The sequence below is a fragment of the Nycticebus coucang genome, chromosome 11 (genome assembly GCF_027406575.1).
Source record: "Nycticebus coucang isolate mNycCou1 chromosome 11, mNycCou1.pri, whole genome shotgun sequence".
Lineage (NCBI taxonomy): Eukaryota > Metazoa > Chordata > Mammalia > Primates > Lorisidae > Nycticebus > Nycticebus coucang.
Window position 1 is genome coordinate 82,226,254 of NC_069790.1, and position 72,089 is coordinate 82,298,342.

The following is a 72,089-nucleotide window of genomic DNA, read 5'->3' on the forward strand; positions in this document are numbered from 1 at the left end:
AGTCACTTATTCAAGAACCTGTTTTGTAAATGTTTTCTATGTTTCAGACATTGTACTAGGTGCTAACAGTACAGTATAAGAGATAAAATGATTCACAAATCCACATACACCCACAATCCCTGTCTTGAGTTTGTTCTCAGTATAATGGGAGGAACAGAAAATAAGTAGGCAGATAGGAGATCAAGGAAGATTACTGTGAAAGAAGTGCAAGATGGAAAAACGTCCAACCTGTGCAGGGTTCCCGCAAAGCGTCCTGGAGGTAGTTATGCATGAGCTGAGTCTTAAAAGAGAGCTGAAGTCAGCTAGGCAAAGAAGGTGGAGAATAGCATCTCAGAGAGTACAGCATTTGTACAAAGATGTGGGAGGTTCAATTCCCAGCACATGGGAGTACCCAATAACATGATTAAGCAAAGAAAGGGAAGAAGAAGGAAAGGAGGGAGATAGAGAGAACGGCCTTTGTAAGCCATATGGAGGAGTTGTATTTTATCTTTAAGGAGCATATGGATTCATTAGAGGTGAGGGAGGTGGACTTGATTATAAATGTGTTTTAGAAAGGTCACCTTTGATGTAAGATTAAAAAGAAATTGAAGAGAGACAAGGGGAAAGCAAGAAAACTAGGAATCTTGCAGTCAACAGGAGAGAAATGAGAGACTAGCAGTGAGGAAGGAGGAAGAAGGCGATGAATAGATATCAAAGGAATTAACATCATTTGACCAGAGATTGAATGGACATGGGAAAAATAAGAAAAAGGTCGAGCTTGGTGCTGAGGCTCCTGACTCAGGTATTCAGTAGGATAGGAAGCAAAGGGACAGAAACAAATCTTATACCACAAGGTCAGTTTAGGGTATTTTATGTTCTGGGTGTCTCTGGGGCATCCAAGGGGAGATGACCAGAAGTAGGAACTTGAATAGAGAGGTCTGGATCACAGGCATGAATTTGGTCTTGAGAATAATAATAACTATGAATAGGTAATATTTTCATATAATACTGTGAAATTTTATATTTCTTTAAATTTTGACCACAATTGTATCGTTTTTCCATCTAATAGATTACAACACATCTAGTAGATAATAGTGATCTAATATATTTACATTGGAGCCTCAAGTAAATGAAGTTTCCAAAGTTATACAGACATTCACTAGCACAAGGGTGGTCAACCAAGATTTTACTGAAGTCTTTAGTGAACAGTAAAAATAGAGTGAGAGGCAAAGAACTAGAAGTGATGAGCACAGATTACTATTTTCTAATGCAAATAGCAGCACCTCACTAACCACTAAAGATGAAATGAGGTGACATTAACCTTTTTGTTTCATTTTCTGATTTTTTTAAGATTGATTTTCTTTTGAAACAATCTTAATTTTACAGAAAAGTTTCACGGTAGTACAGAGAATTTTTCCCTTCTTGAATCATTTGAGAAGCTGCCATTCTAGCTCCCTTGTCTCACCCTAAAAAATAAGGTAATTTTCCTACATAACCATAAAACAACCATTAAGATCAGGAAACTAGCATTGATACGGTATGCCCATCTGATGCTTGAACCCCACTCAAGTTTTAACAAGTGCCAGTAATATCATTTAAAGCAAAGAACACCCAGTCCAGGACTGCTTCTTTGTGGAGGAGTCATTTCTCTTTAGTCTCTTTTAATCTGAAGCAATTTTTCTTTCCTTGTCTTCCAAGGACTTGACACTTTTGAAGATTACAGGCTGCTTATTTTGTAAAATGTTCCTCAGTTTGAGTTTATCTGCTGTTTCTTAGTGATTCGATTCATGCTATAAGTCTTGGGCAAGGATATCACAGAAGTGATGAGGCGTTCTCATCATTGCATCTACCAGGTGGTATGTGATTTCAATTTTTCCCCTCACTGATAATGTTAACTTTAATTTATTGATTAAGGTAGTGTCTGCCTGGTTCAGCCACTATGGAGCTGCTCTTTTTCTTTTCTTAATCAGTGTCTTATGGAGACGTATTGTGGAGCCATGTGAACGTCCAAGTCATGAGCAGATGTTTAATTTATTCACTTATTTATATCAGTATAAACTCATGCATTCCTATTCTATTTATCTGGTTGTGATCTATATTAGCATCATTTATTTCAATGCCAAAATTCTGTAATTTGGTGACAGGGAGTCCTGGAAGCTGGATTTTCTGCCTTTTGTCAAGCCTCCATCATTCTTCGAGCAATTTATTTTTTAACCAAACAAGATCCCCAGACTCATCTTGTAACTTCCTTTATCCCAGTCCTGGAAGCAGACTTTTTTTCAAGAAGCCCTGGTTCCTTTTGGTGTATGGTATGTGGAAACCAGATCAACGCTCTCTTTCCATTTTGGAGTTGCTGCTCTGGTCCTTAAATCCTTATTTTCTGTGCCTAGTTATATCTCTTTCTCAGATAACTGATGGAGGAAGATTTACCAGCTTCAGAGAAAATACCCTTCCCATTCACAGGAGCATTGCCTTTCTTTATGGACGATTTGTCTAACATCAGTACTTTCTGCATCAATCAAACTTCTACAATGCTGAGTATCGGACATTACTCACCCAATCTGTCTCCTTCTCGCAACTGCTCCTCATGTCAGGTGAACCTGATAATCATTCCTTAACCCTTCTACTTTAACACATCTGACTACCTTAATTACTTATCTATTGCCTTCACCTCTTGAATAAGAATGCCCATAACTCCCACAAGAACAAACAACATTTTACTGGGCTGTTCTAAATGTATTCAAGGCCAAAAACATAGCTCTCATCTCTTCTCACCACATAAACAACACAAAGACCATCTCAGAGATGTTAATCTGCTCCTGCAATAAAGGACGACTTTTATTATCATCAGAATGTTTCACTTCTCAGTCTGAAAAAAGAAAAAAATCAGATTTGGGTTAATAGTGTTGTGTTCTCTGAGAGAACAATAGGCAAATGCTTGATTTATATTTAATAAAAAGGTTCCATGAAACATTTTTTTCCAGAACAAAGGAACATTTTATTCTGCACTTGGAGAAAGAAAACTGCTTGCAGTTTTGAAATAATAGTGTTTCTAATCTATATTTGTTTTTAGGTTTTGAAAACTCTCAGGGTCAAATATCTCAGGATACCCCACAGCAATTTTGTGGATTTTAAACATGAAAGAAAAGCACAATGTTGGCCAATAGTTAGTATGGGTCAGAACCGGTTGACTCTTTTTAATGTCTGGGAAAATTAAGCATATTTATAGATTAGGAGGAAGAGTCCCCAATGTGAGAGTGGCTGGTGACACAGAGAAAGAGGACACAGTTGGAAAAGCAGATTCCTGCAGAGACAGGTTATACCCAGAGAGTAGGTGGGTCCTGAAAGCAGACGGAGAATGGTGAGCAGGATGAGGGCAGATGTTGCAAAGCCTGTAGAGATAGCAAAAAGTAAGAAGGTAAAATGTTTCTGCCTGTTGGCCCCACCTTCCCAGAAAGTTGGAGGCAGGGTTGAAGTATTAAAGAAGAATAGTGCAGGTTCTACATTGTTGTGTGAAATAAAGAGAGGTAACTTACCTAGGCCATATACATGAAATGAAACTAAGGCCCAAACAAGTTTAGAGAGTGCACATGCACTTGGTTTATAATTTTCTTGGGCTGCAGCTCAGGTGTCAAAAATACCAAAGTTCAATAGCTTTATTCCAGAGCCCAGGGAATGTAAGGTAGGAGCAGTCTTGGATGAGGGTACCCCCAAAATTGGATGTGGGTAATTGAGAAAGCAAACCAACTTCTGAACAAGGAATAGATTGGATGAAAATATCATGAGTTATGCATATCTAAACATTCCAGTATCTAGAAATACCAAAGAAAGGAGGTAGATATCATGAGAATAATGGAGAGGGCGGGAAGGAGTAGGACATTAGCACCTAAAGTTTAAGGGAGAGATTCTGTGTGATAACAAGGGAGGACCACAGTGGAAATGGCAAAAATGGATTGGTGATGAAAGTTACTAGTGTTGAGGAGATCAAGAAAATATGAAGCAAAGAGATTAAATGGGTCGTTCACCTGGCCCCAGAGAGATGCTGAGACTTGGGATAAGTGAACGCCTGTGAGTCAGGTGTAAAATTGTTTATATATTAGAGGTGACCAACAGGCCAACATACAGGAGTAAATATATAGGAGGGGTAAAATATGCTCTAGCTAGTGTCATGGACTTCAATGAAGGACTGTTTTTTTAGAAGAGTATTAAAGAAAAATGACTCACAAACAGCATTTTGGAGTTAGAACAATGAAAAGGATGTGGCCCCAGGAAAATGAGCAGTAGAGATATCCAGGAGAAGCTGGTCCCAGGTTCCAGGGTTCCAGGTAAGGCAAGAAGTCAACTGAAGTCAATGAAGCTACTGAAGAGGTTATGGGTATGAGGACTATCTATCTCCCTGACTGAATTGTCCAAAAGGGAGTGAGAGGAAAGCTTGTGAGGGAAGAAACCATCAAAATGTTAGTTCCAGAGAAAACAAAGAATGGAATTCTCAAAAGAGGATAAATGAGCAAAGGGAGGAGCTACATTTTGGATAATGGTCAGTGATGACAATAATGGCTTTTTTATGGGAAAAAAAAAAAAAGCACGATTTCCTGGCTTCAAGATTTTAAATGTAATTTGGGTACACCATTTTTCCAGTGGTGATATGAGCTGAGTCGCCAGGCAATAATCTGAGGCTTCATCAAGTGGGTGCACATGAGTCTCTGCTCAGACAATCCGAGTGATCCTAGAGGACTTTGAAATGGAAAAAGCTCCGGAGCCCCTGAACCAGACAGCACATGAGGATTTGGGGCAGTACATAACTTGCCAGTCACTGGTGAGTTAGAATTATACAGTTCCTCCCACTCCTACCCCCAGGCCACCATAAATCTTCCGGAGACGTATGTACTGGTGAAAGGAGCTTGGCAGTCTGTACTCTCATGATTGGATGATTAAAAATGATGCCTCTGACAGTAGCAGCTCTGGCTTCAGCAGTAAGGTACTTGATCAGGTAGTCCTTCCCCTGGTGAAGGCTTTTTTTCTTTATTTTCAAATTATCTTTCTCTCCTTACATAAAAACTTTCTCAGAAATGGAGTCATTATTTCATTTTTAAGCCTCAGTGCTTGGCCTGCTACAAGACAATTTAGCCAATAAATAAGGTAGCGAACATTTCACCTCAACTTTGTTATATGTTGGATTTGATTTATCACAGGATTTCAACTGATTTGCAGAATCACTGAGATGGTTGAAAAAAAAATAGACTTTAGTTTGAGCTTCTGTGAAATAACTCCCAAACAACATCACAGAATAGGGGTACTTTGGGAAATTTTGTCCTCGCTACACTTAGAAACTGCCGGTGGAATTAGGGTGTTACCACGACAGCCACTAGATCCAGAACCACACTGTCTTTGCCAGGTTTATCCCAGGTTCTTGACAGTTTCCAATTCAAGTCTCATGAAAGTATGTCTGATTGGGAGACTGCACATCACATCCTGAGTCGTTGCATGGAGAAAATTCTTACTTCCCAGTACCCTATTGGCCACAATGTTCTACCCAGGTTCTGGTATAACATTGGTGATCTCTTCATCAAGGCTATTGTTTTCCTGACCAATGGCTGCCAGATATGACTTACCACTCCTCATTCTTAATGAGTTATTTTCTGAGTTCTAACAGGCCTTCCAAATTGGAATGGGAAAGGAGGAACTTGAAGTTGAAATTTCTCTCTCTAACTCTATCGTTTTTTTTTTTTTTGTAGAGACAGAGTCTCACTTTATGGCCCTCAGTAGGCATCACACAGCTCACAGCAACCTCCAACTCCTGGGCCCAAGCGATTCTCCTGCCTCAGCCTCCCGAGCAGCTGGGACTACAGGCGCCCGCCACAACGCCCGGCCATTTTTTGGTTGCAGTTCGGCCGGGGCCGGGCTTGAACCCGCCACCCTCGGTATATGGGGCCGGCGCCCCACCCACTGAGCCATAGGCGCCGCCAACTCTATCGTTTTTTGGTAAGCAAATAAGAGACAAGAGAATGAAATTTATTTACCCATGACATCAGTCCCTTGGTAACAGTGAGTTCTGAGAGTTGATTTTTGAATATAGAGGACTAACTACAGCAACATTCCTTGTATCTGACAACTGTCATGAGTCTAAATTCAAAGAGACAATGAAGCTACTTTTGCCTCAAACAGGTAAGAAATAGAAATTAGGCCACAGGCCTGGAAGGGTTAGGGCATTCCAGAATCATTTTGTTTTCATAAAACTCTGGTTTGAGGTTCCATGTGCTTAATTTCAGGGAGAAAGTCAAAATAGTGCAAATAATTGAAATTAAAGCTTGAAGTATTGAGAGATATAAGAGAATCAATTTCAACATGTGTATGTGGAAAGGCTATAAAATTGTAATGTTTCTGCATCTTAAAGCGGAACTTTGTAAGAATTGTTATGTAGATTTTGTTGAGCATGTTATGTTATTTTAGACTGTTATCCTGGGGAGGTCAGAGGGTAAGACCTTGAGTATGAGTAGCAGCTGGAGCCTAGTAGAAACATTTCCAATATCAATCCCTCAGGAAACAGAGGAAAGATATGGAATGTCAGACAGGGATACGAAACTCAGAGAACATATTGAGAAGTAGAGGTCGTGTGATGCTGGTCCTTAGGCCAATATGGTCAATACACATGGTGGTTCTATTCAGCCATCACCATGTAGGGGCTCATATGCTATTTTTTTATTGTTGACTTTTATTTTTTGTTTTTACTTTGTAATTTTTTTCACTGAAGTGTTAATCTAGAAATAAACATTTCTAGATTATGATATTTCAAATAAAAACCCAGTTCTCCCTCTTTCTTAGAAGTTCTTGCAACCTTGGCCCCGCATTCCATAATAATAACTAAGAGATGTGAGATGTCACAGTCCACAGTTTGCTTTCTGTATGGCCCATTTCAGTTACTTAGATTTTCTGTCAGGTTCCCATATGCATCTGAGCTGGTGATTTCTGTCTGAAAGAGTCAAGAAAAAGAGATCTCATGTTTTGGGGGACTCACTCTCTAGGGCATGTCCTCAAAGGACTCCAAGTGGGACACACACCTGTCGGAAGAGGCTGACTGAGACTGCCACAGCAAAACTGCCTGCACACAAGATGCTCAATAGATGTTTGTGGAAGGAATTAATACATGAAACAAATAAAAAATAAAAATTAGAAAAAATAGACATTGAGTCTGGTTATCAACTTCACTCATTTAAAAGGTGATTATTTCTCCTTTCAGAATCTGGATTCTGGACTTGGTGCCAGTAGCTCAGCGGCTAGAGCACCAGCCACTTACACTGGAGCTGGTGGGTTTGAATCCACCCCAGGCCTGCTAAACAACAATGACAACCACAGTCAAAAAATAGCCGGGTGTTGTGGTGGGAGCCTGTAGTCCCAGCTACTTAGGAGTCTGAGGCAAGAGAATCATTTAAGCATAAGAGTTTGAGGTTGCTGTGAGCTATGATGCCATAGCATACTACTGAGGGCGATATAGTGGGACTCTTTCTCAAAAAAAAAAAAAAAAATCTGGATTCTGTTCTTTTTTGTAGCAAGCTTCATATGCTAGTTCACCAAACGTTTATTACCTATAATAACTAAAGCATGTGATAAGTGTTAGGAGAATAGACATTTAGGTTAGACATCACTTCTCCAAGAAGCTCAATCAAGGGCAGTGCCTGTGGCCGGTAAGGCGCGGGCCCCATATACCGAGGGTGGCGGATTCAAACCTGGCCCCCACCAAACTGCAACCAAAAAATAGCCGGGCATTGTGGCGGGAGCCTGTAGTCCCAGCTACTCGGGAGGCTGAGGCAAGAGAATCGCTTAAGCCCAGGAGTTGGAGGTTGCTGTGAGCTGTGTGAGGCCACGGCACTCTACCAAGGGCCATAAAGTGAGACTCTGTCTCTACAAAACAAACAAACAAAAAAAAAAAAATTAAAAAAAAAAAAAAGAAGCTTAATCAAAACATTTCTACAAAATGGCCCAAATTATCCCCTTGACCTTTGTAGTAAATACTAATTAAAAAATAATGTAACAAATTTCTGTTTATACTGATTTATGAAGACTAATCATTTGTTAGTTTTAAATATTTCCTTTTATTAAAATAAGTAACATGCTGAAAATTAAACATTGCAACTATGTTTAAATTTCACACTTCTTTGTTTTATGTAGAAGAATTCGCTGAATCAACTTTTACTAGCACTGTTGTATAAAATTCAGATGGTTTTTCTTAATGGAAAAGGTAATAAAAATGAAGCATACATTTTCTAAGTATTAATTCCTAGTAGGATGGTAATTCATCCTTTAGATTAATATCAATTTAATGGCAAGTAGCACAGTTGTGGTTAAGAACACAGATTACGGAGTCAAGCTGCCTACCTTGGGTGTCCCAAACTAATCACGAGCAGGTCATTTAATGTCTCAAAGTCTTAGTATCCCTCTGTAAAAACCCGATCATAGTACCTGTGTGTGTTATCATGAAAGTTAAATAAAATTACAAGTACAAGAAGTGTGACATAAAGTTACAAAATACTAATGAAGGTATTAAATCAGGGGAAGGGGACCTGTCACCTTATGGCCACATGTGCCTTCTTGGTCCTTAAGTATGGGCTTTGGCTGAATCCAAATTTTATAGAACAAATTCTTTCATTTTTATTAATACATTTTTTCATCATTTATATTTTATTTTAAAATGAATGTATTTAAAATACCAAAGAATAAAATAACTAAATAATCCTCCCAGATGAACAGCATAATTAAAATCTTAGTAAGTCATAAGGACTAAATTGATGGATACTATGATTTGGTTCTAACTTGCCCCACCTGATTGGCACCACTACCACAGGAGGCTGGTGGGTGAGAATGAACATTTCCCCCCATTAGCAAAGATCACTGATGAGCAGTATGATATGTGCGAATCATTGAAAGAATACACATTGTTAGAGACCTATTAATGGAGAATATGTAGTACAGTAAAAGGTTCACGAACTTCAGGAATCATGACATCACACTCAAATTAATATTTCAGCCCACTTAGTTGACATCAACAAGGCACCTAAAGAGCAGTAGATGACATTTTAAAAGTCATTGTTTGATGCCATTGAAATATGAAAAAAAGCAGTAGAATCCCCATGCCTAAAGCAATATGCCCCCCAAAATGTTTTCTTATTTTTATTTATTTGTTTTTTATTAAATCATAACTGTGTACATTGATATGATCATGGGGCATCATACACTCGCTTCATAGACCATTTGACACATTTTCATCACAATGGTTAACATAGCCTTCCTGGCATTATCTCAGTTACTGTGCCAAAACATTTACATTCTACATTTACAAAGTTTCGCAAATACCCCTGTAACATGCACCACAGGTTTGATCCCACCGATCCCCCTCCCTCTACCCACTACCCCCCCCCTCCCCTCCCTTTCCCACTTCCCCCTATTGTTAGGTTGTAACTGGGTTATACCTTTCATGTGAGAGCCCCAAATTAGTTTCATAGTAGGGCTGAGTACATTGGGTACTTTTTCTTCCATTCTTGAGATACTTTACTAAGAAGAATATGTTCCAGCTCCATCCATGTAAACATGAAAGAGGTAAAGTCTCCATCTTTCTTTAAGGCTGCATAATATTCCATGGTGTACATATACCACAGTTTATTAATTCATTCGTGGATGGATGGGCACTTGGGCTTTTTCCATGACTTAGCAATTATGAATTGGGCTGCAATAAACATTCTGGTACAAATATCTTTGTTATGGCGTGATTTTTGGTCTTCTGGGTATATGCCCAGCAGAGGAATTACAGGATTGAATGGCGATCTATTTTTAGATCTCTGAGTGTTCTCCATATATCTTTCCAAAAGGAATGTATTAATTTGCATTCCCACCAGCAGTGCAGAAGTGTTCCCTTTTTTCCACATCCACGCCAACATCTCTGGTCTTGAGATTTTGTGATATAGGCTAGTCTCACTGGAGTTAGATGATATCTCAAAGTAGTTTTGATTTGCATTTCTCTGATGATGAAAGATGATGAGCATTTTTTCATATGTCTGAAGGTCGTGCGCCTATCTTCTTCAGAGAAGTTTCTCTTCAAATCCCTTGCCCAGCCTGCGATGGGATCCCTTGTTTTTTTCTTGCTGATGCATTTAAGTTCTCTGTGGATTCTGGTTATTAAACCTTTGTCAGAGATATACCCTGCAAATATCTTCTCCCATTCTGAGGGCTGTTTGCTTGCTTTACTTACTGTGTTCTTGGCTGTGCAGAAGCTTTTTAGTTTGATCAAGTCCCAGTAGTGTATTTTTGAAGCTGCTTCTATTGCCCGGGGGGTTCTCCTCAAAAAATACTCGCCCAGACCAATTTCTTCAAGGGTTTTCCCTGCACTCTTCTCTAGTATTTTTATAGTTTCATGTCTTAAGTTTAAATCTTTACTCCAATGAGAGTCTATCTTAGTTAATGGTGAAAGGTGTGGGTCCAATTTCAGTCTTCTGCAGGTTGCCAGCCAGTTCACACCCAGCGCCATTTGTTAAATAGGGAATCTTTTCCCCACTAAATGTTTTTAATTGGCTTGTCAAAGATCAAATAGAAATAAGTAGCTGGATTCATCTTCTGGTTCTCTATTCTGTTCCAGATATCTACTTCTCTGTTTTTGTGCCAATACCATGCTGTTTTGATCACTATCGATTTGTAGTAAAGTCTGAGGTCTGGTAGTGTGATTCCTCCTGTTTTGTTTTTATTTCTGAGTAATGTCTTGGCTATTCGAGGTTTTTTCTGATTCCATATAAAATGAAGTATTATTTTTTCAAGATCTTTAAAATATGACAGTGGAGCTTTAATAGGGAATGCATTGAAATTATATATTGCTTTGGGTAGTATGGACATTTTAATAATGTTGATTCTTCCCAGCCATGAGCATGGTATGTTTTTCCATTCATTAACATTTTCAGCTATTTCTTTTCTTAGAGTTTCATAGTTCTCTTTATAGAGATGTTTCACGTCTTTTCTTAGGTAAATTCCCAAATATTTCATCTTCTTTGGCACTACTGTGAATGGGATAGAGTCCTTAACTGCTTTTTCAACTTGACTGTTGTTGGTGTATATAAAGGCTACTGATTTATGGATGTTGATTTTGTAACCTGAGACGCTGCTGTATTCCTTGATCACTTCTAGGAGTTTTATAGTAGAGTCCCTAGTGTTTTCCAGATACACAATCACATCATCTGCGAAAAGTGAAAGTTTGATCTCTTCTGACCCTATATGGATACCCTTGATTGCCTTTTCTTCCCTAATTGTGGTGGCTAAAACTTCCATTACAATGTTGAAAAGCAATGGAGACAATGGGAAGCCTTGTCTGGTTCCTGATCTGAGAGGAAATGATTCCAATTTAACTCCATTCAATATGACATTGGCTTTGGGTTTGATGTAGATGGCCTCTATCAGTTTAAGAAAAGTCCCTTCTAGACCAATTTTCTTGAGTGTTCTGATCATGAAGGGATGCTGGATATTATCAAAAGTTTTTTCTGCATCGATTTAGAGAATCATATGGTCTTTGTTTTTTAATTTGTTAATGTGCTGAATTACATTTATGGATTTACGTATATTGAACCAGCCTTGAGACCCTGGGATAAAACCAACTTGGTCATGATGTATAATTTGTTTGATATGTTGCTGGATTCTGTTTGTTAGGATCTTGTTGAATATTTTTGCATCTATATTCATTAGTGATATTGGTCTATAATTTTCTTTTCTTGTTGGGTCTTTTCCTGGTTTGGGGATCAGGGTGATGTTTGCTTCATAGAACATGTTGGGTAGTCTTCCTTCTTTTTCTACATTTTGGAACAGGTTGAGTAATATAGGTACAAATTCCTCTTTAAAGGTTTGGTAGAATTCTAACGTGAAACCATCTGGTCCCGGGCTTTTCTTTTTAGGGAGGTTTTGTATAGTTGATGCTGTTTTTGAAATTGATATGGGTCTGTTCAACATTTCCACTTGATTCTGGCTAAGTCTTGGAAGGTGACGTGCTTCCAAGTATCGGTCAATATCCTTCAGATTTTCACATTTCTGAGAATAAAGTTTCTTGTAATATTCATTAAGGATTTTTTGGATTTCTGAGGAGTCTGTTGTTATTTTGTTTGCTGTTCCTGATTGATGATATTAGAGATTTTACTCTTTTTTTTCTGATTAGGTTGGCCAGAGGGTTATCTATTTTATTGACCTTTTCAAAAAACCAGCTTTTTGATTTATCGATCTGTTGTATTATTCTTTTGTTTTCAATTTCATTTAATTCTGCTCTAATTTTGGTTATTTCTTTTCTTCTACTGGGTTTGAGGTTGGAATGTTCTTCCTTTTCCAGTTGCTTGAGATGTCCCATTAAGTTGTTAACTTCCTCTCTTTCCGTTCTCTTGAGGAAGGCTTGCAGTGCTATAAATTTCTCTCTTAGAACTGCCTTTGCCGTGTCCCAGAGGTTCTGATAGTTTGTGTCTTCATTGTCGTTTTGTTCCAAAAAATTGGCGATTTCTTTGTTAATCTCATCTCTGACCCAGCTATCATTCAGCATAAGGTTACTTAACTTCCATGTTTTTGTATGGTTATGCAGATTCCTGTTGTTACTCAATTCAAGTTTTATTCCATGATGGTCTGAGAAGATGCAAGGAATAATTTCTATTCCTTTAAATTTACTGAGGTTAGACTTGTGACCTAAAATGTGGTCAATTTTGGAGTATGTTCCGTGGGCTGATGAGAAGTATGTGTATTCAGTTTTGTTGGGATGAAATGTTCTGTAGATGTCTGCTAAATCTAAATATTGGATGGTTAGGTTTAAATCTAAGATTTCTTTGCTCAGCTTCTTGCTGGAGGATCGATCCATCACGGCCAAAGGAGTGTTGAAATCTCCGACGATTATGGAGCTGGAGGAAATCAAGTTACTCATGTCTGTTAGAGTTTCTCTTATAAATTGAGGTGCATTCTGGTTGGGTGCATAGATATTAATAATTGAGATCTCATCATATTGAGTATTACCCTTAACAAATATGAAGTGACCATTCTTGTCCTTCCTTACTTTTGATGGTTTAAAGCCTACTGCATCTGCAAATAAAATTGCAACACCTGCTTTTTTCTGATTACCATTTGCCTGAAATATGGATGACCATCCTTGCACCCTGAGTCTGTATTTGTCTTTTAAGTTAAGATGTGACTCTTGTATGCAACAAATATCTGGCTTGAGTTTTTGTATCCAGTCAGCTAACCTATGCCTCTTTAGAGGACAGTTTAAGCCATTCACATTAATGGAGAGTATTGATAAATCTGGTGGAATTTTGGGTATCGAGTTTTTCAAAGGTCCAAGTGACCTATCTAGCAGGAGGAGATGGGGCCTGACATCTTTGAGTGCTTGATGCAGGTGGTGGGAGGGAGGTGTTCACTCAGGCTTAGCCCCGTCCCTGATTGATGTTGCTAACAGAACAGAACAGAACAGACAACTTTGCGGGGTTCTGTCTCTGTTTCTGCTAAAATCGCCTACAGAAGACGGACTGTTCTGAGTTCAAACGTCTTTGCTGCTGGAGGTTTGTGTCCGATTACCTCTCTGAGTCAGCCCTGCCCTGGAAGCTTCCCAGGTTTGTGAGCAGTGTCAGGCAAATCCTTTGCTCACTGGTGGCCTCCTCTGGTTGCCCAGGGAGACAGGGGGTGTGGCTTCAGAATATCCAGAAGTGAGCTGTTTTGCTGTTGAAGAAAAAACGGCTGTTGATTTGCCTCCAGGAACTGCCGCTCTGGTGTGGGCACCCAGCTGACCCTTTTCTCCTCTGTCTCGCGCCCCAGAGTCAGCACTGAGTGGCCACAGTTTATGCTCTGTCCACACCCCTCCAGAGATCTCCCAAGAATACTCCTGGGGGGCAGGCCCCCAGACCCCCGAGTGAGAGTGGGGGGGAAGCTAGAGTTTTGTTCAGTTTTATGCCTGGCCGTATTGTTGCCCGGAGAGGGCTGCTGCACTGCACTGCAGGGAAGTGCCGCCAAGGCATGACTCTCCCTCTGCCGAGTGCCCTCTCCTCACTCGTGTGTCTCAGAGTCAGCGCTGACCAGTCGTGGCTCGGGAACTGTGCACTCCCCTCGAGAAATCACCCAAGGATCCGAACTCCTGAGGGACAGGCCTCCAGACCTCAGTGAGTGGGAGTGGAGTGTTGGGGATTCAGGGTTGCCGGCAAATGATTTTTAAAGTTTTATACAGTTTTATGCCTGGCAGGAGAACACCATGGCACCCTAGTAGGGGAGGTAGGTCCAGTTTTTAGAAGGTCTCTCCCATGGAGTGTAGTGGGAGGGCCTTTAATTTCTGCCCGTTTGTTTAATTGTGGGGCTCTTGAGCCGGTCTCATGGGGGAGGGGGACTCCCGTCTGCTTGGTGGTGGATTTTGTACCTTTTGTTTGCATCCTTGTGATCACAGCTTGCCTCAGCAGTGTTGATGTGCGTTCTTCAACCTTCTTTCTTGGTGCAGCTCAAATCCACCAGGATACTTACTAAATTCCTGTCCTTTAACTCTCTTTCTGGACGGGAGCCTCTGTTGAAAGCTGGCTTCAGTCTGCCATCTTGTCTCTCCAGCAGGATAGTTTTCCTACCTTGAAATATCATTTCTGTTTCCAGGAAGTCCCTCCGACTTCCCTACAGATCTCCCAGGACCTGCAGGTCCCAAGGTGAGTAAAGCTGCAGCAGAGATATACCTGGGTCCTCCTGGAGATGCCACAGTGAAGAGGAGACCACAGCTTGGTGCACCACTTTCTTACTTTTTAATCACTCATTGCTGAAAATGTACATTCTCCTACCTAACCCCAGTCAACATGACATTCAGGTCACAGATGACTGACACTCATCTCGAGGATCAACTGAAACTGTGGACCTCCATGCTTCAACTAAATATCCAAATGCTTTCCAACAAAAAGCAAACACAGCGAAGTCATTAAAAGGCTAGTAAACTTTAAAATTAACAAATGTTTTCATTTTGTAAAAATATTAAGTACATAATAGTTGTATTTTTACAAAATAATATGCATTTTGAGTATGTCTAATTGAAGTTTCTTTAATGTGGGTTTATTTGATTGTAGCTAATTTAATGTGATATTCCAACATGAAAAGTTTCCCCACCCCTGTATTAAATATTTCTAGGTCGCTGAACAAACCACCAAAAGTCAGACAAGAAATGCCAAAAACTGTCTAACTAGAAGCCTCTGAATTAAGTGGAGTAAGTGGCTTTGGTTTTTCCCTCAATTTAGAAAACATAAATATTTTAAAATAATTAAACAGTTTGTGCATTTATTTTACTTTCTCTAAGATTGTTATCTAAATTTGTTTCAGAATTATGGAAATATTGAGATAATGAAAAAGTCAAGTCTATGAAAGAAGATATATTCAAAGAAGTCAAACTGCTATCTTTGGTTCCCAAACATATAGCTGCCCCTTCTTTGCTAAATAAACGAGAACACACTGTACACACTATTTTCCACTGAGTATTTTGCCTTGGGGATGTCTCTGCAGCAGTACATGGAGATATTTTTATTCTATTGTACAGCTGGTTAATGCTCCATTGTGTCTGTGTACCAGAGTTTATCTAGTCAGTCTCCCATTGATGAATTTTGGGGGGTTATTTCTGCTCTGGTAGATAGTGCAGCAATGAATAGCCTTGTGTATACAGTAAGAGGATCTTAGATTAGATGTCTAAGATGATTTCTAACTTAGCTGAAACTTGAAGAAATCCAGTAAGTTTAAGAACGAAAATGCATGAAATACTGGGTTAACACCTAGATAATAGGCCTACTCTTGGCCCTGCAGGTTACTGTGACACCACAGGAAACAGTCTTTGCCTCTGAAGAAAATAATACCTTGCCAGAGATTTTTTTCTCTTTCCCCCCATTTATTATTGAAAATAACTTGCATCTCATTTCCTCAGTGAGATAATGGGAAATTGCTTAGCAGAAAGCTGACAACCATGAGCTTATTAAAAGATGTTTATAGGGCCTCTTATTCTCCAATTTAAAGATTTCTTTTTCTACTTCACCCATTTTTCTTAAAATTTTTAACTGTGTTGTTAAAAGATTCTTTTTTTTTTAACAGCTTTATAAGATATAATTCATATACCATAAAATTCATAATTTAAAATCTACTGTTCACTGAATTTTACCACATGCTCAGAGCTGTGCAATAGTTAACTACAGTCTAATTTTGTAACATTTTTGCAATCTCCAAAAAAAAAAAAAACCCTTCTAGCATTAATATCTTCCCATCCCTGCCAGCCCTAGATAGTCATTAACCTATTTTCTATCTCTACAGATTTACTAGTAGAATCAAACACTACCTGGCCATTTGTGACTAGCTCATTTCACTTAACATAATGCTTTCCAGGTCCATCAATATTTTAATATGAATCCACTTAATTTATTTTTATTGCCAGAAAAAAATATTCCATTGCATGGATGTAGCATATATCCTCCTATTCCTAGCCCCTGGCAACCAACATTCTACTCTTGGTTTCTATGATTTTGACTGCTCTAAGTACCTCATATAAGTAAAATGAGTAGAATGATACTATGTTTATCTTTCTGTGACTGGCTTTTTTCACTTAACATGATGTCCTCGAGGTTCATCCATGTTGCAGCATGTGTCAGAATAGTCCATTTGTGTGAGTGTGTGTGTGTATGTTAGTTTTTTTTCCATGTCTTAACTCTTGTAAATAATCCTACTATAAAAATGGGTGTAGAAACATCTCTTTGCAAACCCTTCTTTTAATTCCTTTGTGTATATATACCCAGAAGTGGAATCACTGGATCATATAATAATTCTATTTTTTATTTTGTGAGGAGACACTGTTTTTCACAGTGGCTGTACCATCTTACATGCCCACCAGTGATATTCAAGGGTTTCTATTTCTTCACATTCTCAACAACACTTCTTGCTGTTTTCTGTTATGTTGATAGTAGTCATCTTAATGGGCTTGAGGACATAGTTCATTGTAGCTTTGAGTTACGTTTCCCTACTGATTAGTGATGTTGAGAATCTTTTCATGTGCTTTTTGGCTGTATGTGTGTGTGTGTGTGTGTGTGTATATATATATGTATATAAATATCTTCTTAGGAAAAATGTCTATTTAAGTCTTTTGCCTATTGTTGAAACAGATTGTTTCTTTTTCTGTTATTAAGTTTTAGGAGTTTTTTATACCTTCTGGATATTAATCCATTATCAGACTTGTGATTTGCAATATCTTTCATTCTCTGAGTTGCCATTTTACTCTGCTAATAGTTTTTTAATATACTTTTTAAAAATTTTCATGAACTCCAATGTGTTTATTCTTTTGTTGTTGTTGTTTCCTGTGTCTTTGATGTTAGAACCAAGAAATAATTTCCAAACCAATGTGAAGATTTTACTCTGTTTTCTTCTTTGAGTTTTATCACTTTAGGTCTTACATTTAGGTCTGATTCATTTCAAATTAATTTTTGTATGTAGTATTACATAAAGATCCAACTTCAGTTTTTTGAATGTGTATAGCCTGTTTTCTCAGCACCATTGGTTCAAAAGACTATCCTTTCCCCAGTGAGTAATCTTGGCACCCTCATCCAAAATCATTTATTACAAATGTGAGGGTTTATTTCTGAGATTTCTACTCTATTCCATTAGTCTCTATCTCTACCTTTATGCCAGTACCACACTGTTTTTATTACTGTAGCTTTGTAGTAAGTTTTAAAATTGGGTAATGTGAACTCTCTACCTGTAAAATTATTTTTCTAGATTGTTTTATCTACACAGTTCCCTTGAGATTCCTTGTGAATTTTAGGAGTTTTTTTATCTCTGCATAAAATATCATGACATTTTGATAGAGATTGTGTTGCACCTAAAGATCACTTTGGGTAGTTTTTACATTTTAATAGCATTAAGCATAAAGAAAATATAAATAGGGTGGTGCCTGTGGCTCAAAGGAGTAGGGCGCCGGCCCCATATACCGGAGGTGGTGGGTTTAAACCTGGCCCCTGCCAAAAACTGCAAAAGAAAGAAAGAAAGAAAGAAAGAAAGAAAGAAAGAAAGAAAGAAAGAAAGAAAGAAAGAAAGAAAGAAAGAAAGAAAGAAAGAAAGAAAGAAAGAAAGAAAGAAAAGAAAAAGAAAATATAAACAGTTAAGGTGATGGATGTTCCAATTACCGTGATTTGATTTTTAAACAACATATGAATTTATCAAATTATTAATTATACCCTCAAAGGATGTACATGTATTATGTATCGAAACAATAATAAAACTTAAGAATTATCAAGTTTTCCAATCTATGAACGTGGGGTGTATTTCTATTTATCTGTGTCTTCTTTAATTTCTCACAGCAGTATTTTATAGTTTTCAATGTCCAAGTTTTTTATCTCTTTGGCTAAGTTAATTCCTAAGTATTTTCCTCTTTTCGATGCTAGTAAAATGGAATATTTTCATAATTTCATTATCAGATTGCTCATTGTTAGTATATAAAAATGCAACTAATCTTTATGTATTTATTTTTTATCCTGCTACTTTGCTGAATTTATTTATTAGTTCTAATAGTTTTTTGTGGAATATTTAGAGTTTTCTATATATAAGATCATATCATCTGTGAACAGAGATATTTCACTTCCTTTTAACAATTTGAATTTATTTTTATTTCCTTTTCTTGTCTACTTGCTCTAGCTAGAACTTCTAGTAAAACATAGATTATAGGTTGTGAAAATGGGCAACTTTTCCTTGTTCTTGATCTTAGAAGATCAAGCCTTTCACCATTGAATATAACAATCAATGTGGGTTTTTCATACATAGCTTTTATCACATTAAGGTGGTTTCCTTCTATTCCTAGTTTATTGAGTGGTTCTATTATGAAAGGGTGTTGAATTTTGTCAAATGCTTTTATAGCATAAGTTGAGATGATCTTCAGTTTCCTGCCCTTTATTCTGTCAAAGTGGTATATTATATTGATCAGTTTTTGTATGTTGAAATATCCTTGCATCTGTATACATTATAAGTTCATCAACACATTTTTATAATTATTATTTTATTTAGTTGTCTTTGAAATAAGACAGAATAAGAAAACTGTTATAACAAATGCATTTACACTTTCATTAATCTTTATGCAGTTACCATTATCAGTACTCTGTACATCTTCACATGCATTTGAATTTGAACTACCATCTAGTGCTTTGCCAAGTTCTAGATCCTTTGTGTTTATTTAACTGTTGCTTGAAAATTAAACTGACCCTTTCTAAACTTCTCTCTCCAAAAGATCCAGATGGTATTTTCAACATTCTGCCTAGCAATCTTCTTGGCCAAGTCCATCAGTTCATTAAGTACATTTATATTTTCCATGTTATAGCAAGTGACAAGTACCTATCCCTGCATAGCAAGGGTCCCTCCCCTGTAGCTTTCAATAACGTCTTACTCACCAATGGCCCTCGGAAGGACTTTTGCTAAGTACCTTTCAAAGCTTTCCCAAATTTTACCTACCACTTGGCCCTAATGACGCTGCCACATATCTTGTGTAGTTTTTATTATATATCAGCACCCATCTCCCTGATACTAATACCTTTTATGTCTTGATGAACAGCAAAATACTCAGAATTTATTGAAATAAAACAGTAACAATCATTATCATTGTCTCTTGAGTCTGGGCCTTGACAGGGCTTAGCTAAACAATTAGTGTTCTCTCATGTATTTTCACTCAGTGACTGCACTAGAGTCATTTCAAAGGCTTCCTCACTCACATGCCCAGCAACTGCAGCTGGCTATCACGTGGGTTCTTAGTGTGGCTGTTATCTAGAATGTGGCCTTTCTCTGTGGCCTGGATTTCTCACATGAGAACACTTGGGATCTAGCCAGATGGAAGCTCTAGCCTCTTTTATGACCCAGCCTGTCAGGTCCAAGTCCTTAGCATTGCCTGTGTTACCATTAGGACATTTGCAAAGGCCTTCTCAATTTTAAGACCTGAGGACATAGATTCTTCCTATTGATAGCAAAGTGGCAAGGTAGAAGACATGTGAGACTTGACATATTATTGTTGTGGCCATTTTTGAAAACACAAGTCAGTCACACAGGGAAAGAAGAAACCAGATGCTATCTAGTAAAACCATGTAGTGATGTGGTGCACTTCAAAGGGGAGAAGTTATTCTGCGTGGACTGTTTCTCTACTACAACCCTGGCTCATCGCCCCAGCCTCAGATCATAAAGAAATCAATAATTCTGAGGCGGAGCATGATGGCGGACAGGACAGATGTGTAACCCACTTCTCCCAAGTCAGGTGAGAGGGAGAGGGGTCTGGACCCTTTCTCTATGTGGATTATTGGTGTGGACAGATAGCTGGAGATGTGCAGCAAATTGGCAGATTGCTGCATATGAGATACAATTTAAAGCCACGGACTCTGTTGTAGAGATTTTCCCCGCTTGGCTGTGCTGGCCAGCAGGCCCCTCTCTCATGGAGGACAGTAGCCTGCAACTCCTAGCAAAACCCAATTGATGAAAATTTATTCCTGAGCTGAGTGTGGCACCCGAAAGGGGAGCCAGTCAGAACCACACGGTGCTAAGCAACCCGATAGAAAATTGAAGGGAAGGGATCACGCCCAGGAAACAGACATTTTGAATTATCCCAAATGGCAGACGCCTTCCCCCAGAACAACAGGAGTGATTAAATAGACCGGACCATTCCTGGTGGGGAATATTGGAGTGGGCTGGCAGTTCAGGCTGTGCGGCGAACTGGCGGGTGGCTAGACTCAAAAGTCCAGATTCAAGTGAGACTCTGAGCTACAAAAACTGAGGATAAGGTTTCTGTGTGCTGTAGCCATGGGGCTGGCAGCAGTGGTAGGGGGCCGGCAGAGGCCACAGGAGCTGGAAGCAGCTAACGTGGCGGCAACCAGCACCCTCCCCCACAGCCGATTGCAGTCACCAGTCTGCAGGAGAAATTTGGAGCAGAGTAGAAAGATTTGTGAAGCATGGACTCTTGCACTGAGTTGGGAGGTTGGAAAGGAGTGCTATCTGGAACAGAGCAGCTGAGGTTACACAACAATTAAATAATAAACTTTTACAGAAACTCCAAAATGGTGACCGGCCAGGTAGGGTGGTTACCATGGGAACAGTATAAACTGTGAATCAGGTATAAGCCTGGGAACCACTCACAGCACCATGTGGTGTCCAGAAAGTATATTGCATTATAAATATATTCCTACGAAAGTCAATCCCTACATCATACATATAAATGTTTATTCCTACATATATACAAGAATAATACTTTTGTGGTTGCTGCCTTTTTTTTATTTCCTCACTATTTTCAAAGAGGAGGTATTGTTAATTTTTATTATATTTTTTTATATATACACTTTTTTACATTTATTTTTTCTTTTTTTAATTTTTTCTTTTTTCTTTTTTAACATTTTTATGACCACTTTTTTTCCTCTTCCTTCTCTCTTCCTCTTCTTCCCTTCTTATGGTTTCTGAGAGTGCTTACATCAGATTTTTAGAGGTTTTTATGTCTGTTTGTTCATTTTGTTTGTATGATTTTACCATTTATTTCAATTATTTTAGGATTATCATGATTTTTATTATAGTTGTTTTTTGTTGCTGTTGTCGTTGTTGTTGTCTGTATGTCTATGTGTTTCTGATTGTTTGTGCATCTCTGGGCTGTGTGTATGGTAACCTATTTATGTGTTTATTTGCTCATTTGGTCTCAATGAGTTTGGTGTTTTGACCTGCAATTCTGAGCCCCAAGCACTCCCCTCCACTCTCATTCTGAGGTCCGGAAGCCTGTCCCCCAGGAGTCCAGATTCTTGGGTGATTTCTCGAGGGGCATGAACAAGGCCTGGACTGCAGCTGGTCAGTGCTGATTCTGCAGCACGGGAGTTGGCTGAGAGAGAATCATACAGGAATGGCAGTGCCCCAAGGGACAGAGCAGCAGACGTTCTTGACAATAATAAGGCCCACCTCCGGATATCCTGAAGCCACACCCCCTGTCTCCCTGGGCAACCAGAGGAGGCCTGGCATCTTCTAAGATGGCAACCACTGTGGAACAGATCTGGGACTAAAACACAGGCTCCATGAGTAAAGGGTTTGCCTGAGGCAGTATTAGTCTGGGTAGAGTGTGGGGGACTAGAAAACACATGCACAGAGCCAGGAAATTCCCAGGGCGGGGCTGACCCAGAGGACTGCTTTACTGAGCCTAAGATGCACCCAGCCCTCAAAGAATCATCAGCCTATAGACAAAGGAAGGCAGGAGGCTAGAGCTGACAGCTAACAGTGCTGTGAATACAAACCTGCGGGAGTAAAGACAGGGCCTGAGGCACAGGTTCTGGGAACTCAAATCAGCTCTTCTTCTACAGAGGAATTTAGAAGGGACAGAAACAAACTCCCACAAAGTTGTTCTGTTCTGCCAGTAACATCAATCAGAGGCGGGGCTAGAACTGAGTGAATACCCGCCAGCCTCCATCAAGTGCCCAAGGTTGTCAGGCCTCACTGCCCACTACTGGATAGAGGCAGAGAGCAGCGGCCTGGCTGAGCAGATACAGATTTCCTTCAGATTCAGGCAGGTGAAAACCTCTGGAGTATCTGCTCACTGGAGACAACTCGGTCACAGTGCTGTGCAGCTATCAGTGACTGGGTGTGATAGAGGTGCAAGGTGGGGAAGGAGGCATCAACCTTCGCAGACTAATCTAATTGCTGGGTGGGTCCTCCTGACTTCACGGAGCACTGGAGCAAGTCATAGCTGAGTTGTCACCAGACCCCTGTGATCCAGTTGCCAGAGACCTTTGAAACTCTCCCACCCGAGACAGGTGCTGACTGAGACAATTGATTAAGACCTTTTGAACTAAGCCAATCGCCTAAGGACTATTCAAGTGGTGCCCTGTGTGTGTGGCTGTAGGAAGGTTTGATTTTCCTCTTCCAATTGTTGCCTGTGGGGGGCGGGGTGACTTAATTGCTGGTATCTCCACAGCTGAGACTTCAACCCAGATTAACTGTTTCACTAGGGTCGAACAGAGACCAGCTGAAATCAAGACAGAACCACTTAGTCCCACCACACCAAATAGGTCCCCAGTTTCTCAGGCCGTAACACTGTACAGGTCCTTGACAAAGCCCCAGGGGAAAAGTCAAATGGTGTAAAGTAATCATGGGGTGGAATCAGCGGAAAAACTCTGGTAACATGAATAACAGGAATAGATCAACCCCCCCAAGGAAAGATATGGCAGATGTAACTGAGGATCCCATCCATAAACACCTGGCCGAGATGTCAGAAATCGAATTCTGAATTTGCATTGCAAACAAGATTAATAGAATGGAGGAAAATTTGGAATTAGAAATTTGAAGAGCAATTCAAAAGTCAGAATTAGAAATTAGAGGAGAAATTCAAAAGTTGTCTCAAAATTTAATGAATTTAAAGAAAAAAAAACCATCAAAGATATGGATGCACTGAAGCAAGAATTTGCAGCCCTCAAACATCTGAAAAATATAGTAGAATCCCTCAGTAACAGAATGGTACAGGCAGAAGAAACGATTTCTGACACTGAAGACAAAGCATTTGAATGCTCACAAACTCTCAAAGAGGAAGAGAAATGGAGGGCAAAACAGGATCATTCTCTCAGAGAGCTCTGGGATAATTCGAAGAAGGCTAATATCCACCTCATTGGAATCCTCAAAAGTGATGAAGTGGCCTCGCAAGGCACAGAGGCCCTTCTTTATGAAATTATGAAAGAGAATTTTCCAGACATGCCAAGAGATTCTGAAATTCAGATAGCAGACAGTTTCAGAACCCCAGCACGACTGAATCCCAAGAAGACATCCCCCAGGCATATCATAATTAACTTGACTAGTGTTAATATGAAGGAGAAAATTCTGAAAGCAGCCTGATGCAAGAAAACCATTACCTACAAAGGGAAGAATAATAGAATGACTGCAGATATCTCTGCTGAAAACTTTCAAGCCAGAAGAGGGTGGTCATTGACTTTTAATCTCCTAAAATAAAATAACTTTCAACCCTGGATCCTATATCCAGCTAAACTGAGTTTAATTTATGATGGAGAAATTAAATACTTTAATGACATTCATATGTTGAAGAAATTTGCCATAACCAAACCAGTTCTTCAGGATATTCTCAGACCTATCCTCCACAATGACCAACCCAATCCTATACCACAAAAGTAAACTCACTCAGAAACTTTTGAACAAAGTCCAATTTCCACAACGGTGAAAGGATCAAAAATGTCCACTGGATGTTCGAAAAACTCGATACCCAAAATTTTACCAGCTATATCAATATTCCTCGTTAATGTGAACAGCTTAAACGGTCCTCTAAAGAGGCACAGGTTAGCTAACTGGATACAAAAACTCAGGCCAGATATTTGCAGCATAAAAGAATCACATCTTAACTTAAAAGATAAATATAGACTCAGGGAGAAAGGATGGTCGTCCATATTTCAGGTAAATGGTAATCAGAAAAAACAGCTGTTGCAATTTTATTTGTAGACACAATAGGCTTTAAACCAACAAAAGTAAGGAAGGATAAGAATGGTCACTTCATATTTGTTAAGGATAATACTCAATATGATGAGATTTCAATTATTAATATTTATGCACCCAACCAGAATGCACCTGAATTTATAAGAGAAACTCTAACAGACATGAGCAACTTGATTTCCTTCAGCTCCATAATAGTGGGAGATTTCAACACTCATTTGGCAGTGTTGGATAGATCCTCCAATAAGAAGCTGAGCAAAGAAATTTTAGATTTAAACCTAACCATCCAACATTTGGATTTAGCAAACATCTACAGAACATTTCATCCCAACAAAACTGAATACACATACTTCTCATCAGCCCACAGAACATACTCCGAAATCCATCACAAGTCTTAGGTCACAAGTCTAACCTCAGTAAATTTAAAGGAATACAAATTATTCCTTGCTTCATCTCGGACCACCATGGAATAAAAGTTGAACTCAGTAACAACAGGAATCTTCCACAAAAACATGGAAGTTCTGAATGATAGCTGGGTCAGAGATGAGATTAAGAAGGATATCGCCAAATTTTGGAACAAAACGACAATGAAGACATGAATTACCAGAACCTCTGAGATGCCACAAAGGCAGTCCCTAGGAGGGAAATTTATAGCACTGCAAGCCTTCCTCAAGAGAATGGAAAGAGAGGAAGTTAACAAATTAATGGGACATCTCAAGCAACTGGAAAAGGAAGAACATTCCAACCCCAAACCCAGTAGAAAAAAGAAATAACCAAAATTAGAGCAGAATTAAATGAAATTGAAAACAAAAGAATTATACAACAGATTAATAAATCAAAAAGTTGGTTTTTTGAGAAGGTCAATTAAATAGATAAACCTTTGGCTAACCTAACCAGGAAAAAAAGAGTAAAATCACTAATTTCATCAATCAGAAACGACAAAGACAAAATAACAACAGACTCCTCAGAAATTCAAAAAGCCCTTAATGAATATTACAAGAAACTTTATCCTCAGAAATATTAAAATCTGAAGGAAATTGACCAATACTTGGAAGCACGTCACCTTCCAAGACTTAACCAGAATCAAGTGGACATGTTGAACAGGCCCATATCAAGTTCTGAAATAGCATCAACCATATGAGATCTTTCTAAAAAGAAAAGCCCAGGACCAGCTGGCTTCACGTCAGAATTCTACTATACCTTTAAAGATGAACTAGTACCTATATTACTCAACTTATCCAAAATATAGAAGAAGAAGGAATACTACCCAACACATTCTATGAAGCAAACATAACCCTGATCCCAAAACCAGGAAAACACCCAACATGAAAAAAAAAATATAGACAAATATCACTAATGAATATAGATGCAAAAATATTCAACAAGATCCTAACAGAATCCAGCAACACATCAAACAAATTATACATCATGACCAAGTTGGTTTTATCCCAGGGTCTCACGGCTGGTTCAATATCCATAAATCTATAAGTATAATTGAGCACATAAACAAATTAAAAAATAAAGACCATATGATTCTCTCAATCGATGCAGAAAAAGCTTTTGATAATATCCAGCATCCCTTCATGATCAGAACACTTAAGAAAATTGGTATAGAAGGGACATTTCTTAAACTGATAGAGGCCATCTACAGCAAAACCACAGCCAATATTGTATTGAATGGAGTTGAACTGAAATCATTTCCACTCAGATCAGGAACCAGACAAGGCTGCCCATTGTTTCCACTGCTCTTTAACATTGTAATGGTAGTTTTAGCCAGTGCAATTAGGGAAAAAAAGGCAATCAAGGGTATCCATATAGGGTCAGAAGAGATCAAACTTTCACTCTTCGCAGATGATATGATTGTATATTTGGAAAACACCAGGGATTCTACTACAAAAATTTCTTAGAAGTGATCAAGGAATAGAGCAGCATTATAGTTACAAAATCAACATTCATAAATTAGTAGCCTTTATATATACCAACAATAGCCAATTTGAAAAAACAGTTAAGGATTCTATCCCATTCACAGTAGTGCCAAAGAAGATGAAATATTTGGGAGTTTATCTAACAAAGGATGTGAAAGATCTCTATAAAGAGAACTATGAAACTCTAAGAAAAGAAATAGCTGAAAATGTTAACAAATGGAAAGACATACCATGCTCATGGCTGAAAAGAATCATCATTGTTAAAATGTCCATACTACTTAAAGCAATATACAATTTTAAAGCAATCCCTATTAAAGCTCTACTGTCACACTTTAAAGATGTTGAAAAAGTAATACTTCGTTTTATATGGAATCAGAAAAAACCTTGAATAGCCAAGACATTACTCAGAAATAAAAACAAAGCAGGAGGAATCACGCTACCAGACTTCAGACTATACTATAAATCGATAGTTATCAAAACAGCATGGTACTGGCACAAAAACAGAGAAGTAGATGTCTGGAACAGAATAGAGAACCAAGAGCTGAATCCAGCTACTTACCGTTATCTAATCTCTGACAAGCCAATTAAAAACGTTCAGTGGCAAAAAGATTCGCTATTTAGTAAATGGTGCTGGGTGAACTGGCTGGCAACCTGTAGAAGACTGAAACTGGACCCACACCTTTCACCATTAACTAAGATAGACTCTCACTGGATTAAAGATTTAAACTTAAGACATGAAACTGTAAAAATACTAGGAGAGTGCAGGGAAAAACCTTGAAGAAATTGGTCTGGGTGAGAGTTTTATGAGGAGAACCTCTGGGCCATTGAAGCAGCTTCAAAAATATACTACTGGGACCTGATCAAACTAATAAGCTTCTGCACAGCCAGGAACACAGTAAGTAAAGCAAGCAAACAGCCCTCAAAATGGGAGAAGATATTTGCAGGTTTTGTCTCCGACAAAGGTTTAATAACCAGAATCCACAGAGAACTCAAGCGTATAAGCAAGAAAAGAACAAGTGATTCCATCGCAGGCTGGGCAAGGGACCTGAAGAGAAACTTCTCTGAAGAAGACAGGTGCACGGCCTACAGACATATGAAAAAATGCTCACAATCTTTAATCATCAGAGAAATGCAAATCAAAACTACCTTGAGATACCATCTAGCTCCCATAAGATTAGCCCATATCACAAAATCCCAAGACCAGAGATGTTGGCATGGATGTGGAAAAAAGGGAACACTTCTACACTGCTTCTGGGAATGCAAATTAATACATTCCTTTTAGGAAGATGTGTGAAGAACACTTAGAGATCTAAAAATAGACCTGCTATTCAATCCTATAATTCCTCCCAGGTATATACCCAAAAGTCCAAAAATCACATTATAACAAAGATATTTGCACTGGAATGTTTATTGCAGCCCAATTCATAATTGCTAAGTCATGGAAGAAGCCCAAGTGCCCATCAATCCACAAATGGATTAATATATTGTGGTATATGTACACCATGGAATATCATGCAGCCTTAAAGAAAGATGGAGACTTTATCTCTTTCATGTTTACATGGATGGAGCTGGAACATACTCTTCTTAGTAAAGTATCTCAAGAATGGAAGAAAAAGTATCCAATGTACTCAGCCCTGCTATGAAACGAAGTATGGCTTTCGTATGAAAGCTATAACCCAGTGTGATGAAAATGTGTCAAACTGTGTATAAAACCAGTGTATGGTGTCCCATGATCTCATTAATGTATACATCTATGATTTAATAATAATAATAGTAATAAAGAAATCAATAATTCCATAAAATACTGGGATATTTCTAATAAGGTGGGAAATATTCCTCTATTATTACAAACATCCATGTAACTTTGATGTTGGTAGCAGAAGCAGTGCCAATGAGATGTAACTTATTTCTAAGAATACATGAAATGTAGTATTCTGTGTGTCCCTGAAAACTATGCATGTGGTAGTACCAGTCTTTTGATAAGGATGGAAATAATAAACCACAAAAAGTTTATTTATTACTATTATTGTGACTTTAAATGTACCCACTGAATGATAAGTAACAGGAAACTCACTTATATTTAATAAGTACAATAATTACTATTTGATTTATAAAGATTCATGTTTGTTCAGATAGTATATTAAATTTATTCTATGGGCCATTATTCCTTTAGCTCTTCACAGTTTTTTTTTTTTTTTAAAGTGAATAAGTCAAATAATTGAGAAAAGTTGAAAAGAAATTGGAGGGCAAAGGAAAGAAAAGAGAGAGTCAGACAGGGTAGGGTGGCACTCCTAGATGGTTTTGCTGAGCAAAGCCAATTTCTAAGGGATCTCTTCATTCAACTCTATTCATAAATGGCTGAAGGTTGGATAAATAAAAGAAAACCCAGAAGTTTGAAGAAAGAAAAGTAATAGGGAATAGGCTTTTAAAATGAGCTTTAGTTTATATCTGAAAGAAGAAAGATGAGCTAGGAAAAATCTGTGGTTCAATTGAGGTCCAGTTTAAAATTGTAAGTTTGAGCCTGGAGGCACAGATAACCTGGAAAAATAGAAATGTCTCCCAAAATTTTATCATTTGCTATGAAACTTTGTACTTCAGAACAAATCATAGAGTGCTCCAAAAATATTACCAGAAAGCCTTTTAAATGCCCCCAAATAAGGCAGACAAGAACCTCTCCTTATAAAGTTCAGAGATCTGGGAGTTAATTATTTAGTCCAAAGACATGTCTCAGCAGTATAATATTGGCTTTTATCACCTTGTCTATTTAGTGCTCAGCTTATGAGGAAAACTCCAATATAATTAATTCATTCAGCAGAAATTATTTTTGAGCCACTGAACTGTTCCAAGACCCTGGGTCTATCTGAGGATCTTGCAGTTTATTTAGGGATGAAAAGAAAGACTCATAAAGACATCATTATAATTTATTCTAATACCTATTATTATATAGGAATATGCAGCATTAAGAAATCGCTCAAAAAGAGCAACAGAACTGCCAAGAGAAAAAAACATAGACTCTGTATGAACTGAATCCTGACAAATGAGTTTAACTTAGAAATAAATGAGGTAGATCTATGCATGTTGACCTACAACATTTTCCAAGGCATATTGAAAATCATAAAACAAAGCAAATAACATAACAAAATATGCATTATGATCTGTTTTACGTAAGGAAAAATAATCATACTTTATGCATTATATTTATGCAAATACATTAATAAGGACCTACAATAACATAATCCAACAGAAAATAGTGGTTACTTCTAGAAAGGGGAGGGGAGGTAAGAACACAGGGGCAATAACCCAAGACTTTACAAGTATGGGCTTGCATACAGTTTGAATCTTTTTTAGCACATAACTCTACACAGCACCTCAATGGCCAGTTTCAGATCTCCAAGGGCTGTCTTTAGTGCTGAGGTCTAAGCAAAGAGCTTGCTCATCTGGCTGTCCAGTGTGTCTCTCACATAAGTACAAAATGGATAAATGATGCCCCTGGAATTCTGGAACTTTGCCAAGATTGGGTGTCCTTTTTTTTAATTCAGTGCCCTTAAAAAAATGTTTTTCATCAAGTAGTGAGGATGTAGAAGAGAAGCAGCAGTGGAAAGAACAGGCCCAAAACACAGATTATGGGAGAATCTGAAGTGCTTATGAATGTAAAAATTGGGTTCAGGCAATTCTAAGAAACAGATCTGTAAATACGGGTCTGGGTCAGATGAGCAAGGCATTTCAACTTTATTTTGTTTGGGATATGTAAACAAGAAGATGACATCATCCCGTTTGACTTCTAGGAAGATAGCTGACAGGAGTGTGGAGGATGGGTGGGGAGAAGTGGGCGGCTGTGGTGGAGAGAGTGGTTCTAAGGCTGTGGCAGTAAGCGGGTAAAAGAAGATGAGGGTAGGTGCTAAGACAAACAGCAGTAGAAATTTGGGAGCAAAGTCAGATTTAATTAATTTTAAGTAGATAATTGAATGTAAGAAATAAGAGGAATGTCAAGGATGACTTTAAGATCCCAAATCAAGATTTCAAGCAAGATGTCTGAGAAAATGAAATGTGGTGCTGCCTTGCACGCTAAGCCACTGAGTTCCTGACCTAAATCATGACCCGGGTCGGAAATGGTCTCAGAGCCTCAGTTAGGGCAAAGCCCGCCCGTGGGTACTCATTAATTGGTCCCACCTTTGGCGTATTGAGTCATACAGGTCATTGCATTGTGTTATGAGCAGCTTACATTTCTCAGTCTTATTCTTAAAGATACTATAACTTGGTCAGATTCCTTGCTGAAGCTTGTCTACAGCAGTCCCTTAATCTGACAGTCATGTAATCCTCCCTTAAAAGAAGCAGCACATTTCTCTTGGCAGAACTTGTTCTCCATAAACTAATACTGCCTCTTACTAAAACATTTTTCCCTAGTGCTCAAAAACCCATTTAAAACATTGAAATGTTAAATATCTAAATTGCTTTGCTACGTATTTATATTAGGATTGTTATGCCACAGTTTTCCAAATATAAATTGTTCCTATTTTTTTAAATTAGAACAGCATTTTGCCCATCTTCCATCTTCTTATTATTATTTATTAAACACTCACAATCATATGTTCAAGTTTTATAAGGATTATTGGAGGTAAAACATCTGCATCTTGAACTTACTTAAAATGCAGAAATGAGATTCCTTAGGACTTTAATGTCCTGCGTTTATTCTCTGAGGCAGATATAAATTTAATATATTTGAAACAGTGCATTAGGAAGTCAGTTTGTCTGGATTCCAATAATCAAATGGGGCTTAGGGAGATGGCGAAAGGCCAGATCACATGGGAAAATTAGCATAAACCGAAAAACTAGGCATATCTTGGGAGCCATCATATCATTACATGATTTCAGTTCTCTCTGCATAGATGAGCAAATCAAGTCAATTTATTATCTTATACTCCCATGCTGCTTTGCATGCTCTATGTACACCTAGCATAATAATAATAACAATAATAAATATTTATTGAGTTTTTCACTAGGTGTACAACAGTACTAGGTGCTGTTAAATTCTTTGTATACCCAATCTCATTTATTTCACATGGTATGCCTTCAAGGGAGTATATTAGCATCCAGTTAAAAAGCAAACTTCATTCTTGCTGGTTTAAATGAAGAATTGTTTTATTACAAGATCTTATATAGCTTGCAGAATCATAGAAAGAGCTAAAGAAACAGATTCAGGGTTGAGTTTTAGGGGCTCCACAAGCCTCACAATGGAATCAGTACCCCTCCCATGAGACTAGAAAACTATTGGCCCCCAAACTAACACTGGTTGGAAAATCACAATAGCTAAGTGGCTGCCACAATCAGAGAACTTCCATAAGTCAGAAGTTTCCATAGCTGCCAGCTCAAAACTCTCCCATGCTTGCTACTGTCTGTACTACCAGAATGAAAATCCCATGGCATCTACAAGGCAATGGCTGGACATGATGAGCTCTGCTGAACACTGCCACAGAACAACCTAAATGCCGCCACTACCTCTGTACCAAGAGGACAAAAAAAAAAAAAAGAGCAAAACATGAAGAAATATATCATCTACCTCACATCAACTTTTCAAATCTTAACAGTTCATCTTAACCTATCTGGAGCCATAGCTGCAAGACTGAGAGGAGTTGTTCTTTTTTATTGGATTTGTTGGTATGTAATTTATCAAAAATAAAGTTCTCCCATTGAGATGTAGAGCTCAAAGAGTTTTGAAAAATTGTACAATTATGTAACTAATTTTCAAGATGCAGAACACAACTGATATATAGGGCATTCCTAAACCCCAAAATGTTCCCTGGTGTCCCCTCCTAGTCTGTTATTACCTGCCACCATATGCCCCAGCCAACCATAAAACTACTTTCTATCACGAAGTTTTGCCCTTTCAAAAATTTCAAACAAATAGAATCATATCTTACGTAGTCTTTTATGTTTGGCTTTTTCACTTAACTTACAACTTTTGAGTTTACATGCTATTGCTTGAATCAATAGTAGTTTTTTTCTTTTTATTGCTAAGTTTAAATCATATATATATAGCACAATTCATTTATCCATGAACCTAAATAGACATTTTGCTTGTTTTCTTGAATATAGTATTATGAGCTATAACTCATGACACAGAGAAGGCATGTGTTTCCATTTCTCATGAGTCAACTCCTACAAAGGGGATTGTTGGGTCACAGACAATATGTATAGTTGTATGTTTAACTTCATAGAAATTTGTTAAACCATTTTCCAAAGTGGGCTATCATTTTCCCTTTCTACCAGTTATGTGTAAGAGTGGCACATACCCTACAATGTGTCCAATCTTTTTTTTTCTCTGAGGCATGTTGGAAGAATAAGAGTTGTCCTGGGCCATTCATTAAATACACAAACACTAAGGAAAGCTAATTAGCAAAACAATGGTTGGGGCATACTTTTCATGATTATCTGACACCACAGATAAACAAAGAGTCCTCACAAAATCAGCTTGTGGCCCACAAGCCCCAGGTTGGACACTCCTACCTATGTCCTCACCAATACTCTTTTCCTGTCCATTCCACTGGGTGTGTGGCATTATGTTCTACTTTAATTTGCATTTTCCTAATGACCCATGATTATGAAATTTTCCTGGAATTTTTATATACCGCTCACATATCTTTTTGTTGGAAAGGCCTATTTAAATGTTATGTTCATATTTTTAATCATGTTATTTGTCTTCTTAGTAAAAGACAAATCAAAAAGTTGATTACATATTCTAGATGAGTCCTTTGTTATATAAATCATTGACGAATGTTTTCCTTCTGTCTGTGGTTTATCTTTTCATTTTCTTCCAAAGGGCAAAAGCTTTGATGATATTTCATGCTTTTCTGGGACCTATCAAAAAAGGCCTTATATGAACCCAAGGTCCCAAAGAATTTTATCTATGTTTTTATCTAGAAGGTTTATAGTATTGTCGCCTATATTTAAATCTATGATCCATTTTTGAATTAATTTTTGAATGTGGTGTAAGGGAAGCTTTATTTTTCTAAATATGCTGCCTAATTATTTCATACCATTTGTTGAAAAGATTTTTTTCCATTGAATTGGCTTTGCACCTCTGTTCAAAATCAGTTGAATATATATTAATGGGTTTATTTCTAGACCATATCCATTGATCTGTATCAGTGGCCTCAAAACGTAGAGTCTATCTTCTAGAGACTCTTTCAGGGGTCTCTGAGCTCAAAAATATTTTTTATAAGATTCCTAAGAAATTATTTACCTTTTCCACTCTAATTCTCTTATAAATTTTCAATGAGGTTTATATTATGTGTTATATGCAACAAATTGAATCAGAATTGGAAATGAGAATCTAGCTGTTAATATACCAGATAATTTTAAAATTTGCAAAACCATGAAATAATGCTACTTCTTACTAATTTGTGAGAGTGTTTGAGAACTTATAGTTATTTTTCATCAAGAATGTGTTGCTCAACAATGAGATTATTATAGTTATTTCAGTGTGAGAATATTTATAATAAATAGGTAAGACATTGTTTTCAAAATTTCTTCATTTTAATTTTTTCTGTTACATGTAAAATATGTGGTAGCACCTCAGAATTCTCAATCATGTGTAGATGATTCTCTAATCATATAATAAGGAATTCTGAGACCAAAAATTTTGAGTAACACTGATCCATCTATTCCTCCTGTGTCAAGACCATTCTACATTGATTAATCTTGTTTTAAGGTAAATATTGAAATCAGATAGTATTGCTCATTCACATATGTTCTTTTAGAACACTATTGTAATAGTCTTTATTCATCATTTCAGAAATAGCTTAGGAACAAATTATCATCTTGCAGTTTTGTGGAGATAACACCAACCTGGGTCTCATTGGGTTAAAATCAAGTTATCCACACGGCTGTGTTCTTTTATGGAATCCCTAGAAAAAAATCATTTCCTTTTGGCAGGTTGTTTGCAGAATACTATTTGTAGTGGTTCTAACACTGAAGGCCCCTTCTACTTGCTGGCTTTCAGCTAAGGGCTGTTCCCAACTCCTACAAACCATCCTTATTCTTTGACTTTTGGCCCGTTCCTCATCTTCAAAACTGGCATAGTCTCTCATTTTTCAAGTCTCTCTTCCATCTTATTCTGTCTCATTTTACTGGCCTAGCATTGAAAAGTTTTCTGCCCACCTGAGTAATACAGGATAATCTCACTGTCTTCAGGTCCATACCCTTAATAATATTTTCAAAGTCACTTTTGGCCATGTACGATAACATGTGCACAAGTTCCAGGAATTAGGTAGTGTACAGTTAGGGGATGTGAGGAAGAGGTATAATTTTGCCTATCACAATTAATTATGTTATTCTAGATCCTTTTCATTTCCATAAACATTTTGGTATCAACTTATCAAGTTCTACCCAGAAAAGGCTACTTACACTTTTATTGTGATTGTGTTGAATCTATAGATTAAAATAATTACTTTTTTCTGCAATGTAGATTTCCTTAGAAGAAATAGGACACCCCCTTCATAGTACAGAAGAGAACTGCCACTACGTTGAAATCCTCACATTTAAAATGAAACAGTGAGTTTTTAGATAATACAGACTTTTTTTTTAATATAGAAACTTTTTTTTTTTTTTGCAGTTTTTGGCCGGGGCTGGGTTTGAACTCACCACCTCCAGCATATGGGGCCAGGGCCCTACCCCTTTGAGCCACATGCGCCCCCCCAATAATATAGACTTTTTTAATCATGAGAACAAATCTGTAGGGTTAAGGGCCTGTAAAATAATTTAAGCTTGATTTTCTTTCTTTCCACTCTCCTTCTTTCCTTCTCACCTCTCCCTTTTTTCTTCCTGTCTTGAAATCCATATGATTTTTGAACAAAAGACTTTGCATTTTTATTTTGCACTGTGTCTTCCAAATTATATTGCTACCTCTAGCTATAACTTACAATTAATATCTCAATTTCTTGGCCCAGGATTTTCCCCTTTTTTAGTTAGAAACTCACATGTATGTCTCCCTTTTCTCTGCTCCAATTCTTGTATTTTATGTTGATACAGAAGTAGAAAAGGCTGCTTGCCTAAGCCTGCCAGGATGTACCACCCAGTGTGCACAGAACTGCAGTGCCCTTCTTTGGCTTCAAAGGGCGGAGACTCCATTCTTCAGCTTCAGCCATCTGTAGTGGCCTGAGCTTCTGTCTGTCATTGGTAATTCCCACATCTAACTCAGTGAGAATAAGAATTAACTTTTAATAATATTAGGTCTTATAATCCATGAACATGGTATAGGTGTCTATTTTTTTTTAGGTCTTCTTTATTTTCTTACAAATGTTTTATAGTTTTCAGTATAAAGAATGCACAGTTTTTGCATATATTTTGTTGTGTTTTCTATATCTCATATTTTGGACAAAATTATACTACTTTTTAAATTGTTCATTTCTAAAATGTCTATAAAAATAACTTGATTTTTGGATTTTAGTCTTATAATCTTTTATTTTACTAAATTTACTCTCTAGTAATTTCTCATAGATTCATTATATTTAATTTTAGTCAATCATTTTACTTCCATTAAAGACAATTTTGTTTCCTTATAAGCAATCTTATGCTCTTTATTTCTTTTGGGGGGCTTTTTGCCCTGTCTACAACTTTGACATAGGATTGAAAAAAAATGATCAGAGCAGACATTGTCGTTTTATTCTCAATCTCAGAATTTTTGAGGTCAAATGTTCACTATTTCACCATTAATGTGACAATGTAACTCTGCTGGCAAATAATTTTCTGATCTTCCAGTTTTCTGAAAAAATATTTTTATTCCACCTTCATATTTGAATGATATTCTGTCTCTTTTCTTTGGGTGCATATAAGATTTTCCATCACATTTTCCCAAAAATTTGCTTATGTGGTGCCTTGTATAAGTTTTTGTATTTTTATTTGGTTTGAGATTCTTTGAGCTTTCTGAATCCATGAGGTCAGGTTTTGATCAATTTGGGGAAAAAATGGCCATTTTCTTGCAATATTACTTCTGCCTTCTCCTTTCCCATGTTTTCTCACCATTATCTTTCTTTCTTGGCCTTAAATATAAATGAGACATATTAATATTTTACCACAGGTTTCTGAAACCCTTTTAAATTTTATTCATCCTTTTTCTCTCCATACTTCATTTCAATTGCATATGTTGCTATGTTTCAAATTCATTAAAATTTTCTTCTGCCCTGTCTCATGTGCTGCTGTTACTCCCCTCCAGCTTATTTTTCATTTAGCCATTTAGCCATTTTAGCCATTGTACTTTCATTGCTCTGAGTTCCATTTGAGGTGTTTTTCACATGTTTTTCCTCTCTTCACAATGTTTACTTTTTCTTTTACATCCCTAACAAATTTATAAGTCTCATAATAGCTATTTTAGGGTCCTTTTCTGTCAATTTCATTATCTGTATCACTTTTGGATCTGTTTTTATTAATTTTCTCCTGGTCATGGGTAATGGGAATTTTTTTCACTGGATGCATGACATTATAAATTTAAAACTAGTGATTACAGTATTCTTTTAAAGAATGTCCAACTTTATTCTGTCCTGCAGTTGAGTAACTTTCAGTATAGTTTGATCCTTTTGTGGCTTTATGGGAATTTTTGTTTGTTTGTTTTTGGGGTTTTGTGGTTGTGGCTGCTGTTGTTTCTCTAGCATGCACAGAGCCATCTACCCTCTGAGATTACGTATCTTATGAGCTCTTTATTCAGGGCTCATGTGTTATGAAATTTAGTTACCATGACTGAAAGAAATGTGAATTATTCCTACCCTTATGTACTCCTGGAATTATTTGGCCTAATAACTTCCAGTGTTTGTTTATTTTTCTTCCAGTCCCATGAAATTTCACCTCATATTTATACCTATCAATACTCAAAGACTAAAGGGGACACTTCCAGAGCTCTCGTTCTCTCCAAAAGCTCTAAAAACATTCTCCTTTCTAGATGTACCCTTGCGAATTATAGCCATTTTGACATGTCTGTCTCCTCAATTTAGCAAGGCCGGGGGCTTGCTTTGGTTTTGCCTCCCTTAAACTGAGGTCTTGGAGTGTTCTCAGGCAGTCAGCTGGAGAAATTGTAGGGCTTACCTCATTTGTTTTCCTTCTCTTCGGGATCACAGTCTTGGAGTACCTATTGCCCAATTTCAAAAAACTGTTTTTATAAGTTTTGTCCTTCACTTTGGTTGCTTATGGCAGAAGAACAATATTTATAAAAGTTAATCCTTCAGGGAAGAATTAAACAAACTTAGAAAGACAGTTTTTAGTTTTCAACAGTACATAAGAAGAAAGGCAGATCAAAAAGAGAGTAGAATGACTTTTGAGTATCAATTCACTATATCTATCCATATTATTCCCATGCTGCAAAGAGGAATGCTTGAGCACAATAACTCACAGAGATAGTAAGTGGCAGAATTAGGATGAGAAACACAATCTGATTTCAGAGCCTCTGCCTTCAATCACTCTTCTCTATTTCTTTCTTAATTCTCAGCTATTTACACCCATCTATGCCTGACTGATTCTTTTCTCTTTTGGATCTACTGGATATATCCAAACGCAGTCTGACAGAGCAAAGAGGAGACCCTGGGACACTAGACAAATCACAAAAGAATAACCACTCTTATAGATAAATAAGAAAGAAAAAAATTAAATATGTGGTCCTTTATCTTCAGGTCAATCTAACACTCAGCAAAATTACATTCTTCATTGTGGCTCAAAATATATTACCTCTAAATGAAGCTCTCAGCATCTCATTCTCCTTTCATTTTATACCTTTTCCTTTGATTTGCAGCTTGTCTTGATTTAAAATAACCAAATAGTGGGGTCTAAATTATTGACATTAGAATTAATGAGAAATTTGGAACAAAATTTCATGCAATTCAATGTCTAAACCAAAGAACTCTACCCTGGAATGATTTTTATATAACTGGTATATTAATGTATTATTTAATTATTTGTCTTTGTAGTTTCACTCTTTCCTCTCTTACTTCTTCTACTTCTCTCTCTCTCTCTCAATAAATATTGTTCAATCTCTGGAGTCATGACTTTGTAAGGCATGCAAGGCAACACAGATTTTATTTGTAAACTACTTTCAAAGGCCCTACTGTGTCCCTAATTCACATGCCAAACTCCTGCTGAGATCTAGTCATGTTCAAGCAAGTTAACACCATGGATAATATTCTTTCATCCCCATGTGAGAAACTAGGGGAAGGCATGAGTCTTTACTCATGAAGTTCAAGCTCTAGTGTAACTGAATGGAGTCCAAGGCCAAACACAAAGGCTGATTTTTAACAGAATTGGTGCCATGGCTTGGTCACCTCCCAGATGTACAGGTATATCAAAATAACAGGAACAAACTGGTTGAGACTGTTCACATCAGAACTTACCAAAGGGCTCCCTCAGAATCCAGTGGAATCACTGCCTTGGAGCTGTCAAACAATGGGCTATTGATCATCTAAAATCCATAGCTGTCCTCCTGCCTCCCTCTCACTTAGCCACTCAGCTTCAATCTGAGCTGACACAGACAAAATAATATAGTCTGGGAAAAATAGAAACCCATAAAATTGCTAGTTTTAAACCTGCTTCCTGCAAAGGTAATTCTCTACAATGATTCTTATCTTTCAGTGTCTTGAGTAATTATAGGATGTGAACACTTTATCCTAATTTGTCCCTTGTTTGTATCAAACATTACATTATTTTCTTCTCAAGCTACAGGGATCATAATCTCCATGCTACTGTTGTTTTGAAGATGAAATATATTCTATATTACTTCAAGCAACACTTGATGCATTACACTTAGCAAGTATCCAAACAAGTCAAGTGGAGGAGTCCCTGGAATAATATGAACATTTCTGTGCATTACTCACTCAGGTGAAAAGGTGAAGTCAAGTGTACAGTTGATGGGAATTCATGAGAAGATTTAACCATCTCCACTTGAGAAAATATCACACAGCCCTATTCTCCTCTCTTTCAGTGCCAATATTAGAGGTGAGGGCCCATTTCAGGTCATAACAACAACAAAACTGATGTACTGATTTTAAATAAGTTTGCTAAAGATTAGAAGTCAATGTTGAATTGTCCTTATTTTTTTTTTTTTATTTCAAAAGATGTTTTTTTCTGCTTCTGCTGTTTAATGCAGGCTGTGTGCCAAAACCATCTTAGAAAGTCTGTTATGCCAGATGTCACCCTTTTGCCCTTTTGCTCTATCTGCAGATTTTCTTTTAACAACAGCTGAAGCCCAAGTTAGCAAGCATGTATTTTCTACAGTAAAAGAGGCATTATGAATAACACCTTTTGTATTTTGAATCACACTCTCAAAGAGCATAGCACTTTGTTCATGCGCTACATCTCTATAAAAGGATTATTTGTGGCTCTTTTAGATCTAAAGGGAGAACTTTAAGGTTTTAACAATTTAAGATCAGTGTCATCACCCACAGAAGAAACTGATAGGTAAGCTTCAGTACAATGATTACTTGGGGGGAGTTTTTTTTTTTTTAATTTTTTTTTTGTAGAGACAGAGTCTCACTTTACCGCCCTCGGTAGAGTGCCATGACTTCACACGGCTCACAGCAACCTCAAACTCTTGGGCTTAAGTGGTTCTCTTGCCTCAGCCTCCCAAGCAGCTGGGACTACAGGCGCCCGCCACAGCGCCCGGCTATTTTTTGGTTGCAGTTTGGCCGAGGCCGGGTTTGAACCTGCTACCCTCGGTATATGGGGCCGGCGCCCTAATCACTGAACCATAGGCACCACCCACTTGGGGGGATTTTTGTTATTTGTTTGTTTGTTGTGCTTTGTTCTGTTTTTGCCCTTAAACTGATCATTTGTAGCAAAAAAACAAACAAAAAAAAAACACTTCTCTACGAATAAATGCTTTCCATCTACTTTATGTTGCCAAAACAGACCTGTAGACAGTATAAAACTGTCCCACACACAAGCTAGCGAGTTTTGAACTGCTCATAAAGTGCTTTATTCAAATAAAATATTGTATGGGTTTTGTGCCATTATAGACAGACTGGGTGCTCAAGTCAGTAGTTCATTAGGGCATGGAAGAGTTTCTGGATAAGTTGTCAGGCCAGCTTTGGCCTCCATATGTCTGTGTACTTTCTCAGTTTTGCAAGTTTCTGCCTGGAAGTTGGTCAATAATTGAAGATCTGAATGTAACCCAGTCAGACATTCTAGAGTGGAGAATTTAAAAAGTTTTCCAAAGGAGAGGAAAGGAGGATACTTTCTGTTAAGAAAGAATTCTTTCGGTTAAGAAGAATTTATTCTAAGTATCCAATTTTGAGTTTCATATATAGTATTTATTTCTACTTGTCTCCAAATTTATTTTATATAACAGCAGCCTAAACTATAAAATCACTATATAAGGTCACATTGCTCTTTTAAAATTAAACGAGATCTTAAGGATGATGTGGTGTTAGCCTGAAAAAGTAAAAATAGATATGGAATGAGCTGGCCTACAGTTTCAGAAAGTACTAAACAACAGCCATGAACTAATGCCACTAAACTACTGGGACAACAAGGCCACATACTGGCAGGATCTCAGGGACAAAGAAGCATCACCAAAGTGGAAGCAGCCTTCTCTTTTCATATGTGAGGAACACGAAACCTGGAGATAGGAAGCAACCTGTGTGACTTAACCTAGCTCATGTTCAAGGTCCAAGAAGTGGTCTTCCCCCCTCTTCTCCCACACTTTTCTCACTATCCCACAAGTACTGATCATTTTGTGAAGCAGTTCTGGACACTAGGCAGGGCCGCTTTGAATCACCTTTAAGAGGGATTCTGAGGCCACATCAAAGCCTAGTGCAAAGAATGTCATGACAAATATGCCATGTATTGCCACAGGCTCTGGGGAAGGTAGAGGTGGCATTTCCATTGCTGGACTAGCTGGCAAAATTGGGTCCATGGTGAAGCTATGAGGTAAGGAGAAGAAATAGGTTGCTGTTTATCTGCTATCAGGATGCTGGAGTACTTTCCTGAACTAAGTGTATTGTCCTGTTCCCAATTCACTTGTGCTATGCAGACCCAGAAAAAAAAGGGAATTAAAAGAATGAATTCTGCTGGCTTTATCTGAATAGGAACATTTTCTTCTCAATGCAATTCTGTATACCCTATTAAGTATCAAATCTCAAACAGGCCTACTTACAAGAAGGAAAGAAACTTACAAGAAGGAAAGAAAACATGCAAAGGCAACAGGAAGTTAATAATTTATAAAACCATTGCAATTACTTGGGCATTTAGATCATTTTTGCTAATCCTAAACTAATTTCAGCTTCTATGATCTCAGTTGCGCATTAAAGCTAAATGCCTCAAAATAATAATTTTTGAAGCATATCCAAACCTGTGCTCACGTGAGCATCTGTGCTTCTTAGACCAGCTGTCTAAGAGAAAGAAATACTATCTTTAATCTGATTCTGTCTACACCCCAGTACCCAATCTCTGCTCAGGCTGAGCAGCTTTACAGTGGAGGCAGGGAGTTGATCCACTAAAACGTCCCTGCAATTCCCAAATACTTTTTCACTGCTTCCCAGCCTGGCTGCCATTTAGAATCACTTGGGGGAGACTTTAAAACATATAACTTTTTGGCCTACAACCCAAGAGAGGCTAATTTAGTATGTGTGAGCCCACAAAGACATTTGGTTATTTTTAATTAAGTTCTCCAGGTGATTCTTTTATAGCTATTCTAGGAATCAGTCTTTGGAAACCGAAACCATTGCTCTTTTTTTTTTTTTCTCATGGAGCTCTTGTTTTTTCCCATCCATTTCTTTCTCACCACTTTGTAGTAATTGCACCCATCAGAAAAATCATTATACCTCCAAGGGAAAAAGAGGAAATAAGAGCTAAAAAAGCAACACACCAACAAAATCATAAAACGTAGAACCTAGAAGGAGTTTTAGAGATAACTATACACCAAACTCTCACACTATCAAGCTCTGATTGACCTGCCTAAGGGAAGAACATGACCTCTTTGGCTCACCAGAGGCCATGACATGAGACTGGCATCTTGTGGCCCTATGAGCACAGTGTGTTACCCAGTGGGCTTTCCTATAGACAGGGCTCCAGAGTTGTACAACTCTAGAAGGCCATGTCCACATGGTTGTAAAGGGTTTTCCTTTACATAGAACACAATATGAATATCACCCCCTGGAGTTGTGCCACCAGTGGTCCTGACTTTAGGCATTTGAGTTCTTTTTTTTTTTTCTTTTTTACCTGTGACATTTTATTTTTTTTTTTAGTTTTTTTTTTATCATTAAATCATAGCTGTGTACATTAATGCAATCATGGGGCACCATACACTGGTTTTATAGACCATTTGACACATTTTCATCACATTGGTTAACGTAGATTTCCTGGCATTTTCTTAGTTATTGTGTTAAGACATTTACATTCTACATTTACTAAGTTTCACAAATATCCTTGTAAGATGCACTGCAGGTGTAATCCCACTAATCACCTCCCCTCCGCCCATCTCCCCCCTCCCTCCCCTCTTTTCCCCCCTCCCCCTATTCTTAGGTTATAACTGGGTTATATGTTTCATGTGAAAGCCATAACTTAGTTTCATAGTAGGGCTGAGTACACTGGATACTTTTTCTTCCAATCTTGAGATACTTTACTAAGAAGAATATGTTCCAGCTCCATCCATGTAAACATGAAAGAGGTAAAGTCTCCATCTTTCTTTAAGGCTGCATAATATTCCATGGTGTACATATACCACAATTTATTAATCCATTCATGGATCGATGGGCACTTGGGCTTTTTTCATGACTTAGCAATTATGAATTGGGCTACAATAAACATTCTGGTACAAATATCTTTGTTTGGGTATATGCCTAGTAGAGGAATTATAGGATTGAATGGCAGGTCTATTTTTAGATCTCTAAGTGTTCTCCAAACATCTTTCCAAAAGGAATGTATTAATTAGCATTCCCACTAGCAGTGTAGAAGTGTTCCCTTTTCTCCACATCCACGCCAACATCTCTGGTCTTGGGATTTTGTGATATGGGCTAATCTTACTGGAGTTAGATGATAGCTCAAAGTAGTTTTGATTTGCATTTCTCTGATGATTAAAGGTGATGAGCATTTTTTCATACGTCTGTAGGCCGTGCACCTATCTTCTTCAGAGAAGTTTCTCTTCAAGTCCCTTGCCCAGCCTGCGATAGGATCACTTGTTCTTTTCTTGCTTATACGTTGAGTTTTCTGTGAATTCTGGTTATTAAACCTTTGTCGGAGACATAACCTGCAAATATCTTCTCCCATTCTGATGGCTATCTGCTTGCTTTACTTACTGTGTTCTTGGCTGTGCAGAAGCTTTCTAGTTTGATCAGGTCCCAGTAGTGCATTTTTGAAGCTGCTTCAATTGCCCTGGGGGTCCTCCTCATAAAATACTCACCAGGACGGATTTCTTCAAGGTTTTTCCCTACACTCTCTTCTAGTATTTTTATAGTTTTATGTCTTAAGTTTGGCATTTGAGTTCTTGATTTCTGACCTTGTCCAAGCCTCTCATGTTTCATATCTGAAAACTAAAGTCCACACACATGACAGGACTTACCTAAAATTACAGAACTAAGTACTGACAGACCTAGGGAATATCATTCCTGAATCCATAAGCTCAGTTATCTGAGTCAATGCAGGCATCACAACTTGGCAGTCCTAGCTCCAAAGTAAATAAGGGTAGAGTATTCAGATAAAAAAAAAAAAAAACCCTATGGAAATAAATATTATGTCACAAAAGTCTTGCCATTGAAATCTCCTCTTCCCAGTATCTCACAATCAATCTGAGGGGTTCAAAATCAAATAGTTAAGTTCTGTAACAGTAAATGTTCCCTTTCAAAGAGATCTGGATACTAGGCAGGGGAAAGTAGGGAGACAGCTTTGTTATTTAGAGAGATGAGATGATAGTAATTTGGTCCAAAAGGTTAAAAATAGATTTTATTGTTCCTAAGACTTCCTCTTAGCTGTACTCCTCTTCATAATTTTAGGACAGAAATATCTATATCATCAAGTCAGCAATATCTCAGAAGATTCTCAAGAATAATTTAAAAAATAACTGATCAGCTAAAGACACAAGTAAAGCAAAAAGACAACATTAAGAATGTGAAAAGATATTTTCAGGGTATCAATCTGTCAAAAGGTTGATAGCTAGAATCTACAGAGAACTCAAATTAATCAACAGAAAAAGAGTAGACAATCCCATCTACCTCTGGGCAAAAGATAAGAACAGAACCTTCTCTGATGAAGACTGAAGAATGCCTAACAAGCATATGAAAAAATGCTCATGGTCCCCGATCATCAGAGAAATGCATTAACAAGCTGTGGTATATGTACACCATGGAATACTATCCAGCCAGTAAAAAGGATGGAGTTTTTACATCTTTTGTATTAATCTGGATAGAGGCGGAAGACATTCTTCTTAGTAACGCATCCCAAGAATGGAGAAGCAAGAATCCAATGTACTCAATTCTTTTTTGTTGTTGTTGTTGTTGTTGTTGTTGTTTTTGGCCGGAGCTAGGTTTGAACCCACCACCTCCGGCATATGGGACCGGCACCCTACTCCTTGAGCTACAGGCGTGTACTCAATTCTAATATGAAGGCAATAGATGATCAAAGGACGGCGGGGAACAGGAGGAAGGGGAATAGTGTTATGGTATATGGCACACCACTTGGAGACAGGACACAATTACAAGAGGGACTTTACCTAACAACTACAATCAATGCCACCTAATTCTTTGTACCCTCAATGAATGTTGAACAATAAAAAAAAAAAATTAACTAATCAATGAACAAATCATCTTTGGACAAGCTGAAGAGGTGACTGATTCTGACATACATGACTTTTATACTAAAGTATAGGCTGCTGGGAGACAATTTCTCATAAGCAGCTGGTGTTACAAAGAAGACACCCTTTGTTCCAGTTTGTTTCTTCAAGGATATTTGTAGAGAGAACAGACTTGGAAGACAGTGATAGTATCTTCATCTGGAGCAAATAGAAAAGTTTCTTACTATTCTATATAATATAGATGATGTCTTCCTCTGGAACAAAGGGCAGGCAGGCTTTCTGTCTACTATAAAAGGTTTGGGTTTTCTAATTCAGGATTCCTCATCTGAAGGAATCCCTGTGTATGCAGCATTCATCCAAATCTCTCCATGTCACCCACATGGGACCTGTAGCACGGAGAAGAAAACTGACACAAACACGATGCTTATTCCACTTGATGCTGTTGTAAGGAAACGAGTCCTCTGTATCTGACCCAGGAATCTCATGCCTTATGCCAGTATCCACAAAACCACAGTAAGAAAATATGTTAGGTTTCAGGAAGGGCGAAATCTCAGAATCTTCACAGTATTTGACATGGGAAAAAGACAAATTAAATAAATAAAATTGGATTTTATTTCACTATCCTAGAAAAGCAAAGAGATGAGTTGCCTTTAATTCATACAAATAGAGTACTAATAAATACAAAATTAACATAGGTAAACATTAAGGTTTTTCTATTAATATTTCATAAAAATACTAGATTATTGCATGAGATATGCTACAGCCAGGATAAAATATAAAAAAAGCAACCAGTTCCTGGATTGGATTCCAGAAAGGCGAATGGACAGTTCAAGACATAGCACCCTAAAAATGTATCCAACTGTGACAAGAAGCAAGTGAACACTGTGTGGGCAGTGTCAGCAGGCTAGAGGAATACAAATTTTCGTAAGGGTAGAGGGGCAGCTGGTTCCTGGCAGAGCAATGGGTGGTCTCATTTTAAGGTGCAGGTTTGGCTTCAAGAAACACAATCCACCCTCTCACCCCAAACCATAAGAGAGATTACAAAGCCGAGCTGGATTCCCAGACAGAAATAGAATGGGGTAATTCCCTGCAGTTCAATTGTTGGCACTTAAAGAGACACAAGGAAAAACAGGGAATATAGAGAGACTCAGAAGCTATACAGATCTCAAGGCCATCCCTGGATCACCAGATATTGACCTCCAACATCTTTTTGCTCTATTCTGAACCCTTAGCAATTGAATGGGCCTGAATCTGCTGCTGGAGCTTTCTCTAGATTCAGTATGAAGGTAGAGGCAGAGGGAGAGATGTGTATCCAAAATTCATTGTTCTGTTTTCCAAAATCTCAGAGAATTGAGTCATATGACAGAACATTCAATCAGATAAACCATGCCATTTTTGTCATAGAACAATGACTCTGACATCAAAATGGAAAAAAAATAATATTTACAAGGTTTAGATTTGAACTATTAGGATGCATAGCTTTGTTAAACACTAAAGGAAGTTGTTTTTGCTTTTGTTTTTATTGCCCCAATACAACAAAGTATTCTTTGGACTCAGAACCGATTGGCCCACAGGTCCTTTCCCCTAGATGGTCTAGCTACTGCCTCCATCAGTAAATTCTAGGTCTAGAAGACAGTCCAGGTCTGGAAACTGGAAAGAGATTATAAATTTTCATCAGGGAATTTTCTCTCAGTCTTCTGCTCATCCATTCTTACTTCCTTGCTATTACAAACATTCATTAGTAACTGTGTTGGCTATTCATTTATTTTGCCTCTGAGAATTCCATATCTATTAACCATCTTTATAATTCTCTGAAGGTCAAGGCAGCGTGGCTACCCCTTCATGACATCTGGAGATCTGGAGGTTAAGTGCCACCACCTGGCCTCCATTACTTTGGCTTTGTTAATAGCATCTCCTATCAACTCTGCTTTCCAGAGGAGATCCACTACTGAATGTCCTGGTGATGCTCGGTCCCTTCTCACCATCCCACTCCTGGTGGCCTTGGTGAATGGTCTGTTCTTGGTCAGGTCTTCTGGCCTCACTCCCATATGCCTACTTTCATGAAGTTTAAACTCCTTGCTTTGCCCTTTACTATAGCAATTCAGGCATTTGGTTTCTGTCAGCATGGACAGTTACTTTCTCCAGGTTTTTAGGAGCCACTCTAGAAGTGAGTTTTCACCATCTTCTGAAATCCTTGTCAGGCTTTTGCATCTCACATTCCAAGGAGAATTCCCCCAAGTCAACCAAATCTCCCTTATTTAGTCTTAGGTGTTGACCCTTTGGTCTGGCATCCTCAAAATCCAGTCACATGGGCTCTCCACCAGTTTCTTCTAATACCTACTGGCTAATTCTCACAGCTCCTTTGGAGTACAACTCCCTTCTTCCCTAATCAGACCCAGCATGCCTCTAGCTGGGCTCTGCTGCAACTTATCCCTAGTTACTGACCTGGAAGCCAGGAAGGAAAGTAGGAACAGACCCCAAGAAAATCTCTGGCAGCTTTCAGGAACAGAGTGCCTTTCCCCCAAGGAAGTGGGTTTGGTTTAGTTTAGTGGGTTTTCTGCTTTCCTGCTATAGGAGATACTGGCTCCTTTATAATCCCTAGCAAATAAGTCTTCCAGACTACATACTTAGTAGTTTTTTGTCAATTGTTCCAAGCTTGTCATTAACCCTTTGTAGGTGGTCAATAAAAATTCATAACAACAAGCCCATTCCATTGACTTTGTATGCATTGTTCTCTTCACATACATTCAGATCCTGAAACTTACATCATTGCACCTGGGAGTCTCCTCCACCAAAATATTCTCTCATGTCACTGACAGAGAAGGTCTTAGCAACTAGCCACCACGATGTGCCAGGAACTGTCTCTCATACCACCCCTTTTTACTGACTGCTGTCGCAGGACCATCCTGCCCTGTGTATCAGTAGAGTCCTCCTGGAAGTAGACACTGAGACAGAGCTAGGAATGCAAAACTATAACATTCTGAAAGGCCAGGAGAGGAAGAAAAGACTGGGAGAGAAGACCTGCCAAACCTCTCTGCTTTGTATTAGAGATGCTCCTTTCTGAGGGAAATGTCATGACACCTCATCATGGTCTCGCTCACTTATACTCTGGGGCCACCCCTAGAAAGATGTGACTTCGCAAGTGAAGCATATCTGAAGAGAGTTTACAGCTGATGGTGGTTCCTGCCATGCTGCCCCACACTTCTCTAGCAGGGCGATACACTTTTCCCTAAAGAAGGTTCAGAGAGGCATATCTCTGTGTCTGGCCTCAGTGTTTCTCTTCACTTTCCACTAAACAAATGCCTTTCACATGGGTTTGCTGGCTTTTTGGTGGCTGGTCCTCACCTGCCTGATCTTTGGGGTTCTCTGAGTTGCAATGACACCTAGTATTGATGTCAAGTTGAACACTTTTTTTTGCTTTTGCTTTCTTATCTCTTTTTCCATGTGAGGAATTAGAAAGCTTAAAAAATATATATGCTGCCATTGGTGCCAGAATCAGGTCCAGATTATATTTTTAATCTACATTTTTAAAGTAAAATGTAAAACACCCAATGAGAAATTTGATGTCTTCTTTAGCATTTACACTGAATCAAGCCGCTGAAGGAATGTCATCAGGAAAGAAGACATTTAAAGCAGAGAATTAAATTGCAAGTTAGCATAGATTTTTTAAACCAAGAAAGTCATGTGCCTGAGACTCAATCAAAGCATAAGGAAATGACCTTGGGCCTTTTTTTCTACCTGTCACATTCCACAGCTAATGATATAAAGTCTGAAAGACACAAATTATATAGACTGAGAGAATAGAGTGAAGGAAATATGCAGAGGCAAAAAAAAAAAAAAGCACATTCTGAATTTGCACAAATGTTCACTTTTGAAAATGGAAGAAAGTTTATGCTTGTTATTTCACCCGAATGGATTCACCTAACCATAATTAAAGGCTCTAGCCAATTAAAGTTGTAATAAAACCACAGACAGCTAGCTAGCTGTAAAAGAATAGAAGAAGAATAACAATTCTCCTGAGGAGTCTGGAGACTGAAGGTTGCTTATGGATGTCTTAGATCTTCCACTTTTGAAAAATAATGAATCTCAGGACTTTCATGGTTTTGTACAGACCCCTTACATTTTAGAGCATTTTTGTTCTTTTAAGCATTTCCCCCTGGCGTGTCTGGCATGTGCAAGCCGAGGAGCAGCAGGTGCGATTCCCTGTACAATGGCTTTGAGAACCTCAGATGCCTTTCCTTTCTCGGGTCCACACTTCCTGCTTTTTCAATCTAGGTAGGAATCACAATGGTTCAGTGGAAGAAGAAAGATTTCAACAACACTAAGCACATCTGTATTTAAATCCTAACTCCACTATTTAATAGAGAGGCATTGAGAAAATAGCTTAAACTCTCTGATCCTCAGTTTCCTCTTTTGTAAAATTAAGATCAGACAAGTCAATTTGTAGAGACACTGAAATATTTGAAGGTAAGTGTTTAATAGCCTGGCATAGAATAAGTGTTTAATAAATGTTTAGTATTATTGATTATTTCATCACCTATTAGTTTGAAAAAGTATCACAAATTAGTGATCCTCAAATTAGTACTATCTATATGTCAGCATGAAACATTCTCTTTTCTTACTAAAAAGATCCAATCAGCTGGCTCTTTTGTTGTCATATAGACACAGACCTCCTAGGGAATAGCCAAAGGAGAAGGAGAATTAAACTTAGTTTCTGAATTATTTTTTAGACCAGGCATAATGAGGTTACAAAAACAAATTAAAACAGGAAGGAAAAGGTCTTTTACCCATAATATCTCTTTAAAACACTTGAAGAGCAGACTTGTGTCTATATAAAGGAGGAAGAAAACAACAAAAACAGCTGTGGGTGGTTTTTGTTTTTCTTCATTCCTCTGAAATATGGTCACTGTTCAGTATCTACAGGTTTTAAAACCATGGACCAAAAATATAGTTAGGCCTACAGTGGTGGGGTCTGTACCTGTATAGATTTTTTTCCTTGTCATTATTTCCTAAACAATACAACATAACAGGTTTTCACATGTCCTTTACATGATGATGATTTAAAGCATACTGAAGGATATGAGTAGGTTATATGCAAATACAATACCATTTTATATTAGGAACCTGAGCATCCATGAATTTTGGTATCCTGGGGTGGAGGCTATACTAACAATTTTATGTAAATGAAACTGATACTCCAGAATGAAGATGTTTGTCCCTAAATTTTCCACCAAAATATTAAGATTTGTCTATCATTGGTAAAGTTTTGGTTTTTGAAACTTTTTATTTTTTCAGAAGTAATTGAACTTCAAGATTAATTCAGAAATGTATGTTTAGATTCACAAGTGAGTACACTAGTTCAAAAATATTTTATAGAAAGTTCAGGTCATTTCTTTGTCTGCTGCTGCTACTTTTATATGTGTGCATGATATTTTAAAAAAGAAAGCATTAGAACAGTATTTATCTTGCCAAGAATAAATGTCAAAGTCATATCTGCAAGAAGAACACTGAACTTTTTATTGAAGGCCAGCTGCCAAATGCAAATTAACACCTACAATGAAATAACTGACAATTTCTTTGAATATTAATAAGTATGAACCAAAAGGTTGATAGACATTCATATAAGATACAATAAACATATACTTGTGCATGTAATATGATAGTAAAAGCAAATATGTTTTGTAGATTTTGAAAATCACTGTGGGTTTAAAATTTTTAAATTTTTATTCAATGAGTAAGTAAGTATATGTTAATTCCTTACCAAAACTGTGTAAAAATTAAAGGTATCTGAGAATAAAATGGATAGCTTTCTGAGGCAATAAGTTCATGGGTAGTGAAAAGTTTATTAAAAAGCTCAATGTTCATCTCTTAGGGGATTGTGAGGGGAATTTATAGATAAGAACAGAGATAGCAAATAGATATTCATCCCTAATTAATTGGTAGGAACTGCCTAGACACCTATATGGAGAATAATTCTGAAGCTGCATGTAGGTTGGTTAGGAAAAAATGTCCTGATCTCCTAGTAAAACATACACAAGACACAGGAGTGGGACACAGGTTATTATTCACCAGACCTGTTTAGCAAGTGACCTAAGTTACAATAGCAAACACTAACAAAGGTCATCCATAAGTGATATTAATAAATTAATACTTAGCATTAGGTCTTCTGAGTACTTTACATGTATTGTCTTATTTAATCTTCTTAACAGCTCTCTGAAATATGTGCTGTTTTATCCCTCTTCCATTCATAGAGGAACCAGAGAAATGGATGTTAAATAACCACCAGAGTGGGTATTAAGTAGAAGAGGTAAGATCTATGTCCTCCGCCCAGGATCAAAGCTGTGCTCATTAGACATGGAAGGAGTTGTATTTGGTCCTGCCAAGCTCCCAGGCTCAGCATACTCGTATGTACTCAGGAAGCAGGGCCCATCAAGTATCCTCCCTGCTTCACTGAAAACCAATGGCCAGCAACTCAGGGAACAAACCCAACACTCAACACTGAGCCACATTTGCTCTGTTTTCTCAGGCTTGATCTTCAGGATTCTTAATCTTTCAAAAGACTTGGTCTCCATTTATATTCTATAATGAATATTCAGAGGCTTGTTCTGTTCCTTACACCTGAGTCCCTTTATAAATTATCTAACCCTTACTCCAGGTCTCACCTTGCTCTTGCTAAATGTCCCCAAGACTAAACCTCTGACCCACGCCCAGTATCTGCGGACACTGCAGCTAGATCTATGTTCTTGTCTGCCAGCACCAACCCAAAGGGTGGCTGAGCTCCCGAAGCACCCCACCCCCACACTGCCTGGCTTCACAGCATCCCAGGCTCTGAGCCAAGTGTGATGAGATAACACCTGAAGGTACTTTTAACTCTAAGATTTTACCCTGTCAGCCTGAATATTCATAAATGAAGAGGGGTATTTTTGGTTTAAAAAAAAGAAAGAAAGAAAGAAAAGAAGAAAAAAGAGTTTAATCTTGCAGTCCTGGTTTGTACTGAGTTAAGGCCAGGGCATTGTCATAGGACAGAAAAGGCTGAGGGTGAAAGGAGCTCTAAGAATAGCAGCACACAGAGCTCTGCACTCCTTTCCCTGAGGGCCTGGGCAGGGTCAGGCTATGAGATGAGTCAGCTCAGGCCCGAGTTTCTCAGAACGCAGCAAGGTGGCACCTGCTTAGAACTAGCCCACTAGTTGCTGGGTGACACCTGCCTTCCTCCCCAGGAGGCACAGCATTTGCCAGAGATCTTTCTACTGTCCTTGCTTGCTCAAAGTTTTTTGCTCAAATTTTCCTCCTCTGTCACTTCACTCTTTATCACTTAGACCTGCAGCCTCTAATATTAACTATTCTCCCCCCCTACTCACTACCTGTCAAAACACTGATTACCTTAATGTTGGTGAGAGAGATTTTAATAATAAAAACATCACAGAGGAAAAACTCTCACGGTTTTACTGGCTTCCTAAACACTACCCTGAACCCAACCCTTAGCACAGCCCTGCCACTTTACTCAGTGTTATATATTACATTTCTAGGTTAAGCTCTCATTTAGAGTAAAGAGTCTATTTCATAAAAAAGAGGAAAGCTACTAATTAGGATGATCTTCAAGTCTTAGGAAAATCCTGCTTAATTCACCTTACATCTATTTTCTCTAAACCTGGCCTTAGTAGAAGAATTTATTAGTGTTCACCCTAGGAGGACATGCCATCTCCTTGGCAAATGAGTCAAAAATAGAGAAAGAACATAGAATCTCAGAGGTATCAGAAAATAAAAACTAGGGCTGTGCCTGTGGCTCAGTGAGTAGGGCGCCGGCCCCATATGCTGAGGGTGGCGGGTTCAAACCCAGCCCTGGCCAAACTGCAACAAAAAAAAATAGCTGGGCGTTGTGGCGGGCGCCTGTAGTCCCAGCTGCTCAGGAGGCTGAGGCAAGAGAATAGCGTAAGCCCAAGAGTTAGAGGTTGCTGTGAGCCGTGTGACGCCACGGCACTCTACCGAGGGCGGTACAGTGAGACTCTGTCTCTACAAAAAAAAAGAAAATAAAAACTAGTGGCCTTGTCAGAAGTCTGCTAGATGCCCTCATTCTTAGGAATCTATTATTTCTAGATTATTCCTCATTCAGATCCGCCATTTCACTATCCAGAAATTTTGCTAGGGAATTCTACTTTTCTAAGTGCAATTGAGAAGAATGGAAGACATGGGCATTTAGTGATGTGGATATTCAAAAGAAGTTCTTGAATGCTTCTTTTCTAAATACTTTTTTTCTAACCTTTCTTTTCTAAAAAAGATTTACAAAAAAAAAAATCTGGGTTTTGCATATAAACATTAACTGGCTATCTGCAAAGTCTCCCAAAGCCCATTAGATGAAGAGTCTATTTAGACCCAGGGAAACCACTCTCTCTGTCAGGTTCACATGAGGAATACCTGGGCTCTGACAAAGTCATCATGAGTGCACGTATGTAAAATTAACATGATAAAGTGTGAAATTAAAAGATAATAATCATATAGGCAACCTCATTAATAAGAGTTTTTCACTTTGAATTAATCACTTCATATTTTCTTACATAATATTATACATATTAGGAACTGCTGAGTCAATATCTTAGATTATTTCCTGAATATAAGAAGAAGATGATTGATCAATTACCTTTAGAATCATAGAGTGGTTTTCTCAGTTCACTTGCAAGTAGTTATTTAATTAGTACTTCAATGGATGATGGAGTAACTTAATGGCCAAGAAAAAAAAAATAGAATATTAGTAGTGAGATTGTAACATTAATTAAAATGTAAATATATCGAATTGAATCATAATTAACATCAAATTTAGCAACGTCTGTGTGCCTAGAACACAGATGGAAGGGGCTCTCTGAGCTATTTTTTCTTTATGAATGAGGAAACTAAAGCTTCCAAAGATTGAGAGACTTGCTAAAGCCACACAACTAGTAGTTAAGAGGTGAGGCCAGTGTTTCGCCCCAAGCTTGTGTGCACCTAATCGCATTGCTGTTTTGACAGCACGTCTTGCTGTTTCCTTTACAGTTCCTCCTCCACCTGCGCACTGCAACTCTGGAATCATTTGTATGGTTGGGTTCTTTAAGGAGCAGGAGGAGATGACCAAAAACGTTCTTGTTAAAGAGCTAAGATGTCGTTTTGTTCCAGGCACAAGATCTCACAGTTCTACTTGGGAGATCCTAATTCTATTCCAAGAGTCCCTGAAAGAAAGTGGTTCTCTTCTCTCCCCTTCTTTGGCTCTGTCCTCTCCAATCGCTCTGTCTACAAATACACACCATCACCACCCCCAACACACGTGCTTTGAAAATCTTTCCTGCTTTTATTATTACCTCAAACCCAAACACTACTTTTTTATCCTTGCTACTTTTTCTTTTTAATAGTTTATATTAATACTCCATATTTTGTATTCACTTCTAAATATCTTACTGTCTAAACTTCTACTCCCAGTACTTTTTCATACTGTTGTTTCAAAAAACTTCTTTTCATAAATTTAAGGGAAGCTTCTTGGAATCTTCATTCTCTTTGATAGTTCCATGTCTTCTGTGACAATCTTTTTTCTTCTCCAAACCTTTCACTTCACTGGGTGGTTCTTATTAGACAATGTTAGTAGGGGTATCCTACTGTCTTCCTCTGCCCGGATAGTGCCTAATCTCCCTCTGGGCCCCATTTGTGTAGATGATCCGCAGATTATGTACTTAGCCCTCTTCTGCATCTATACAGCAGCCCATAGCAATGTCACTCCCTGCTGGGTCCTTGACTATGGCCTCTTGGTAGATAATTCCTGAGTTCACTGCACTAACTTCAACCTTCTAAGCATCAGATGTACATTTCCAACTACCCTTTGAAAATATCTAAGAGATATATGAATGCTACATTTATATCCAAACCACAATCTCAGCATTATATAAATCTAACTTGCTTTCTCCATAAGAAAAACCTAACATGGCTTTCTGATTTTTCCCTATTAGAAATTTTGAAGTCACCCGTAACTCCTCTCTCCCCAGTATCCTGTAAAAATCTATATTGCTCAGTCCTATAACTTCTACTGTATCATTGTTTCGGTCTGTCTGGCTTCTGTACTGACCTTTCTACTATCAGTCTCTCCATAAGCAAATCTACCATGCACACTGCTGTTAGTCTCTAAATCACAGCCTCAAGAACAATGCCAATTATAAATATCTAATGATCATCACCTTTGTACAATGAGCAATATTATTATCTTATCGTATTCTCATAATTTCTGGAGGTAGGTACTAAAAAATCCTTATTTTTATTGTGGAGAAGGAGATAAATGTCTCCAAGAAATTTAATCTTGATTGAGGAAATGCACTAAAGAGCAGACTGTGGATGTATTAATGCATCAAAGTTACCAGACTTCAACCCCCATGTACCAAATTATTCGTCTACCAAAAACCATCTAGGCCTTTTCTGCCTGTTTTCCTCACCTGGTACTTTATTTCATTTCTCCATCAGCAAAGCCCCAATAAGCCTTTCTGCCTGGTCTTTCACTATTCCCCTCCAAATAGCCTACAATTCAATCAAACCTTAGTTCAGCATTCCCACCCCTCTGGATTCATTGCTGTCTATAACCTCTGTTTAGACTCTCCCCAATATCACTCCTTTGTCCCTTTCTTCAAGACAAGTCCCAAAGCCCCTCATCCAGAAAGCCCTTCCTGGTCCTCTGACTCTGTGCAGTATTGTTATGCTTGGGAAATTTATCATTTTGTGCTTTAGGTTATTTTATTTCCACCTTTCTCTTATCCTTAAACCAGAAGGACAGAGATTGAACCTGACCTATCTGGCTGCCCCGTATAATCCTTGCACCAGGAATCCTGGTACATGGTACAATGAATATAAGTTCTGTTCAAGTGAATGAAAACCTAGGGGCCTAGGATCCAAAGCAAATGGGCAATGAGGGTACTTCCTGATTGTGCTTCAGCCTTTTTCATAAAGTAATTCTCTGATCTTTTCAAAATCTCAATTCTAATTCTACTATTTTTCAACATTTCTTTTATCCCAAAGGAGACCCTCCCTCAATGAATAAGGTCATTCCAGTCACAGAGTGAAGGACTGGCACTTTTATTCCAAAGGACTCTTTACATAAAGCCCAAAATAACCTTGAACTCTCAATTTGCCATTTCTTGTCATGCTCCTTTCCAATGCAGTTAGCAAATCAAAGAAAAACCATTTTTAAAGTGCTTATCTTTCAGGTTGTTCTCACTTTGATGACAATAAGACACCATTAATTTTTTTTTTTTTTTGTTACTAGTCATGTTCTGGTTGCAATTCAGAGCCCCTGCTGAATTCTTCTGAATATAGTTCAGTTATATCTTTTTGCCACTTACCATCATTTATAATCTCTATAAATAATTCTGAGTTAAGTATGCAAAGCATATTAAAAATATCGCTTTCATCTGCCTCTTATATAATGTTAAAATGTTTTTCCAAACAGTACAATGCATCTTTTACTAGAGCAGAGCTTTGCCTAAATATAAACATGGAATTTAAGAATACTTCCACATGAAATTTCTTTAGATGACCTTGCTCTTGCAAGGAAATACCCCTCATTCCACTGGTGGCAATTCTAGGCTGTCAGAAAGGTTAACTCCACCCTCACTCAGGATATAGCTGCTTGTATGGATGGATGGGCCATTGGCCAAGTGCTCTTGTTACTGACATCTACTAGTAAATGGGTTCCTAGGATGATGGTGATTTGTTAGTAAATAATTAAAATATTCAAACTAAGAAGTATTACATGTCATTCTTCTTTCCTTTGGAGGATTACTTTCCTTCTGTAAAAGCAACTTTTACCAAAGCAGTGCATTATATACTCTTATTTCCTAAGGCTATATAATTTATTAATATATCATTTGTAATCAATGAAATATTATTATAGTTTGGCTAACTAGCAACTAAAGTTTAATTAATTTTTCAGTCCCTATGAAGGAAAAAATCATTCTTACAAAGAAAAGAAAAATTGATCACTTGGGAGAATTTTAGGAAATTAAAACTTATGCAACAATTTGACTAGCTGTTATTTACTTAATAAGCTTTTCCAACGTACCAATAGAATAGCATTATATTTTTTAATTTCATAATTATGTTAATGTGTAAAAAAGAAGCAAATATTGTCAAAATTTTTGATGTGCCAAAGTGATTAAGTCTCTTAAACCATGAAAGGAACACCTGTTTCATAGGTCTGTTGTAAAAATCGTGAGTGATGTATTAGAACATTTGCAAGCTATATAATTCAATAAAAATATGAATGACACTCTATTAACTATTCTTTACAAATAAGTTTAATGTTTTTTTTTTTAATTGCTCTTTCCAGAGAGATCGTTACCTGTTCTTATGTCTAGACAGAATGAAGAAATACATAAGTTTTCATGGATCTTTGCCGAATGTTTGCTGGTATTTTAACATTTAAAATTTTTTTTTGAAGAACCAATTCCATTAAATATAAATGTAAAGCTTTCTAGTAGAAATAATTTTGTCTGGAGAGGTAAATCAAAAGTCAAGAGATGCAATGGTCCACAGTATATGCTTCTGAGTCAGAGAGACCTAGGTTCAAACTACTTCTCCAGCACTTTTAAGCCATATGATGGTGGCCAAGTTCCTTGATGACTTTAAGCCTTAATAAATACTTGTCACCTAAGAGTGTAGCAAGGATTTATGTAAAGTACTTAGCCCAGTATAACCAATAGAATTCAGCTACTATACAATTGTAAAAGCAATTCCAACACCATGTTTCTTGCTCCTCAAAACACCTCTGAAGAATGCATGGGACAGACAGAATACACTGAACACTCCCACAGCTGTATCTAGCTCAAAACTCTAGGTCTGACCTCCAGACCTCTGCATCCAATGATTACAAAGCATATCTACTCACTTATTCCATAGACACATCAAATTCTACAAGTTAAAAACCAATCAATTATATTACTTTCCCCAAACATCCACTCATACCTCTATTTTCACTTTGTGAATAGCTCCAGTATTCTTCCACCTGGCCCAAATGATTCAGAAAATCAGCCTTGACTTTACTAAATCACTTATCCTAAAGTCAGTCCAGCCTGTCACCTGGACCTGCCCATCTACCTCCTCAATTTCCCTAAAATAATTTACCCCCTCATCCTCCCACTGCCACATCTTTAGTTTGCATCTTCACTGTTCCTCCACTGGTTCCCAGCTGCTCACTTTTATTCTTCTTAACAAGTTCTCCACACTGCTATAAGAGAGATTTTTCTAAAATGCACACTAACCTCTTCCTTCATAATTTACTTCATCAATATTTAATCTCCTGTCACTCTCCTCCACCCATATTCTTTGTTCAAACTATATGGAGTTATTTAGATTTTTTGAAATACATCATATTATTTCATGTCTCTGTGACATCATACCCAACTCTGACTCGATCTCCACCACTTGTCATTAACTCTGTCTTTCAAAACTCAACTCGATGACTTTATCGTTCACAGAGACTTTGGTGACCCCACTATCATGTTTTAATTTCCCCCTTGGACATCCATGGCATTAGCCATGCATTAGCCAAATATTTTTAAATTGCACATGAACTTTATGAACACCGTTATTTATTATGGAATTTTGCATAGTGTTTATCATGTGAACTGTGTCCCTAAGTTATATGCTCTTTAGGAAAAGGTATCAGGGGTGTTTTGGTTTTTATCACCAGCTAAGAATATGACAACTGCATGTTGAATTGATACATAATGAAAAAGGAGAGAAGAAAGTTAGAAAAAAAAATGTCCATGTCAGTATGAACAAACTGAGATTCATGCATTTTCCTGACTCCTAAGACAGGATATTTTCTGCATACTTCACTAGGGTAACTATGTGAGATAGCCTATTCCACTATGGTAATATAGTTTGTTGCAATATTATCAATTTTCATACAGGGTGGCCATAAAGATTGTGTGCAATTTAAGATTGCACACAGACTTTTTGGTCACCTTTTATCGTAAGTCAAATGTCAAAAGAGGACAAAAATAAGCTAACAGAAAGTCTAAAATGCTGTTGTATCTCATAAATTATTCCCATCATGTAGCGCTTACTGGAAAACAATGCCAGCATAAAAGAGCAAAGAAATATTTCTTTTACAAAATTTTCTTTAAATATTCTATTTGGAAAACATAAGATAATTTGATGGAAAATATAGAAAAATGAGTTAAAAGTGATTCTTCTTCACTATTGTGATGAGCAAGATTTTGGTTTTATGGTTTGTTCTCCTTTGTATTTGAATGAAACTTCTTAATTTAGGAAAGGCATAGTGCCAAATATCCAATAATGAAATACAGCCTAATATTAGGGAGCTATCCATTAAAACAATGAATTCTGAATGTAATGCAGAACTCAGTGGTAAGCATATTTCTCAGGATTATTCCAGATGGTAGAAGTCTTAAAACACTATAAGTGGAACGAACAGTTTCACACTACATAGGAGGTCTATTCATCAACTTTGAGAAGGATGACGAAGCGTCTCATTTGCAATCAGTGCACACTCACGAATTTGTCTTTTCCTTTTATTCACTAATATTCTGTTGAAACAATGAACATGAAAGAAATCTTTCTTTCAGTGAGTTTGAATAAGATTCCAAAAGTCCTCTTAGGCCTTCTTGGTAACCAAGGTGTGATTTTTTTCATGAAATCATATATCTACCTTTTTTCTTTCTTCAAAATCCACTGAACTCCAAACAACCATATACATCAATACTTCGGCAATTTATTACTAAGGCAACAGTGTTTTACACTTTGTAGTGTGATGTAAGAATAAATTCATTCCTAGATTTTTTATTGTTTCATAGATTAATAAAAAGTAGTTGATGTTAATGTTATTTCTGTTTATCTGGTAGGTTTGTAAGGAATAGCAAAATTCACAAGGAAGAAAAGTGATTTATGTTTCTTTTGTGTATTTGTGTACAAAGTCTTTATTTTTTGCCAATAAAAAAATTGGGGAACATAGTCTACCAACCCATTCATTTAGATTAATGCAGATTTTGCTGTTATGGTAGATGTCACACCACAGCAAGATTCCTTTCATATCTAACAGGAACGTTAAGTTAAAGTGCTTGCCAATCAAAGAATTTGTATCCCCAGGGGCAGAAATACACATGCATAGGTGACACACATAGCTCTTGAGAGTCAAAAAAACAAAGGAACTTTCTGGGTACTACTCTCTGGTCTGTTACTCTTTCACTGTGAGATCTGGTGAAATTTCTTATTTCGTAGACACTGCTAGTCTGTCTGCCACAAACCTCAGTTCCCTATCTCCTTTGCATTAACTTAATCTTTCTATTGTCATGGTGTAGAATTATAGTAAGGCTCATTCTAAAATCCCATCTCTTGAGGATAAAGCTGAAAATAAATGGGGGGGGGTGTTATAAATGTCTAAATATTAATTTAGCACAATAATTCTAATTTTTATTTGAGTGCTATGTGGAGTCCAAGAACTTTGATCCAAGAGTCTGAAGGGCAAAGCATATTGGTAAGCTTGTCAGGAATCTTGATATGTAATTAGAGTTGATCTGGTCTAATGGGAAATACAAACACATATTATGTTATAGAAAGAATATACAATAAAACACAAATTCCAATAAATCTAACTCTCAATCATACTTGTCTCCAGAATCATTTCTCTACAAAATCCCACTTCTGACATGGCTAAATCTATGGTGATTTCCTCAAGGATAAGTAAGTGAATTGGTAATTAAAAAACCACCAAAACCTGCCCTGTACTCAAATAACATTCATCTGAAGTTGAAGAAACATCAATTCATACCTTAAATAGGATGATATAATTTATAATAACTACTTTTTTTTTGCAGTTTTTGGCTAGGGCTGGGTTTGAACCCGCCACCTCCGGCATATGGGACCAGAGTCCTACCCCTTTGAACCACAGGCACTGCCCAGGATGATATAATTTAATATTAAAGATTCAGAGGACTGAGAATTTGACTATGTCAAGATTACAGCATCAATTGACACTTGGTTAACCTTGAGAAAAGAAGAGGGGAAAGAATTTTTCTCTATAATAAACATTAATGGTATTAAAATTATTCAATGCTGCATGCTTAAGCCAATTACTACTGGGATTTCTGGGATTCAGAAGACTTTAGAGGTAGCCTAGGATCTGAGGGAAAATGACATCAAATTGGATGCTTGTGAGTTGCTTTATCGAGTAAGGTGATAAAGTGGAGTAAGAAATAGAATAATCAGAGGGTGAAGAGAGAAGGGGAACAAGGCTGCCAAACAGTAGGTCAAAAGATTAGAATTTTAAATAATAGTATGGCCTTAGCTAAGGCATTATAACCTTTTGAATATTCTCAGAATTCCAGCAAAATGAGAAAAAGCCCTTGCAGAAACCCTCCCTCTACTGGAAGTAGTGCTGAAGAGTAAAATATGCTTGAGATTTTCAAAGAATAGGGAAATAAAAGCCCCCAGAAAGCAGGAGAGAAAAGAAAGTTGAAAGCCAAAATGGCAGCTCAGACGTCTTGGGAATGGCAGGAAACTGGACTGTTTATTTCCCTCTGGGACGCATGATGAGATCTTGGATGCTTGAAGAAGTGAATGGGCTGATACATCTTATGTAAATCTAGACTTATTTGAGGGTCACAATCCTAGTTTAAAAGGAACTAAAATATCCTCAGGTCTACAGCCCAGAGAAAAAGCAAGGAAACTGCTCTCTATGTTGCCTCTATATTTAAAAAGAAAAAAAAGAAAAAGAAAAACCTGGAGAGTATTTTAAACTCAAATTTTGTATTTCTACAGGTTTGGAGTAAAAATTCACATCAGACATGTGGTGCAGGAAATTCTAATGTCAGAAATTAATAACAATAATAAAAACAGCCCTGAAGTGGTGCTACCTTCAAGCTTGCCTATAGCAGAAGCTAAGAAAAACCTGCTGAAGAAGAACCTTTTGCCCAGTCTGGACTTACAAGTATCCCACAGAGGAAACACAATTTTCCCTCATTGAAAAATCAAATCTTATTCAAAAATTTAAAAAAACACTCAGACATTGGACTGTACCTTACAAACCCAAATAATGTAACCTAATCATGTATACCCTCATATTAACTCATAATAAAAGAAAGAAAGAAAAGAACTTTGCAAACAACCCTAGATACCTTTCTCAAGCAATGGACTTCAGTGATAAGCTCCCCTCCTCTGGCAACAGAATCAAATCCTGATTCTCCAGCACCTGCTCCAATCTCTACAGCACCATCTCCATCAGCATCTGCCAATGCCTCAAAAATGCCCCTCACAGTAAGCAAGACATTGATGTAACAACACCTGAGTGTTAACCTTTAATATTCTTTTCTGAAATTCCTTCTATTTAAACTTTTTGTATGAGTTTTTTTATGTCTTCTTTGAATTAAAAGAAAAGGCACAATTAAAAATATATTTAATAAAAGAATCTCATCTTACCTTAAAAGATAAATATAGAGGGCGGCGCCTGTGGCTCAGTGAGTAGGGCGCCGGCCCCATATGCCGAGGGTGGCAGGTTCAAACCCAGCCCCGGCCAAACTGCAACAAAAAAATAGCCGGGTGCTGTGGCGGGCACCTGTAGTCGCAGCTACTCGGGAGGCTGAGGCAAGAGAATCGCTTAAGCCCAGGAGCTGGAGGTTGCTGTGAGCTGTGTGAAGCCACGGCACTCTACCAAGGGGCATAAAGTGAGACTCTGTCTCTACAAAAAAAAAAAAAAAAGAAAGAAAGAAAGAAAAAAAAAAGATAAATATAGACTCAGGGTGAAGGGATGGTCATATATAATTCAGGCAAATGGCAATCAGAAAAAAGCAGGTGTTGCAATTTTATTCACAGATACAATAGGCTTTAAATCAACAAAAGTAAGGAAAGATAAGGATAGTCACTTCATATTTGTTAAGGGAAACAATCAACATGATGAGATTTCAATTATTAATGTTTATGCACCCAGCCAGAATGCTCTTCAATTTATAAGAGAGTCTCTAACTGAAATGAGCAACTTGATTACCTCCAGCACTATAATAGCTGGAGTAAAATTAACACCACTTTGGCTGTGTTGTATAGATCCTCCAATAAGAAACTAAGCAAAGAAAATTTAGACTTAAACCATTCGACAATTGGATTTAACAGACATAATACAGAACATTTCATCCTAACAAAACTGAATACACATTCTTCTCATGAGCACATAGAACATCCTCCAAAATTAATCACATCTTAGGTCACAAGGCTAACCTCAGTAAATTTCAAAAAATAAAAATTATTCCTTGTATCTTCTTGAACCATCATGGAATAAAAGTTGAACTCTGTAACAACAGGAATTGGCAAACTCAGACAAAGACATGAGTACTAAACCATCTTATGCTAAATGATAGCTGGGTCATAGATGAGATTAAGAAAGAAATTGCCAAATTTTTGGAGCAAAATGATAATGAAGACATAAACTACCAGAACCTCTGGGATACTGCAAAGGCAGTCCTAAGAAGGAAATTTATAGCATTGTAAGCCTTCCACCAGAGAACAGAAAGAGAGGAAATCAACAACTTCATGGGACAGCTCAAGCAACTGGAAAAGGAAGAACATTACAACCCCCAAACCAGCAGAAGAAAAGAAATAATCAAAATTAGAGCAGAATTAAATGAAATTAAAAATAAAAGAATTATACCACAGATCAATGAATCAAAGAGTGGGTTTTTTGAAAAGGTCAATAAAATAGATAGACCTTTGGCTAACCTAACCAGAAATAAAAGAGTAAAATCCATAATTTCATCAATCAGAAATGACAGACATGAGATAATCACGGACTTCACAGAAATTCAAAAAATACTTAATGAATATTACAAAAACTCTATTCTCAGAAATAAGAAAATCTGAAGGAAATTGACCAATACTTGGAATCACGACATCTTCCTAAACTTAGCCAGGAAGAAGTGGAAATGTTGAATAGGCCTATATCAAGTTCTAAAATAGCATCAACTATACAAAATCTTCCCAAAAAGAAAAGCCCAGGACCAGATAGCTTCATATCGGAATTTTACCAAACCCTTAAAGAGGAACTAGTACCCATATTACTTAACCTTTCCAAAATATAGAAAAAGAAGGAATACTTCCCAACACATTCTATGAAGCAAACATCACCCTGATCCACAAACCAGGTTAAGACCCAACAAGAAAAGAAAATTATAGACCAACATATCTAATGAATATTGATGCAAAAATATTCAATAAGATCTAGCTAACAGAATCCAGCAACATATCAAACAGATTATACCCCATGACCAAGTGGTTTTTATCCCAGACTCTCAAGGCTGGTTCAATATACATAAATCTATAAATATAATACATCACATAAACAAATTAAAAATAAAGACCACATGATCCCTTCAACTGATGCAGAAAAAGCTTTTGATAATATTCAGCATCCTTTTATGATCATAACATTTAAGAAAATTGGTACAGAAGGGACACTTCTTAAACTGATAGAGGCCATTTACAACAAACCCACAGCCAATATCATATTGAATGGAGTAAAATTGAAAACATTTCCACTCAGATCAGGAATCAGGCAAGGTTGCTCACTATCTCCGCTACTATTTAACATTGTATTAGAAGTCTTAGCCATTACAAATAGGCAAGAGAAGGCAGTCAAGGGTCAGAGGAGATCAAACTTTTACTGTTCACAGATGATATGACTGTATACCTGGAAAACCCCAGGGACTCAACCACAAAACTCTTAGAAGTGATCAAGAAATACAACTGCATCTCAGGCTACAAAATTAATACTCACAAATCAGTAGCATTCATATATACCAACAATACTCAAGCTAAAAAAATAGTCATGGACTCTATTCCCTTTATACTGGTGCCAAAGAAAATGAAATATCTGGGAGTGTACCTAACAAAGGACATGAAATATCTGGGAGTGTATCTAACAGAGGACATTCTATAAAGAGAACAATGAAACTTTGAGAAAAGAAACAGCCGAAGATGTCAACAAATGGAAAAACATACCATGCTCATGGCTTGGAAGAATCAACATTGTTAAAATGTCCATAGTACCCAAAGCAATCTACAAATTTAATGCAATCTCCGTTAAAGCACCTCTGTCATACTTTAAAGATCTGGAAAAACTAGTACTTCATTTTATATGGAAACAGAAAAAACCTTGAATAGCCAAGACATTACTCAGAAATAAAAATAAATTTAGGTTGAATCATGCTACCAGACTTCAGAATTGCCGCACCCCCGGCATCTAGCCGGGGTGAAGTGGCGCTGTCCGCATTATAAAATGCGTGAGTAGGTGGTATGTGCTCCCCGGAGCGAAACCCCCAGCACCCCTGGTTTGCGACAGCAGCACATAAGTTGCCTAGCATGCCTTTGTTTGAACGTAATGACTCACGAGGTGCGGCATAAAAGCCTAAGAAACCTTTACTCTGAAACCTGTTTGTCGAGTTGAATGCCTGCTTGTTTTGAGAAACTAAGAATAAACATAATGACTTACTGATCCACAATTAAACACAGCAAGAATGGCTGTGCCGGACTCAGTGGCTCCAAAAGAGCCTGCACAACAGCACGTCCCTACCATAAATGTCAGTGACTTGAGACAATGCAGGCACGGCAAACAAGATGTTTCAACATGACATACACTATCATCACCTGCAGTAAAGCTTTACTTAGAAAAACATCTTACTTCACTAATTTTCATATGTAACACAAATCAATAGAGTAGTTTAATGTTTAACAAACAATGAATCAAATTATAGTTACTAATTAGAGTAAAAATACATAGAAAATATATATAGAAGTAGTCAAACATTATACATAAAAGAATATGTTCAGCTGTTTTTAAAAGAGATCATAAAAAACTGAGACCAATTACAGAACTAAGAGAAGTCACAAACCTTGACATTCTTAGATAAGGGGAAGTAACCAGGTGTTACTGATAAAACCACCTCCCTAGAGCAAAAACCTTGAAAAGATAAACCACCTCCCCAAAACAAAAACCTTGAAAACATGTAATGCATGATAAACCGCATATGGAGACACAAAGATAATTTACAAGCATAAGCAAAATAACGATTACATTGTTTGAACCCTGGAAAGAAAATGTATAAATACCAACTTCTGAACTCAATAAAATTTACAGCTGCTTTCTTCATCACTCGTGGTGTGTGGCAGTTTGTCATTTCATCCTGCGTCGACCTTTTCAACCAACCTGTACCATTCACCCTGAGCACCCTCGGACTGAGGCCCATCGACCGGCGGTCCGCGGCACAGAATATACTATAAATCTATAGTGATCAAAACAGCATGGTATTGGAACAAAAATAGAGAGGTAGATGTAAGGAACAGAATTGAAAACCAAGAGATGAATCCAGACACTTATCATCATTTGATCTTCAATAAGCCTATTAAAAACATAAATTGGGGGAAAGACTCCCTATTTAACAAATGGTGCTGGTAGAATTGTTTGGCAACTTGTAGAAGACTGAAACTGGACCCACACCTTTCACCTCTAACAAAAATTGACTCTCACTGGATAAAAGACTTAAATCTAAGACAAGAAACCATAAAGATTCTTGGAAAGAGTACAGGAGAAACACTTGAAGAAATTGGCCTGGGAGAAAACTTTATGAGGAGGACCCCCCAAAGGCAATTGAAGCAATACCAAAAATATATTACTGGAATCTTATCAAACTAAAAAGCTTCTGGGAGTGTAAGTAAAGCAGGTAGACTGCCCTCAGAATGGGAGAGGATATTTGCAGGTTACTTTTCCGACAAAGGTCTGATAACCAGAATCCACAGAGAACTCAAACTTATTAATAAGAAAAGAACAAGTGATCCCATTTCACTATGGGCAAGAAACCTGAACAGAAGCTTCTTGGAAGAAGACAGGCACATGGTCTACAGACACATGAAAAAACGCTCATCATCTTTAATCATCAGTGAAATGCAAATCAAAACCACTTTGAGATACCATCTAACTCCAGTAAGAGTAGCCCACATTAAAAAAATCCCAAAACTACAGATGTTGGCATGGATGTAGAGAAAAGGGAACACTTCTCCACTGCTAGTGGAAATGCAAACTAATACGTTCCTTTTGGAAAGAAGTTTGGAGAACACTCCGGGACCTGTCGTTGGATCCTGCAATTCCTGTACTAGGAGTATATCCAAAAGACAAAAAATCACTTTGCAAAAAAGATATTTGCACCAGATTATTCATTGCAGCTCAATTCGTAATAGCCAAGTCATGGAAGAAGCCCAAGTGCCCATCGATCCATGAATGGATAAATAAATTGTGGTATATTTATACTATGGAATACTATGCAGCCTTAAAAACATATGGAAACTTTACCTCTTTTATGTTTACATGGAGGGACCTGGAACATACTCTCCTGAGTAAAGGGTCTCAAGAATGGGGGAAAAAGTATCCAATGTACTCAGTACTTCTATGAAACCTACTTATATTTACTCAAACTTTGTTATGAAAAATAGAATACAAGTATAGCCCAGGATGAAGGAGAGAAATGGAGTGAGAAGGGAAGGGAGGGGGGAGGTTTGATAAATGGAGGGCAAAAGGCAAAACCACACCTATGGAGCATACTGCAAGGTACAAGTCAAACCTGTCAAGTGTAGAATATAAATGTCTTAACACAATAATCAAGTAAATGAGGCAACAGCTACGTTGATTGGTTTGATGTAACCACATCAGATTGTATAAGAAACAATCAATATTTTGTACCCCACATATGCATAAATGTATTCATGATCTATGTGTATTTGACTTGATAAAAAAAATGCTGATTTTTCCCACAAATAAATAAAAATAAATTGAAAACCAAGAAGAAGCCATGTGCAACAAAAGGCTTAGCAGACACACAAAAAAGCATCTTTATAAAGAAGTATGGAGAATTCTCAAAGAACTCAAAATAGACCTTCCATTTGATCCCACAATCCCATTACTAGGTATCTACCCAAAAGGAAAAAAAATCATATTATCATAAGGACATTTACACTATATTGTTTATCACAGCTCAATTAACAACCTCCAAGATGTGGAATCGACTGAAGTGCTCCTCAGCCCATGAATGGATTCATAAACTGTGATATATGTATATCATGGAATACTATTCAGCCATAAAAAAGATGCAGACTTTACATCTTTTGCATTAACCTAGATAGAATTGGAGAACATTCTCTATAGTAAAGTATCACAAGAATGGAGAACTGAGTATCCAATATATCCATTACTAATGTGAAGCCAATATATGAACTAATACGCGCTCACACAAGAGAAAAACTCAATTTAATTCAAGTTTGGGGGAGGGAGGAGGAGGATAGGGGAGAATACAGGAGAGAGGTGGATGGGTGTGTTCTCACCTAATGGGCACAGTATAAGAGTATATGGCACACCTGTGTGAGGGGCACAAATACAACAGGGACCTTATGCAAACACTGTAACCTAATGGTACTGATTTAAAATTAAAACAAAAAAACATCAACTAGAAACACAAAATCTCAGATTTTAAAACTATACTAGAAATGAGACCATTATCAATTAGATTATGTCTTTCATCAAAATTCACATATGGAAGTCTTAACCCACGGTATCTCAGAATGTGACCTAATATGGAGATAGAGCCATTGCAGATATAACTAGTCAAACTGAAGTCATGCTAGAAAGGGTGGGCTGTTAGTGCAATATGAGTAGTGCTCTCTCTCTCTTTTTTTTTTTTTTAATTTACTAAATTTTCTTTTTTTTTTTTTTTATTGTTGGGGATTCATTGAGGATACAATAAGCCAGGTTACACTGATTGCAATTGTTAGGCAAAGTCCTTCTTGCAATCATGTCTTGCCCCCATAAAGTGTGACACACACCAAGGCCCCACCCCCTCCCTCCGTCCCTCTTTCTGCTTTTCCTCCCCCGCAACCTTAATTGTCATTAATTGTCCTCATATCAGAATTGAGTACATAGGATTCATGCTTCTCCATTCTTGTGATGCTTTACTAAGAATAATGTCTTCCACTTCCATCCAGGTTAATACGAAGGATGTAAAGTCTCCATTTTTTTTAATGGCTGAATAGTATTCCATGGTATACATAGACCACAGCTTGTTAATCCATTCCTGGGTTGGTGGGCATTTAGGCTGTTTCCACATTTTGGCGATTGTAAATTGAGCTGCAATAAACAGTCTAGTACAAGTGTCCTTATGATAAAAGGATTTTTTTCCTTCTGGGTAGATGCCCAGTAATGGGATTGCAGGATCAAATGGAAGGTCTAGCTTGAGTGCTTTGAGGTTTCTCCATACTTCCTTCCAGAAAGGTTGTACTAGTTTGCAGTCCCACCAGCACTGTAAAAGTGTTCCCTTCTCTCCACATCCATGCCAGCATCTGCAGTTTTGAGATTTTGTGATGTGGGCCATTCTCACTGGGGTTAGATGATATCTCAGGGTTGTTTTGATTTGCATTTATCTAATATATAGAGATGATGAACATTTTTTCATATGTTTGTTAGCCATTCATTTGTCATCTTTCGAGAAGGTTCTATTCATGTCTCTTGCCCATTGATATATGGGATTGTTGGCTTTTTTCATGTGGATTAATTTGAGTTCTCTATAGATCCTAGTTATCAAGCTTCTGTCTGATTGAAAATATGCAAATATCCTTTCCCATTGTGTAGGTTGTCTCTTTGCTTTGGTTATTGTCTCCTTAGCTGTACAGAAGCCTTTCAGTTTAATGAAGTCCCATTTGTTTATTTTTGTTGTTGCAATTGCCATGGCAGTCTTCTTCATGAAGTCTTTCCCCAGGCCAATATCTTCCAGTGTTTTTCCTATGCTTTCTTGGAGGATTTTTATTGTTTCATGCCTTAAATTTAAGTCCTTTATCCATCTTGAATCAATTTTTGTGAGTGGTGAAAAGTGTGGGTCCAGTTTCAGTCTTTTACATGTAGACATCCAGTTCTCCCAACACCATTTATTGAATAGGGAGTCTTTCCCCCAAGGTATGTTCTTGTTTGGTTTATCGAAGATTAGGTGGTTGTAAGACGTTAGTTTCATTTCTTGGTTTTCAATTTGATTCCAAGTGTCTATGTCTCTGTTTTTGTGCCAGTACCATGCTGTCTTGAGCACTATGGCTTTGTAGTACAGACTAAAATCTGATATGCTGATGCCCCCAGCTTTATTTTTATTACTAAGAACTGCTTTAGCTATACGGGTTTTTTTCTGGTTCCATACAAAACGCAGAATCATTTTCTCCAAATCTGGAAAGTATGATGTAGGTACTTTGATAGGAATGGCATTGAATAGGTAGATTGCTTTGGGAAGTATAGACATTTTAACAATGTTGATGCTTCCCATTCATGAGCATGGTATGTTCTTCCATTTGTTAATGTCCTCTGCTATTTCCTTTCTGAGGATTTCATAGATTTCCTTATAGAGGTCCTTCACCTCCTTCATTAGGTATATTCCTAGGTATTTCATTTTCTTTGAAACTATGGTGAAGGGAGTTGTGTCCTTAATTAGCTTCTCATCTTGACTGTTATTGGTGTACACAAAGGCTACTGACTTGTGGACATTGATTTTATATCCTGAAACATTACTGTATTTTTTGATGACTTCTAGGAGTCTTGTGGTTGAGTCTTTGGGGTTCTCTAAGTATAAGATCATGTCGTCAGCAAAGAGGGAGAGTTTGACCTCCTCTGCTCCCATTTGGATTCCCTTTATTTCCTTGTCTTGCCTAATTGTATTGGCTAGAACTTCCAGCACTATGTTGAATAATAAAGGTGACAGAGGACAACCTTGTCTAGTTCCAGTTCTTTTTTTTTTTTTTTTATTAAATCATAACTGTATACATTGATATGATCATGGGCCATCATACACTCGCTTCATAGACCATTTGACACATTTTCATCACAATGGTTAACATAGCCTTCCTGGCATTATCTCAGTTACTGTGCCAAAACATTTACATTCTACATTTACAAAGTTTAGCAAATACCCCTGTAAGATGCACCACAGGTATGATCCCACCGATCCCCTTCCCTCTACCCACCATCCCCCTCCCTCCCCTCCCTTTCCCACTTCCCCCTATTGTTAGGTTGTAACTGGGTTATAGCTTTCATGTGAGAGCCCCAAATTAGTTTCATAGTAGGGCTGAGTACATTGGGTACTATTTCTTCCATTCTTGAGATACTTTACTAAGAAGAATATGTTCCAGCTCCATCCATGTAAACATGAAAGAGGTAAAGTCTCCATCTTTCTTTAAGGCTGCATAATATTCCATGGTGTACATATACCACAATTTATTAATCCATTCGTGGATCGATGGGCACTTGGACTTTTTCCATTACTTAGCAATTATGAATTCGGCAGCAATAAACATTCTGGTACAAATATCTTTGTTATGTTGTGATTTTTGGTCTTCTGGGTATATGTCCAGCAGAGGGATTATGGTTCCAGTTCTAAGAGGAAAAGCTTTCAGTTTTACTCCATTCAGTAAAATATTAGCTGTGGTTTTTGTCATAGATAGCTTCAATCAGTTTTAGAAATGTGCCACCTATGCCTATACTCTTCAATGTTCTAATTAGAAAAGGATGCTGGATTTTATCAAATGCCTTTTCTGCATCGATTGAGAGGATCATGTGATCTTTATTTTTCCTCTGTTAATATGGTGGATAACGTTTATGGACTTGTGTATGTTAAACCAGCCTTGCATCACTGGGATGAAGCCTACTTGATCATGATGAATGACTGTTTTGATGATAAGCTGTAATCTATTGGCTAGGATTTTGATGAGGATTTTTGCGTCCATATTAAAGAGTGAGATTGGTCTAAAATTCTCCTTTTTGTTTGGGTCTTTTCCTGGTTTTGGTACCAGGGTGATGTTTGCTTCATAGAATGTGTTGGGGAAGATTCCTTTTTCCTCAATTTTTTTGGAATAATTTCTGCAGTACAGGAATAAGCTCTTCCTTG